Below are 58,608 nucleotides of genomic sequence, written 5' to 3'. Positions count from 1 at the left end.
GCACCTCCTCTGTGTCCCACACTGCAATGCTCTGCTCCCAGCCAGCCCTTCCACAATGCTCACCCTCCTTTGCCACCACCAGGCTGAGCTCCACAGTCTGGACTGGTTGCCCCAGCAGCACGGAGAGCCCTCACCCTGCTGGGACATGATCCAGCCCAGCTCCTCGCTGGGGGCTCTGGGGGTGTTGAGTTTGGAGGCTTTTGAGGGATGGAAAATTAGGGGGGCTGGGACTGAGCCTGGGGATGGCAGGAGAAAAAGGAGGTGAGGGGCCCTCTTATTGCTGCCTCCTGGAGGAACTGGAGCATGCCCAGAAACAATAAATGTCCAGCGATGATTTGATGTGAGTTAGGATGGAAAAGCATCACAGAGGGTGAGTCTGAGACAAACTCATTTTAAACTGCAGTGAACTCTTGAACAAATTATTGTGCCTTTGCAAAGCTGTGCTCCATATGGGCCAGGAATCCTTGGAAAGGGGGCTGTTCTCTCCCTGGGATGCAGAACCTGCTCAGGACACCTTTGGTTAGTGCTGCAGATGGGGAAAGGTGAGGTCAGGGATGGCTGGGCTGGTGCAGGAGCACAGGAGGGAGCAGAGGTGCTGGATGTTTGTCACAGACATATTTTATGAGAAATCCTTTCCTTGGGATTTTTCCTCCTGAGAAGCTGAGAGGCCTCAAGAACAAAATGTAAACAATGGTTATCTGCTGCTGTGGAATGCAACAGGTGCATCTGTGATTGGTCCATGTTGGATGTTTGTAATTAATGGCCAATCAGTCAGCTGGCTCAGACAGAGAGTCCAAGCCACAAGCCTTTGTTATCATTCTTTCTTTTTCTATTCTTAGCTATTTTTCTGATGAAATCTTTTCTTCTATTCTTTTAGTATAGTTTTAATATAATATATATCATAAAATAATAAATCAAGCCTTCTGAAACATGGAGTCAGATCCTCGTCTCTTCCCTCATCCTGGGACCCCTGTGAACACTGTCACAGATGTTGTGCAGAGAGGATGTGCTGTCTCAGCTCCCTGTTGGTCCAGGGGGCATTCAGGACCAGACCCAGCAGGGATCAGGTCTAAATATGGCATTGCTGCCAGGATACTTCACTGGGTGCAGCAGTCTTTGTACCCAAAGTGCTCTCCAACACATCTGTCTTGCATGATGCAGACTGCAATATATTGTAAAAATTATCTGTAAACCTAGAAGAGGCAACAGCTACTCCCAGGTTACTGCAGGTAAAATTGGAGACAACCATCATGGAATCATGGAATATCCTGAGCTGAAGCAGACCCACAAGGATGGTAGAGCCCAGCTCCTGGCCCTGCACAGGACAGCCCCAAAAATCACAGCACATCCCTCAGAGCATTGTCCAAGCTCTTCTTGAACCAAGCTCGAGGTCTTTGTGAACTTGCCATACACAGGTGGCAAATCCCACACAGTGATGGGGACAGAACCTCTCTGGTCCCACAGAGTGATGGGGACAGAACCTCTCTGGTCCCACACAGTGATGGGGACAGAACCCCTCTGGTCCCACACAGTGTTGGGGACAGAACCTCTCTGGTCCTACACAGTGATGGGGGCAGAGCTCCCAGTCCCAGCTGGTACTGGCCACTGAAGCAGGACTGGAAGAGGACTCAGGTGGGATTCAGGCACCTTCTGGGAGCAGCCTCCATTTGATTCCAGCCCCCTTGGCTCAGCCATGGGGCTGAGCTCTCCTGGGGAGCCCCAGCATTCTCATGGCAGCAGGGCAGCTTTCCCTGGGTGAAGCAGACAGCTGGAACTGGAGCCCCTCAGCACTGTGCCAGTCTTGCAGGGGCATCACAGCTGGCTGGCTCTCACAGCCATTTTTAGGCAAATTCTGCACATGTGGCTGGAGCCCCCAGCTCCAAACCCCACTGTGTAGGACTGCAGGTGGACAGAGGGTTTTCATCCTTCACTGACCCAAGCAAATTATTCTTGCTTCCCAGGCCAAACCTCTCAGGAAGGAAGGATGACATTGGGTATGCAAAGCAGACATAAATGGCACCCAAACCAATTAATTACCTTGCTGATCACCACAGCCAGAGTCACAGGGAGTTATTCAGAGAAGGGAAAGTCCTGTTTTGAGGAGGGAGAGGGCATGGGGGATCCAGGCCGGGACTTGTCCATCACTATCCACCCTCAGAGCACTGGAGCTGGGCCCTGGGGTCAGGCAGGTAAGGGGCTCTGGGGTCTGTGCAGTCACCTGGAATAACAGGGGGAGGAATGTGCAGAGTGTGGCCTTGCTGAGGGGCTTTGGGGTGATTTGAGTTAGAAGAGGAGGGAACAATTATCTCCTGGGGCTTTGCAGGGGGCACTGCTCTTCTGGGAACTGGCTGTCAATCCTCAAAATTAAAATGCAGCAGAGGGAAATGCTGCATCCCACACATCCAAGGTTTGCCTGACACCAGGGCTCAGCAGGCAGCACCTGAGCAGCCCCAAAGCCTCCTCAAGGAGCAGTTTGGCTCCTTCTGCCATGGCTTCCATGCAGGGCTTGCACAGCCCAGCAAGGGGGTCCTGCACACGAGCACATCTGTGCAAAGGTCCCAGCACACACAGCAAAAAGGATCCCAGACAAACAGTGTGAGTCCTCCAGCCCCACTCCAGCAGGGTTCTGGGGAGGGAGAGGAGGAAGGCTGGATGTGGGCAGCCCTGCCCTCACACCCAATAAAGTGAGCCTGGGTCTGGTTTGTATCGAAGGCAAAATGAGAGAGAAAAAGCCTCTCCAAAATGAGATTCCTTACATGACAGCATGCTGACATGCTCCGGAGTGATTTTGGCAAGAAAGGGGAATACTAAGCAGGAGCTGGGGTTTGTAGGATTGCCCAGGCACTGGGGGAGCTTGGGGAGGGCTGCTGTGCTCCCCCTCCCCAGCCCTGCACCCTCCTGACACCTCTTGCTCTGAAGCTGCCCCCCAACCTTGGTGCTGTGTCCCCAGGGCACTGCCCTGCTGAACAGGGAACTCTTTGTAATGCAGGGGGTTGGGGTTTTATTTTTTCCCCTGTTTTTCACTCTTTATGCTCCCTTCAGCTCTGGCTAAGCCATCAGTGAGGGTGACCAGCCCCCCTGAGCTTTGCAGACTCAATGCTGGTGGTGCAGGTGTGTCCCCAGTTGGGGACAAATCGAATGGGCACATGAGGTGGGTGATGATTCCTCTATCCATTGGGGAAAGGGAGCAGGAAAACATCCATCTCCAGTGCAAAATATCTCCCTGTAACTCCAGCCCTCTGAGGGGCCTTTTGGACTCCACTCTTGGACAGCAGAACAAGGGAGCAAGCACCCCCAAAACCTGGGTATCCAGGGAGCCGCTGCACCCCCTGCTCTCTGGGAATGTCCCTCCAGTGTCACGCCAGACGGTGTAAGGAATTTGGGAATGAAAAGGGACATTTCAGAAGGAGTAGAAGAAGAAAAGTTGTTGTTACAGTCCTGGCAAGATCTTTTGTTCTAGCTAATAAAAGAAGTTAGTCAAAAAAAAAAAAAAAAAAAAAAGAAAATAATGTGGGGGTTTTTTCCTTCACTATTATATTCATTGGTGGTATATGGTGTGTTGTTTTATTTCTTGGTATTAACTCTATGTAAATTGGTTTTTGAGTGAAGCTAACATTCTGGATGGGTTGGTTTGTATTTGAGGCAGGATTGATTTCAATAGGTTTCTTTAGTAGACTTCTGATAGGTATTGCTGGGATTTTGGTTTTGTTTACTGTATGTATAAACACACAGATTTGGTAGAGCCAGCTCAGCTGCTGGAGTTTCGGGTGTTATTAGATGGCTTTTGTTAAATGCACTTTTTAATTTTTGAAAGGTTTTTTAATGTAGTGATTTTAAGGTGATTTTTAAGAATTGATTGTATTATCCCTGCAGTTCAGGGCACCGAGCTCGCAGCCCGCAGCCCCTCAAGCTGTTCCTCATCCCCGCAGCCTGGGGAGCGTTTCGGCACCGCGTTCTTTACGAGCTGCCGGCTTTGGCCCGGGCAGGGCCGTGTCCCGTGCCTGATCCCCGGGAAGGGCCGGTCCCGTGCCTGATCCTGGGCACAGGGAAGGGCCGGTCCCGTGCCTGATCCTGGGCACAGGGCAGGGCCGAGTCCCGTGCCTGATCCCCGGCCCCGGGAAGGGCCGTGTCCCGTGCCTGATCCTGGGCACAGGGAAGGGCCGTGTCCCGTGCCTGATCCCCCGGCCCCGTGAGGGCCGTGTCCCGTGCCCGATCCCCGGCCCCGGGAAGGGCCGTGTCCCGTGCCTGATCCCCGGCCCCGGGAAGGGCCGTGTCCCGTGCCTGATCCTGGGCACAGGGCAGGGCCGTGTCCCGTGCCTGATCCCCGGCCCCGGGAAGGGCCGTGTCCCGTGCCTGATCCTGGGCACAGGGAAGGGCCGGTCCCGTGCCTGATCCTGGGCACAGGGAAGGGCCGAGTCCCGTGCCCGATCCCCGGCACAGGGAAGGGCCGTGTCCCGTGCCTGATCCTGGGCACAGGGAAGGGCCGGTCCCGTGCCTGATCCCCCGGCCCCGTGAGGGCCGTGTCCCGTGCCCGATCCCCGGCCCACGGCGGGATGTGCGATGGAACCCGGCAGGATCCGGCCGGGCACCGCGGGCGCCGCTCCCACCGACGCGCGGGGGAACTCGCCGGCGCTTTTTCAAGCATCTGGTGGTTGAATATTTATGGAGTAGGAGAGCAAACCAAACACGGGGAAATCAAAGGAAACTGAACCTAATACTGGCAGTTGCTAAAACAGTCAGGAATCGGTTTCTTCCTGGCGGCTGGAGGGCAGGAACAGCGTGTCCCTGCGGACAGTGGGGTGGGAGGGAGCAGAACCCATCAGGCAGCTCCATTCCAGCAGGGCCAAGTCGAGCTGGTGAAACCAGCTCATGACAGCCACACTAACCTACACCCTGCTCCAGCCCCAAACTATCCATCTCCTCCAGCAGGATCCCAATCCTAAGGAGTTTTTGAGAAATTCAATGCTGTCTCTGCATGGGTCTGGTGCAAAGAAATGCCTGTTGCTTCCCCGCCTGCAGGCAGCAGGAGAGCAGGGACAGCCTCATCCAGCCAGGAGAGGAAGAAACCTCTGGGTGACTGTTCCTACCTGAGCTCAGAAATTTTGGGATCTCTGTGCCACAGCCTTGGCTGCCATGCCAGCAGCACCAGCACAGGCAGCACTGGAGGCTGGGACTTGTGAAGCCAGGATGTATTTCTTCAATTTTATTTATTCTTCTGCATTTATTTTAAATTATATTTAACAGTTTTTCTGAGTGCTCTCTGGGGCTTTTTTTCTTACTTAGGGACTTGAGCAAAGCTGCAGCAGAAGGGAAATATCATCAACCAAGCTGGGATTTCTACCACATGGAGGGGTTTTGTGGCAGCCCCATGCCCATCAGGAGCATCCACCCACACTCACACACTGACAGAGCCAAGGAAAGGGTCATTTCCAGTCACTCAGCCCTGGCAGCACAGCAACCTGTCCTTTCCCTAGCTGGCTGCTACCTTTGTGTCACCACCAAAGCTTTGCCTATGTCTCTGCTCTGAGGACATCAGGAGGACACTGGGGAGAACCTGCAGGATTGCAGGAGGCAGTGCAAGGGGTGGGGATAACTTTATTCTCCTCCACAACAGAGAGAGGACGTCAAGCTCAAATATGCCACATTTCCAGGCTTCTCCGTGCTGATGGTTCCACCTCACCCTGGAGGGTGACAAGACTCACCCCGGTGATACAGCAGCACCTTGGACACAGAGCCCACGCTGAACCATCCCTGTCCACCTTCTTTGCTTGCCAAGCAGAGCTCTCTAAAAGGCTTTTGAAGACAGATGTGCCAGAGTATCCTACCCTTGGAGATTTCACCACTTGGAAGTGCTCTGGGAGCAGGGGATATCTCTTAGCACTCCTTGTCTCCAGCAGTGTGGAGGATGGAGGGAATCCTGGAGCTGCTCAGCACTGGTACCCATGGCCCTGGCAGGAGCTCAGGGCTCTGCTGTGTCTTGGCAGCTGCTGCTCCCAGAGTTTCAGTGGATCCAGCACAAACCCCAGCCCCTCTTAGAGGGTTTCCAGCTCCAAAATCTCTGCATTTCCAGCACATCTAGGGAGGGGTTTGGTGGGATGAGTTTCCAGCAGTGCCCATAAGCCTGCTCTGCCACTGCTGCCATGGGATGTGGAGGGAAGGTGGGCAAATGTTCCCCACATCAGGAGCACTACTTTGGGCTGCTTGCACATCCCCAGAGAAGGCAGCACCAGGAGTTGTGGGTGTTCCTTCCTGCAGAGGGAATCCAGCCAAGGAGCCCAGATCTGACATCATCCCAGGAAAACAGGAGAGCTTCACTATGTTCAGTGGGAATGATGCAAATAAACCCATCTGTAGGAACCTTTCTCGAGTTCCCATCCCACTCCCAGCTCCATCCATCCTCCTGTCCAGGGCTGGGCAGTGCTGGGATGCAGTTCTCATCACTGGGGTAGCACACAGCAGGAGGGGATCAATAAATCCCTTTGCCAACGGGAGATGATGCTGGAGGGGCTCACACGGAGGCTGTTTCCTGGGAATGCTGTCAGCATGGCATGGGATGCTGGCGGCACTGCCAGCCCCAGCCCTGCCAGCTGCCTGCTCCTGGAGGCACTGGGCTAACTGGGAGAGCTCTGCAGCACCCAGTGCTCCCAGGGGATGGGATGGGTTTGGGTGCAGGCAGCCTGGCAGGGGGAGCTTGGTGGGGCACAGAGAGGGATGGGAAGGGGAGGGCGAATGGCTCTGCAGAGAAATCCATATCAACAATTTAATAAACCTTGGAAAAAAAAAAACTCTCCCAGCTGGGATTCATCAGTGAGAGCTTTCCAGGAGTTATAATAAGGAAAGCAGACTGCTGCCAGCACAACAATACCTTCATGCTGGCTGGGTGAGGTGTGGTCCTGGGGAGGCAGGTTGGGCAGCTATCAGCTGTGGAGTGCCCCTGCAGTGGGGCAGGAGCTGCCAGGCACAGAAGGGCTGTCTTGGAAATCCCTTTGCAGGCATTCAGAGCAGGGACTGCTTCCCAAAGCTGGGCTGGGGAGCAGGCTCCTGCTCCTTCCCTGCACTGGTGTATTAAGCCTAAAAAGGGAATTGTTGGAATCTTTACCAAAGAAGGAAGGCCAGCTGTGCTGCTGGCAGGCAGAGCTGGGGGGAGGGATGCCACAGCCCAGCCCACAGGTCTGGGGGCTCACTCCCCTGCTTGTCCTGGGCTCCTCTTGACTGCACAGGGGCCAGAGGCAGCCCAGAGGTGCTGCAGGCAAGGAGCTGCTGGACCCTGCATTGTGTGCAGCAGGTGTTGGGAGGCAGAGGGGGATGAGAGCTGCACTTCCCTGCATGGATTCACCCTGATCCTTCCCTGCCTGCACAAGTTTAAACAAAGTTCCCACAGGGGAAGAAGGACTCAAAACCCAGCTTCTTCCCAGTCCTCCTCTATGCTCCACCTTCCACCTGTTCTGCAGCTGCAACCTCAACTTTCCACCCTCCACCTTCCATCCTGCATCTTCCACCCTCCACATTCCACCCACCATTCTCCACTCTCCATCCTTCACCTTCCATCCTGCATCTTCCACCCACCATTCTCCACTCTCCTTCACCCTCACTGCTCCCTCTCCCAAGTCCCCAGCTCCAGGTGGAGCAGCAGAGGAGAGCTCTGCCCTGGGTGTGCAGAGATTTCGCACTGCCCTGCACTCCACAGAGGGGTCCTGGCCCTCCTCCCCAAGCTGGCAGATGTATTCCACCTCCTCATCCCTCTGTCCTGCTCCATCAGGGCAAATCCTGCCCTGATCAGTGAGTGCTGCTGTGCCCAAAGGTCCCAGCAAGGACCAGCCAGAGGATCTGGGGGTGACACTCCCAAGCTGTTTTACAATGAGGGATTGCAGCTCTTGATGGGCTGCAGGTCAAATTCACAGTTATTAGAACTTGGTAAATGTGGTTTTAACAACCATCTGGCTCTCCTTTTATATGCAATAACCATCCCATTACATCGAAATAAAATCCACATTTAAGGCTCTTAATTGCACAAATGGCCTTTAGCTTTTTTCCTCCCATCTTAAAAAAAAAAAATAAAAAGGAAAGGAAATGTCCCATTTCTATCTGTCATAGCAGAAGAATTTGGCTGAGAGTCTCCAGCCTCCTCCTGAGGCTGAGCTGGTGCATGTGGAGTGTTTCAGCCCTGGGAGAAGGCACTGGGGCCAGCCAGGCTCCCCATGGCCCCTGAGGGTCCTTCCCTGGGGCAGGGGTGGGGTCAGGCACCCTGAGGGGTCCCAGCACCCCTGGGGATTGTGTGGCCATTTCCTGATATGGACTAGAATAGAGTGAGGTTAAAGACTCACCTGATAGCTTGAATAGAAGAGAAATCCATCTCACAAAGGGTTTTGAGTTCATTTTAGTTTGGCTTTGCTCCAGTTCCGGGCAAATCATCTTCCCCTCAGCCTGGTTTGTCACCAGGAAGGGCAATGGAATGGGAAATGCCATCTCAGATGGCCAAAATGTGACATTTGGTTACTGCAAAATGTGAGGTGACACAAACCCTAGCAAAGCAAAAGCATTTTCTCAGACAAAACAGCAAAATCAGGCACACCTGTGCAGGACATCTTCTGCCTTCCCCCAGGAATGCTGACAGGATTTTGCACTCCAAAGGAGCTACATCTTCCAAGGGACACCAGGACAGGGGTGACCCAGTGCAAGGCAGCATCCTCTGCATGGCACATGCTCAAAGCTGTGTGTTCCTGTTATCTCAGACATGTTTAGGCTCAATAATTGGGGGATTTAGGTGAGATTGGTGGGTCAGCACTGTGGAAACCAACCTGTGTGCAGCACACCTTGGCTGCGCTTTCAAAACTACCAGGGAGCCCTTGCAGAGCTGACATCTCCTCATCACTCTGGCACAGAGGGAGAAGAAGAGCAGGCTGATTTCCCAGCAGTGGCTGTTCCACACTGAGCAGCTCTTGGTTCCTGGCTTGTCCCCAGGAGCCCTGTCCATGTCACACCAATGTCCCCAGCCCCAGGGTGAGCAGGGACAGCAGGGTGGGTGTGCAAGGGGCAGCTGCACCGGCTCCAGGGGATCTTTCCCAGAAAACAGAAAGAACAAGTTCCCAGTGCCCTCTGCAGGAGGAATCACAGCCCTTTTCCCCAAATTTTGGGGCCTTCCAGGAGGACAGTGAGCAGTGGGATGGGTGTCTGTCACCCATGGCTTGCTGTGTCCCCTGTGGGGACAGGGACAGGGAGACCCATGTGCCCATCCCCAGGGGCTCACAGGGAAAAATGCCATTTTGCACCTTAATTTGTACATTACCTTACTGAAGGAACTGCAGGACCCTGATAGCCTGGCCATGGCCATTCCCAAGAGCCACCTGAAATAACCACTGGTATTTATTCCCACAGGAAATCCAGCTTGGTTAAATGAGAGGTTTGGGTTGTGCCCAGCAGAGCTGGGGCTTAACATTACACTTGATTTTTTTGTCTCTTTTTATTTGATACTTAAGGAAAAACAAGGGGGAAGAAATGAACAGATGGAAAACAAGATTCAACACTACATGGCCTGTGGCACAGGATTGTTGTCCCAATCATGGGCTGGTGTGCAGCACCAATTCACACACCAAGGGGAGGTATTTTGGGGTTTTTTAAATTTGCACAAAGTAGGGAGCTGAGTGATAATCCATAAAAGGCTGGCTCCCTGCTTATCAAGACTTTACATTATTTATACATTTTAACAAAGCTATTAATATTCATTGGTTGCAAATTACAGAGCTTTTTGTTAATTAGCACTCAGTCCTCTATATGCTAAATCGTGTCTCATGCTAATTAGTCCACAGGCAGAATTCTTCCGTCCATTGGAGTCTGGGCTCTGTTTGGAGTAGGTGGTCAATGAGTCAGTGGCTGTGATCTCCCACTTTCAAAATCACTTTTCCTTCAGTTACCGTTCAGTTCGCTGACCTCACTGCTGGCAGCTCTCAGCCAGACAGCCCATTCCTCCTTCCCTTAAAACAAAAGACTGGAAAACCACAGAATCAGAACAGAACATGGATTGGAATATTGTGAGTTGGAAGAGACCCATGAGGATCAGGGAGTCCAACTCCTGGCCCTGCACAGACACCCCAACAACCCCACTCTGCGCCGGGGAGCGGTGTCCCCACGGCCCTGGAGCTCTGCCAGGCTGGGGCTGGGGCCATTCCCTGGGCACGGCACGGCCTGGCACGGCTGCACACAGCCGCTTGTGAGAGTACCGGGCCATGACAGACAGGACAGACCGCCACACAACCGGGCACGAACCTCACACACCTGCCCGCCGCGGTCCCTTTAAGGCGCCCCGGCCAATCAGCGCTGCCCACATCCCCGCCAGGGGCCGCCCCCGAGGCCCGCCGGGAGGCCCGTACCACTCCTCCCATCCGGGGGGGAATCATTCCTTCCCGTGGCCTGGCAGCCCCGTCGCTGCCCCCCCACCCAGCTGTCTCTCTCGCCCAGCTCGCTTCACTCTCATTCACAGTTTCTCCGTTGTCGTAGCGAGCAGCAGTGGAGCTGAGGGACGCTCGCATAATACACCGTCCCTCTCACCCCCCCCCCCGGCATGATGGCGCGTTCCGGGCGGGGCGGGGCGTGGGGCGGAAGCGGCGCCGTGGCGCGGGAGGGAGCGGCATCATGGCGGCGCCGGGTGAGGCGAGGGCGGCCGGGCCGGGCCGGTGTCGGTGCCGCGGGGATGGGGGCACGCGGGGTAACGCGGTTATCTCTCCGCAGGCCCGCGGCTGCGTCTGGAGGCGGCGCTCGGCTTCCTGCTTCTCCTCGCCTGTGCCCAGGCCCTTGTCCCCAGTCATCGTCTCGATGCCCGCGACCTGGCGCGGCTGCGGGCGGTGCTGGAGCGGCCCTTCACGGACGTGCGCGCCGCCTTCTACTCCATCGTGGGGCTCAGCAGCCTCGGGGTGAAGGTGGCGGACGAAAAGGTGAGCGGAGGAGAGCCCGGGTATCGCTGCCCGGGGGCGCTTTGCTGTGTGAGAGGCTGCTGCATAGCAGTGAATGACGATTTATTAATATAATATGGGTTTATAGAGAGAGCTCTGCTTGGGCAGGGAGATGTAAAGCGTTTATAAAAGCATTGTATCCTTAGTAAGTACCGAAGTATCACTGGTAATTGGCGACTGTCATGTACTATTTGGATAAATAGCATTTTTGTGCGGGCAGTAACGTGGCCCTGGCTCGCTGACACTCACTGCTGTGAATGGTGCCTCCAGGGCCCGCTGTGATGTTACCGTGGATATCAATTTGTTTAACTGCCTTGTGAATAAGTTCCCTGCCTGTGGCACATTTAGTGCACTGTACTGTTAAATAGAGCTCCCATTAGTTTGTTTCAGTTCAAGTGCTGAATTCAGGAGCAGTTAAATTCTTGGTTATTTTCTGGTTAAAATGCATCCCAGTGATCCATCTATCCAGCTGACAGGTAACACAAATTAACAAGCAGTCCCATTGCTTGCCTTTATGCTGTAGCTACTTGCCCCATTTTTCTCTCTTTGAAATTCTGTATTTGTATCCATTAATGATGGCGTGATATACAGCTCACCTACAGAATTTCTGTTCATCTCTTCTCTATCCTGGAAGGTTTGTCATACAAAGTACACTTGTTAGGCTTTAATTCTGATAGGCTTTATAATTATACTCAATTTAGGTTTGAATTGTGGTTGCAGTAGAGCTTATGTGAAAATTCCTTATGTCTTTTAGGAGGAGCCACCCTTGTTTCTGTGCGGCACTTGGCAGAGTAGGATTTGGGAGGAATAAAAATGCACAGTGCTCATGGAATTGTCTTAGAGTGTCATTTAAATCTCTTCTCAGTGGTTTAACTTCTGTTTCTGCACAGGCTGCATGCAAGTTCATCAAATCTCATGTGGACTCCAGCAGTGTTGAATCTCTCTTTTATGCTGCCCAGGCCATGCAGGTGCTGTCAGGCTGTGAGGTGAGTGTGGAGTTCTGCAGACAGACACTAACAAGGAAATACTTGCCTTGATATTTTTCTTGGGTTTCTTTTATGCATAACTTTTACTTTCTTTTAGTGGATTGTTCTCTGTTGTGCCTTAGGTAAATAAATGTTTGGGTGTGCTCTACACAAGGCAAAGTGTAAACATGTAACACAGGTATTTGGCCCAGGGTAATTCCGAGGGGATGTTCTTTAATTAAACACAAAAGTAGGCACATTTTGTTAGAATCCTCAGCACTGTGTCAACGAGAAGCTCTGTGTGTGTGTGACAGACTGTTTGGTGCTGGGTACAGATGCAGAGCACCCTTGCTGAGCTGGGGTGTGTTACCCAAGCCCTCTCTTGTCATTAGTACCCATGGCTACTACACAGTGAGGTGATGCCACATGAAAAGTTGTAGCAGGTTACCAGGGTACCTCTGAATGGATTATCCTGATTAATTGATGGTTGACAGCAAAACTTAAGGATTTAACCAATTAAACTAAAAAGTAATGAATGATAAAAGGATTTTTCCCAGAGTTTTATAGAAGTTCACCAACGTAGTGTTGCTCCAGGAGGGAATCAGTGGTGATTTGAAGACCATTTATTTTCTAGTGTGAATCACTGTGATCGCTGTGCTCTTCCTCAGGTCACCATTTCAAATGAGACCAGGGAGCTGCTGCTGGCAGCTGTCAGTGAGGATTCCTCAGTCACCCAGATCTTCCATGCTGTGGGTGCCCTGAGTGGCTTTGGCCTTCCCTTGGCATCCCAGGAAGCCCTGAGTGCTCTCAGTGCTCGGCTCAGCAAGGAGGAGAGCGTGCTGGCGTGAGTCTCACACAGGAGGGAGTCATGTTTACCCTCCAGGCTGCTGGGGTTTGAATTAAAAACTGTTTTATTGCTTAATATTTGGAATATAGATGTGTCAGAGTAGGTGCTGTCCAGTTCATTATTATTTCTCGGGGCAACAAAATATATGGGGGTTGAGTTTTGGGGCTATTTTTATATGGTTTTGTAAATGAATTTATATATTCACTTTAGTTCAAGGATAATGGTCAGTAAAGGGATGGTATGCCAAAAAAGCCTCCACTTAAAAGGATTGATAACAGCATTTTTACTTTATAACCAACCATGATTCTGTGTCATTTATGGTTGCAGCAGACTTAATGCTTTTTCTCAGCCCTGTTTGTAGGCTGGGGTGCCTGCACTGTGAGCTGGAAAATATGTGCCAGTGAGCTGAAGGAATCTTGGCATTTATCACCAAAAAAAAATTGGTTTCACTCTGAAACAAGAGAACAGAATGTCCCTTAAAGGCTGGGGAAGAAAGGGAAACTTAAAAACTTGCTTTGCTGACTAAAAAAGTGGATTCCTGGAAGCCTCAGAGGCGAGTCTGGGATCTGTGCTCTGCAGGGATCAGTTTGTTCTCTGCTCTGCCTTTGAGTCCTTGCAGCTCTGATGCAGCTAAAGTGACGCTCTAATGAATGCCAAGTTCACACTAAATCACTTCAGATTCATTCTCTTGAGTGAACTGAAGGCAGGAACAGCTGTTTTACACTTCATTCAGAATAGAAAATGCAGTTGCTTTGATTTAAATGGTGTTTGGCTTTTAAGGAAGGAGTAATCACACACTTGTTTGGTTTTGTTTGTTCTTGTTGAAGAACCATCCAGGCTTTGGAGACAGCATCTCACCTGTCCCAGCAGGCAGACCTGAGTAGCATTGTTGAGGAGATTGAGGTAGGAACACACTGTGCTCTCTAATTACTCACAAATTTGCTAGATTGCTTTAGAACTAAAAGATGTATTAATGTGAAAAACAAAATGAAAAACCAGCCTGGCTAATTGTCTGCCTGCATGATGTGGCTTGGCTTTCAAGCAGATAATTCCTTGGACTTTTATCTGTTTCACAGTGGACTGAAAAATAGACAATCCTGACATTTACAGATAATTAAATCCACTGAAGGCTGGAGGATTTTCTTTCTTGCTATTTCTAAATAACAATTACAAAATATATCATTGATCCCATACAGATAATTCCTGATTAAAGAGCTAACAGCAGAGTTAACTCCTGTGGATCCTCTAGAATGCAATTGGCATTTTAATAACTCTCTCTGTCAGGACCTTGTGGCTCGCTTGGATGACCTGGGTGGAGTTTACCTGCAGTTTGAAGAAGGAATTGAGACTACTGCCCTGTTTGTTGCTGCTGCCTATAAGCTGTCAGACCATGTGGGTACAGAGCCAGCAATAAAGGAGGTGTGTACCTGCCCTTTCCTTCCTTGCACACTCCAGCTCCCAGAAAGGATCTGCTCAGTCCCTGGGGTGCAGTGCCAGAGCCTGGTGTGACTGGGTAGAATTTCTACTGCAAAAAAATACTGAGCACACTTAGTGAAAAGGGACATTGTGGAGGGAATGCTAGGAAATAGTATCTAAGAGGAAATTCCAACTTAAAGATCACAGGCTGGATTTGTTGCGTTTTTTCCTTTTTCAAGTGTACAGAAGGAAATTGCAAGTGAAGCTTAGTTTTTCTTTGTTTATTGAGCCGTGGTGTTGAAAAAAACCCTTGTTTCAGAGTTTGTTCTGGTATTTGGCACTTGCAGCACTTTCCAGCATTTCAAGGTGTTTTGCAAATGTTATTTATCTGTGAGGAAATGCAGGCACCCCAGTTTGGGGTGCCCAAAAGAGAGACAACATTGCCTTGTGCCTGCAGGAATCCAGATGAAAAAATTTATTGTCTAAGATGAAAGACTGCTGGAAATTTCCTTTGATCTTGGTTAAGCCAGAAGTCATTACTGCAAGCTATCCACTTGATTTTTATTGTTTTTTCCCCACAAGTTAATGGAGTTAGATGTACTTTGGAGTGAGAATGGCAACTCCCTAAAGCACAAGCCAAAGTGGCAGGGTTAAGGCAGAAGCCAGTGAAAGACATCTGAGTTCAGTCCTGGCTCTTTTCCACACTGCTGCCAAACAGATTAATGCAAAGTAATTTTAATGTCATTTTTGAGGTGGTGATTCCGCCACGTGCAATTCAAACTGTCAGTGTCCAAATGATCCTATAAAAAAGACCAATTAAGGGAAATTGTTTAGTTTTTTTCAGAATTGTGCTGTCAGAAGTGCTGCTGTTGGGGCTGGAGGCTTTATCTCTGTTGAATAGTGAGAGTGCCTTTGGAATGCCTGTCTATAAAAACTGTCTGTAAAAAATAACATGTAGTGTTTGTAAAAAATAACTCCTTGGTTTTTTTCCCCCCACAAGTTCAGTGAGAGTGTCAGTTGCTGATTAAGGTCTGGAGCAGTGCCATGCCCTCCACAGACATGAAGAGCACTGCAGGATTTGCACTGTGCAGGAGTTTTGTAGCATTTGTCTGGATGCTTTCTCTAGTTGTGATGTTGTTTGGTGTTCACTGGCACAAAGCAGAAAAGTGAAAATTTGATGTGCAGTGAATTTCATTTAGAAGTGTTCTTTGCAGGTCACTAACTTGTGTCTTTATTGCTTTATTTGGGATTGTCTTTGATTGTACTCATTCTCATTAGAATTTAGCCCAAAATCCTTGGTTTGGATCAAAGTCCAGGTAGCCATCCCTCTGTTTTCCAGACTAGCAGGGAGGGATGGAAGAAGCTGAATAATGAGGGGTAATGAATAATGTGCAGAGAGTGGTGCAGATGCCCTAACCCTGCTGAGTCAGCCTGCAAAGCCAGCTGGGGGATGCTGTCCCACTCCTGCTCTGGGGAGAACAAATGAGCTTTGGCACATCCCAGAGGCAGAGCTGGCTCTGTGCTCCTGGTGGTACTGCTTTAAAGCTAATCCTCTTAGCCTGAGGACACTGCTGAGCCTCAGGGGATAAGCCTGCATGGGCCTAGGCTGGCTCCTTCCAGAGCCATTGGGGTGCTTTGTTCCATGGCTTTCCCAGCCAGCACACCAAGCCTGGTTCTGCTCCTCTGTATGAGGAGAGTTGTGCAGCTCTTGCAGCCAAATTGTCTTTTTGCAGCCACATGCAGTCTGGGTAGTTGAGCTGATGGCTTCTTTTTACTCTGAAACACATCATTTGCAGAGGTGGATCTATTTTCTGCTTTTCCAAGTTCTTGATACAGTTCCAGCCATTGTGGTTGGAGCCTCCCAGCCAAGAATAAGAATGCACATGAAATTCCAAAGGTAGATAATTTTTGGGTTGCCTCATAATTTGAACTGGTTTTAAAGCAAATGGAAAATTAAACAGTCTTTTATGAATGATGTTTTCATTAATAACATAACACTCAGCCAGTTTACAATGTTGTGGGAAGCTGCTGCTGCTTATATGTGGTTGGCTTTTCCTCTTTCAGGATCAGGTTATCCAGCTGATGAATGCCATTTTTAGCAAGAAGAACTTTGAGACTCTGTCAGAGGCTTCCAGCATTGCTCGTGCTGCAGGCGCCCTGTCCCAGAACCGCTTCCACCTGCCCATCATCATTGTCCCTGATGGTCCTGCAGCTGTGTCTCATCACCAGCCCCTGCTCAGGGTAAGCCTTGGCCCCACAGCTTGGCTCAGTCTGTGCTGCTGTAGCTCTGGGCTGACAAAAGTGTAAGCTGCCTTTCACTTTTAGCTCTGTGGCTGAGGCTCCAGCAGATCTGGGATTGTAGGGCTTTTGTGAGGTGATTCTTAGGACCCTCAGCTTACCAAGAAGGCATGGTGTGGAAGTCAGCTCTTCACCTTCCCTCTTGTGTTAGAAAGAGCCAGGGAGGCTGGGATGCTGAGCAGGGGAGAGCTCTGGGTGTGTAACACTGAGTTATCTGTGCTCCTGCATTCCTTCTGGGCCATGTCTCACAGAAATGCTGATTTTTCTCTCATAGCTTCAAGTGACCAATGTTATGTCCCAGCTACTGACTCAAGTTTCTGTAAAGCTGGACCAAGCCAAGTCTGTGTCCAGCAAAGCCATTGTCCTTCAGCAGCTACCATTTACTCTCTCTGGGTAAGAAAATAAGATTATTTTTAGAGTAAGACAAATAGGTGTTATTTAAGCAATGTTAGACTTATTTTCCAAAAATATTATTCCACCAGAGAAATCTTTCTGTGGTAGAAAACTTAAAATGCTGTGGTTGTGTTTTGTTAGTGTAGAGTGACTGATCACATTTGGTGGTGATGGTGAATTTCTGTTGTTTTTTCTTTTGACTGGAAGTGGGAAATTCCAATGTTTCTTTGACTTTGGTCAGCTTTAAAGAATTCTTTTCCTGCTGCACTTAGCAATGTTAGTTTTATGCTGTGTTTGTTTACCTGTTTAATGTAGCATATTTGGAGACTTCTTAATAAAACTTGGGTTTTTTTGTTACAGAGATTTCTTTGAGCTGAACTTCATGAATGTGAAACCTGCTAGTGGATATTATGATTTCTCTATCAGTGTAGATGGAGATAAGCGATTTATTGCTAATAAAGTGGAGGTGGGTGTGCTCTTTGATGTATTTTCATTCTGTGCCTATTCACTGAAACAGCTTTTTATTTATACTTGTGAAAGATATTGCCAGTTGTATGGAATTTTTATCACATGCTTTTCTATAATGCATTGGATTTTGACGCAGGATTATGGCCAGTAACCAGATTAAAACATGATCAAAAGGGATTTGTGTAAATTTCAAACGTGTCCTATCACTTAGATGCTGATCTGACAGCGTATGAACTAAGGGTAACAGGGGAGGTGTTCATGTGGCAGCCCTAAGTCAATGTGCAGAAATGATTTCCAGTGTTTGTTCTTCAGAGCATTCCAGAGTTGAGACCATAAATCTCAAGGCTTGGCTGTCAGTTGTCTGATGTTTACCTGCTGTGTGGAAGCTGAGCATTTGTTGTTGTCTGTTTGTATCAGCTCTGAAAGCCTACAAGAGAGTCAAGGGAGTCTTGGCATTTCCAAACTGCGTAGGTGGTGAAGATTTTGTAGTGGAGAAGCAGTGACCAAAGCAGATGAAGTCTTTTCATGCACACACAGCCCTTTTTTCGTGGCAAAAGCTCTTAGACCACACCTTTCTGAAGAGCAGTTTATAAACCACACCTTTCTGAAGAGCAGTTTTATATAAACATTTGGAGTTTTCCTTTCCTCAAGTTTGTTACAGTGAGGGGAATGTGACCTCTCTGACTGCTCATGTAGTCACCCCAGTGTCAACAGCTGAGAATGCTCTTCTCCAAAGAGGTCCATTCCCAGGGTTAATTTTTGCCCTCAATCACCTATTTAAGGAAACAATTAACATTTCAAGTCTTCCCACATATTTAGCTTGAAGTGGAGGAAGACACAACAGCTGACCTTTACTCTGAGTATCAAATTGGCTCTGTCAGTGGAGCACTAATGGCCCTCAGGGTGTCAGAAGGGGCTGGATTGTCCTGCTTAAGCTGGGGCTGGCACAGGGAGGCACTGGCAGGAATGTATTAGCTCCAGCAGCTTTGTGGGAGCCGCTGCTAATAAGACACATTGTTATGGGGGAGGACTGCTGGGGAGCTGCTTTTTTCCTTACTGTTATTAGCATTAATTGTCCTTAATGCACCATCGTTTTGACAGTAATGAGCTAAACCAGTGGGTCATTACTCAGGCAGAGACTACATTTCCTGGCATTAAAATATTTGAGAGATGTTTGTGTACTGTGCAGTTGGGGGGGGGGGCTGTGTGCTGCAGCTCTGAGTTGCCTCCACACAACTTTTTTTAAAATTAATATTTCTTAGTCCATCTTTCTTTGCTGCTGTCTTGGAACAAATGAAGGCTTTGCTAAAGTTAGCCTGAATCATCTGCATGTTAATGGATCCATTTTTGGGGATAGGCTCTCTCTTAAATTACGCTTTTTGTTGTAAAGGAATTGCCAAGATGATTCTCTTTGAAGTCTGACCTGAATAGTTTAGTTCATGTTTTTACATATTTTTCCTACAGGTTGTCTGTGAATTATTTTTCAGGCTGAGGGTGTGGGGCTGGCTCACATGAGCAAACCTGTAATAACAAATTGTAGTATAAGATGAAAAATGTCTTGGCAACAAAACTTCAATTCTCTAGGGGAGCATTTGTAAGCTGTGAGAACAAATGTGCTAATTAAAAACTACAGACTGCAGTAACTGCTTGTGTTTGAGAGAAGAATTGAAATCAGTCAAACCCACTTGGATCAGTGCCTGAATGGGCTGTGGTTTGGGGCTGAGGAAAGGGCAGGAAATCATTTCTGTCCTTGAGGTTTATACTGCACTTAGCACAGAGGAGTGAGATAAATGGCAGGGCTTTATTGGCTGCCCTGCACTGAGGGGTGAGTGCTGTGACTGCAGCAAAGCTGGCTGGACAAAGTGCAGGCCTGCAGGAATGCTTTGGCATTGCCTGCTGGTAATAAAGTCAACAGAAACCTCTTGGGCTTTAGGAGCCAACAGAGGCAGAACTGTTGCTGTCCAGAGACCTCCTGTCTCGAATTGCTGTCCAAAAAGCAGAAGGACACATGCACAGGCAGTGTGAAGTTGTATCAAATGTGATGTAATCTTTACTAGCTGGCTTCTGCTAGTTCAGAGGGAAAACTAGTTGGATCTGGGTAGTTGGACAGTTTCATTCAAAACAGCTCTCTCAAGGCAGCTAATTCCAGCATGCCTGAGAAGTTGGTGTCTGCAGAGCTGGCTGCTGGTGCAGGGAGGAAGGGGATGGGTCAGTGACTGGTGCTGGAGCTTTGCCAGAAGGAAAATTGCTGTAGATCCTTTTGTGCAGATTAGGCTCTGACTTGGACTTAGTCATAAGACCCTCTTTGGGGAAGAGGAACTGAAGAGATAAAGCATCTGCAGTGAACTTGGCCATAATTGCTGTATGTAGAGTGCTCTGAAGGATTTTCTGTTGTGTTTTCTTGCAGCTGAAAGTGAAAGTTTCCACAGAAGTGGGGATTACTAATGTAGATCTTTCTACCGTGGATAAGGATCAGAGCATTGCACCAAAAACAACCAGGTAAAACAGCTTGGGGTGTGTGATCCTGGAAGGGCAACCCTGACTCTAAACTAGAGCCTTGGTCTCTCTGATCCAGGCCTTCTGTTGGAAAATCAGCTCAGTTCTGTGTGTTTTTTTCTCTCCTAGGGTAGCTTACCCAGCCAAAGCCAAGGGCTCATTCACTGCTGACAGCCATCAGAACTTTGCTTTATCCTTCCAGCTGATAGATGTGAACAGTGGAGCTGAACTCATCCCTCACCAGGTTAGCACAATTTTTGTCATTGCTGTGTTACCAAGATGTTCCATCATGAAGCATCTGAAGTGACAGTTGCTCTTGAAAAGATTTGATGGGTTTTGAGAAGCCTTATGTCTCTGACATGCACTGTGAAGATCACTGATCTCACTAGCTGGGAGATTCACTTTGTTTTTTCTGTCTGTTAAATGAAATCTCTCCTGGCTCTGGGATTGTGTTGTATTTAACTCCACAGATTGAGTGCACTGTAAAAGCACACTTCTGATTTTTTTTTTTAATTTGGATTGCTGGCTGAAAAGTCCTTGAATGTTCCAATCTTCCTTGCAGACTTTTGTTCGACTTCACAACCAAAAGACTGGCCAGGAGGTGGTGTTTGTTGCAGAGCCAGACAGCAAGAATGTCTACAAATTTGAACTGGATACCTCTGAAAGAAAAACTGAATTTGACTCTGCCTCTGGGACCTACACTCTTTACCTGATCATTGGAGATGCCACTCTGGAAAATCCAATCCTTTGGAATGTGGTGTGTAGCTGGAAGTGGGTGATGTGGTTTTGTCATTACTGACAGTCTGACAGGAGGGCATGGTACAGGCTTGGAAGCAAAAAGCTCAAATGTTTTGTTCTTTTTCGTGAACCAGAATCCTTTTGGCCATTTGTGCGCTCTGAGGTTTGTTGTTGTTGCAAGTTTTAAGTAAACTTCAAAACAAGACAGGAATTAACATTAATTTCCTGATGTGGTGATGCAGAAGCTTCAGAATGGGTTTGATGCAATTTCACAGCAGGCTCTCAAGGTTTAACCTCTCTGTTCTTTCTCTGCTGGAAATAAGTCCAATTCTTAATGATGGGTGAATGACATTTCTGCCCCTGTTAGGAGAGATGGCTCCTTAAAAATTATGGTGTCTTTTTCTCAATTTCTCTTAAAAAATTATGTAAATTGTAGATTGCCAAATAGGGAAATAGAGCACAGTGATGGAATAGGTTTTATCATTTTAGATCTAAATGCATGAAGCTGCACAATTTCATTTCAGGCTGATGTTGTGATCACATTCCCAGAAGAGGATGCACCATCCACAGTCCAGTCCAAGAACCTCTTTGTTCCCAAACCTGAAATCCAGGTACAGTCAAGATTATATGTGGAGATGAGTGCTTGGTGTTACGTGTTCTCATCATAATTTATTTGTAAATAATGTAATTAAAGGAAGACCTTCCTAATGGAAATAAATTTGTTGGAGTTCTCTGGTGTATGAAAAAAGCTGTGTGTCCTAGCTATGAGAGAGCAACTGGTGTCAGAGAAAAGACCTAAACATGAAAATTTGGCCAGGTAAGCACCACAGAAAGGTCTCTGTTTCATTCCAGCCTTCTGGGCTGATGTCAAGCTAACCAGTGCTCCTGTGAGTGCAAGGAAAAGTTAACTGTGCAAGAAATCAAATGTGCAGAGACTGGAATAGACACTGTGTGTGAAAGAGCCAGTCTTTGCCTTAAGGAGAATGGCTCTGACCCAGAGGAACCGCTGAGAACAGCACCAGGGCTGCAGCTTGGGAGCAGAGGAGCTGCTCTGTTGGAACACTCCTCTCATGAGCTGGTTTTGTTTGTTTGCAGCATCTCTTCAGGGAGCCTGAGAAGAGGCCTCCCACAGTGGTCTCCAACACTTTCACAGCCCTGGTTCTCTCCCCACTGCTTTTGCTGCTCATCTTGGTGAGTGAACTGGGTCACAGAAGAACAACACTTCTCCCATCCTGTCAGAGTCACTTAGGAGGTTGGACAGCTCAACTTCTTGCTAAAACTTTTGGTTAATCATGACTGGCACAGCAGTGCTGGAGTCACAGCTAGCAGATGTCAGTGCAGAGCACTGGTCTGGTTTGGTTTTTTGAGGTTGTAGTCAAAGCAGAATCACACTGCTGCCAAGTTGAAGTAGGTGGATGAGTTTCTTCAGTGTGCTTCAGCTGGGGATGGTGAATAACAGTGGGCAGATTAAGCTACAATAACATTAGACTTCCACAGGAAAAAGGCAGTTATTCTGCCTCACATGTAATAAATCCATCACAAAATCTGTGTTACTTAATCCTGTCAGATTGAATTCCCATTTATGGACATTTGAGTGTCTGTAGTTGAAACATCCCCTGCCACTCACTGTATCATCAGGTCAGTGCTTTGAACTTAATGCAATAAAAATCTCACTGAGACAAGTTAAATTATTCCTTTTTTGGAAGATGAAACTGGTTCCAGCAGTAATTTCCCTTTAGCCAGTCTCAGTGAAAGCTGGCATTCAGGCAGTCATGTCCTCTGGTCTGTGGAGTTCACAATATACAAGGTGATGACACTTTAATGAAAAAACTCATTGTTACTGCTGCTCTTTTCCACCCTTCATGCCTTTATCTTTTGTAGTCAAAAACTCTAAGTGTTACTATGAGCAAATGTCTTGTGTCTATAGCTGTTCTTTGGATGAGTCCAAAATGAGAGCATTACCCTTTTTTAAAATTATTTTTATTGGAAATTAATTCAACTGTGTAGAAATAGCAATGTCTATTTCTTTTTCATTATTTAAATTTGGAGCAGTCTTCTCTCATCAGTTTAAGATATTTGAGGAACTGCATTGGGGCAGTCAGAAGTAACAGGAGACATTTCCACTGAAGGAGCTCAACAATGCTGCCTTTAGCAAAATTACTGCTGTCTCCTCTTGCAGTAATTAACAAGTGCTTCTCTCGAGAATACACTGGATTCACTGAAGATCTTAAACTGGCTTGAAAGATGTTGAGGCTTAAAATAAAAGCTGGTGTTTACAAGGCTGTTTAACTCCAATTTTGTTTCTTTTCCTTTTTAGTGGATCAAGATAGGTGCCAACATCTCCAACTTCAGCTTTGCCCCCAGCACCATTGTTTTCCACTTGGGACATGCTGGTAGGTGTCAGAGGCTTTGTGTGTGTTTGACCTCCTCACCTGGGAGTTGGAGATGAGAGCATGTGGTTAATGGGCTCGTGGTCTATTAACTCTAATGACATAACAGCATAACACTTGTTCTCTTGTTTCCATCTGCCTTCCTGCTTTTCATGATTGTTAATATGGTGATAAACCTGTTTTGGCCATCAGCTTGTAACAGCCATCATTATCCAGGCCCCTCTCTCACTCCATTTATCTGTACTTAATAGAACTTCTTATTTCCAGAGGTCACACTTTATGGCATGTTTATCCTCTGAGAGTGGGGAGGTTCTGTGGGGATTGGGACCTGCAGGACTCTCAACAGTGAAAAGCTGCATCTTTTCTTTAAAGCTCTTCCCATAAAAGCACTTCTGGTTCTTTGGCTGAACCAAATTTTTTCATCCATTTTATTGTGTCCTTGGTTACACAGTTATTTACTGTCTTGGTAGAATTTCAAAAACATAGCAGGCTGGGAGAACACTGATTTCCAAATGTCACTTTGTTTCTCAGTCCAAGTCAGGTTACTTGGAAGCTCTGTAAGCCCTTACAGATGTGTGAGGTTAATATCCCCTATTGAAATCCAGAGTATCCTCCTCTTTTTAATAGCCCTTAATGTCTATAATAGTCCATAATTCTGCCTCAGGAGAGTTGGTTGCAAGCTGTCAGTGTCACATTTTCACTCCAGAATGGGAACCCAGATGTCTTCATTCCCTGGCAATAATGTGTGGTCTTTAGAGCTGCCATTCAGAGCTTCAGAGATGGGATAGGAATCAAATGCTTAGGCCTGGCAGCACAGTTGTTCTGAGGATGACAAATGTTGGTCTTTGAAATGCAGTTTCATCCATGGGCTGTCTCTTTTCTTCCCCAGCAATGTTGGGACTCATGTATGTCTACTGGACTCAGCTCAACATGTTCCAGACTCTGAAGTACTTGGCCATTTTGGGTGGCATCACATTCCTGGCAGGCAACAGGATGCTGGCTCAGAAAGCTGTGAAGAGGTAAGGGGGGCACAGAGCTTTAACATCAGTGGGGAGGAGGTGACAGGGTGCTGCTGTGTGTCACTGCTTTGGGCTCTTGGACCTTGTGTGTGGGGCTGGGCTGCTCAGCCCCATTCCCTGCCTGTTGATATTGGCAGGGCAGTGAGGGGCTGTGCCCAGGGAGCAGCTCCTGCACAGAGAATTGGCCATGTGGCATGTGCTGAAGGAAGCTCTTGGAATAAATGTAGAGGAGGCCCAACTATTTGGGAGCCCTGCTTGTGATGAAGGTTTTAAGAGGAGGAAGGCAAGGTGGGAGTAAGTTACTGCTGTGCTCCTCTAGCTAAGGGGTGATTGTAGGGAAAAGGGAGCAGCTGCTCATCAGCTGTGCAGCAACAGATAAGAGGCAACAAACACTGGCAAACCCAGGGAAAATTCTGCTAGATATTAGGGATACAGCATTCCTTTCTGTACTGGATTGGATTCACTCTGCACACTTGTCTTCTGCCACACAGTGTCTGGTGACTGCCTTGGTGTGGGCAGGCAGCAGTTTGTTAGAGGTCACACCATTCCCTCTCCTTCACTTCTGCCACACACAGATTCCATGTGGGACTTAAGCTTTTCTACTAATGTAGCATTTGACTTTGAGGATGATTTACTGACCTGCTTTGCCATCACACCTGTGCTTTCCTTATTTTCCCCTTTTTGAGCTATTTAATACCTACCTGCATAGATGTCCCTGGGGTCTCACCTTTTTGATTACACTCTATTAAAACGAGGACAAGATCTGTAAAAAAACCCGTAAGAATATAATTTGCAGGAGGGTTACATTGATTTATTTTCTTTAAAACATCTCTACATTTGTGGCTGTGTTAGGGAGGATGATTAATGTAATTAACCATTTTCCTACTGTCCTCTCAGCTTTCTCAGCCTTGCTCCCTCAGATGTCCAGCTCTCTCCACTGGCATTTTATTGTGTTAACATAACTTCCTCTGGGAATTTTGTTGCCCCTGGGACTGTTATGTCATTTAATAATGAGTAATGAGACATTGTTATTAAGTGCAGATTGCCTGGGATACAGATTTGGGGGGAAATAATACAATGAAGCAAATTTCTAAGTGTCTTGGCTTAACCAGGGCTTCTGTTAGCACATAAATGCAGGTGCTTGGTTCCTGCTTCAAACCACTGCAGGGGGTGTCCTTGTGCTTTTTCACTGGAAATGACACGAAGCTGCAACTACAATGGCAAATTTGAAAGTAAAACTTCTCTCTGAGGCTAAAGTTAAACCCTTTGTACATGACTTTAAAGTTCAAAAAGACATCTTCTTGTGAAGGCAGTGCCTGCCTGTCTCAGATGCTGGAGTGCAGTGACAATTAAGCAGATTGCACTTTGAGGCCAAGCTGTGGAGGCCAACAGCAGGCGTGGGAAGGGGTCTGGCTCTATAAACCAGCTTGTTACAGAAGTTACCAGAAGGCCTGGTTTTGCTTTTTGCATTTCTGTCACAGGGTCTGGCTGCTGGAACAGGGCTGCTTTCTTCCTTGCTGTCTTCTCTGAACCTTTTCCCTCTCTCCTTTTGGCAGGATCGCTGCAGAGCAGAGCAGTAGGTTGGCAAAGTATAGAACGCTGCGGTAAAAGGGGGTTTGCTAGTGACCAGCTCTTCAGGAAGTAAGGGCCTTTTTGCATCTTGCCTTTCCCTGGCCATGCTGCCTGTTTCATTTCACCTCATCACTCACTCCTTTGACAAAAAAAATATCTGAGCTGAAGCTGCTTCCCCCAGCATTGCTTAGTGGGCTTTAAATCAGTCCTTGGGTGCTCTGGCTGCAGCTGGGTTGGGCATATTAGCAGGACGTGTTCTCTGAGACTAAATTGCATTTGTGTGATTTCCTGAATTATCTCAAGTCTGTGTGGTGATATGTGCACATGTAAATATGCTGTTGTGGGCATCAAGCAGCTCTCAGGGGATGAAATAATACAATATTATTGGTCCTATAAATAAATTATTGGCAATGTCAGCTGGAGGAGACCATGGTGAAAGTGGCTGACACTGGGGCTGTTCCTACCCTGCTGCTGGTACTCCCTGTCCCCACCTGCAGTATTCTGGCTGTGCAGCTGCCAGGCACTCTGCCTGCTGAATTGCATCCTCATTTGGGCTGGTGAGAGCTCTGTGCAGCAGAGCCAGGTCAGCACCACCTCTCTCAGCTGAGGGCACGACCCAGTCCTGGGTCACCCTCCCATTAGACTGAATTGATGGACTGCCATGATGGCTCAGGCAGCAGCAGCTCCCAGCCCCCTCCATTCCATACAGTCATGTGCTGGCTCTCCATTGCCCTTTGCCAGCAGAAAGCCCTTTGTGTCCTTTCATTCCCAAAGGTAAGGTCCCAGTTTGCCAAAGGTAAGGTCCCAGTTTGTGCACTGTGGTGTGGGGGGCAGGACTGCCCAGTTCTGAGTGTGTGTGCATGAGGGCTTCATTCCTTGCTCAGTGCACTGGTTTGTTGTGGGGCAGAGGAAGAGTTTGTGGGATAGGTCCTGGGATGACACAGATCACTGGACAATGTGCTGCACAGGTACATCTGAGCATCTGCTTCTCCTGACATCCACTGTCAGTGCTCCAGGCACTGGGGAGTTGAATGGAGCCCAGTTTTTGTGGTGCAAATCAAAACCAGCACTGGGAGGTTTGCCACACAAAAGGTGTGCACTGTGCTCCTGTCTGCAGTTTTTACCTGTGGAAAATTTGGCGTCATGTCCCTCAGAAAAACACCCTTTGCTGTCTTTTCTCTCCCTGGAGTGTTTTGAAGTACCTGAGCACAGAACAAGCTACAGCAATTTATTGGAGAGGACCTGGAGGTGGCTGTCATTGTCCTTTTGACTGCTGTGTTTGCTGTTCAGCCTCCTGGATGCTTCTCTTTAGCATCACTTTGGGCCAGTGGTTTGCAGTGTTTTAGTGGCCTGTAACCAAGTGCCTCATGAGTGTGTTCTCCACAGCCTGCATGTTTCCTGTTCCTCAACCTGCTATTTTAACTCCTTCATTCCTAATGGGCTGTAAGTAATCCATAGAGGATCACCAATCACAGACTGATTTGGGTTGGAAGGGATCTTTAGGTCCTCTAGTTCCCACCCCCTGCCATGGGCAGGGACACCATCCACTAGACCAGGTTGCTTAGGGCCACATCCACCCTGGCCTTTAACAAATTCCAGACAGGAGGCAACAACAGCTGCTCTGGGCAACCTGCGCCACATTCTGAGTTTTAAAATTCTTCCTAACATCTAATCTAAATCTGCCCTCTTTCAGTTTAAAACCACTGCCCCATCTGCCTGTATAAAACATCCTGGACTCCCTTTTCATAAACCCTTCGAGTCCTGCATGGCCAGAGTGAGGCTCCCTTGGGTGTTTTCCAGGCTGAGCATCCCCAAATCCCTCAGAGCAGAGGGGCTGCAGCTCTCTGAGCTGTCTGTTGCCCTAAGATCTTGCAAATAACTTAATATCCACAAACCCTAATTTAGATTTTGCTGCCATGTGCAGTCACAAGCATTTTCCCTCACTGCTGAGTTTTCTGATGCCCCAGCTGTGTCAGTTAAGACTGTCATGCCATGTGTGGCATCATGGAAGGCAGAAGGACCTCAAAAGTTGGGTTTGCTGTGCTAACCCTGCCTGATCTTCCTGGGGAGATGAAGATCTCTGTGTTAACATGGACCAACAATTGCCAGCAGATGGATCAGCCCTGATAAAAGGAGGAGTTAAGGTACTTGCAGGTTTTGCCTTCAGCCTGGATTGTTTTTTCTTTGTTCAGTTCTGTAATTTAATAGGCACATTCATGCCTTTTGCACCAGAAATTAATCTTCATTTTCTCTGACCATTTCCATGCTCCCTGAATTCCATCCCCCATTCCAGAGCAGTGCTGGTTTATCACTCAAATAAGCTGCTTTGGGGAATTTTGTCCAACAAGCTGCTTTTGAGAGAGAATGAGGGGTCTGGAGACACTTGTACTGTACAGGCCAGTGCTTTGTTGCCTGGAAGAGTTAATATTTTTTTATTTTTCTTTCCAGGACACAATAGTACCAGAAGAATGGAAGAAATGTGGAAAAACAAAGCAAATGCTTTCAGAAGCAAATAAATAACTGAAAGGCCAGAAGAAGGAAGGCAGAAGATAATTCTTTTTTTATATATTAAGTCAAATGGGTGCCAGTTAAACTTTTTTTAAAATCTTTATTTTCATCATTGTGTTCATGCTACTGGAGTGCTTTTCATATGAATCTGGAAAATCTTTTCTTCCCTGGATCCTCTCCCCTTCTCCCAGGACATTTGAATTTCTTTTTGAGAAAAAGGAAGAAGAAAATACAAATCTGCTTTTTCCCCAGGTGCCCTTTCCTCATCCTAAAGATCTGTGAATAAAGAGGAGGAAAGGATGGTCCTGAGTGTTGTGTTTTGTCTGTCTCAGAGGCAGTGGTTGGAAGCTGGGCTCTCATGAGAATGAAAGGAGCTTTTTCTGGTGGGTAATTTTGTGTGTGAGTCATGGCTGAGTGTGAAGCTTCCTGTTCTTTCATGTCCTTTCCCTGGGGGCTGTGTTTATTGGGGGGCACTTCCCTCCTGCCTGGCCCTTGGGTGAGGCTGTGGCTGCTTTCTCCACTGAAGGTTTGTCTCTCACTCCAGGCTGTGCCCAGCTGCTCTGGGCCCTGGGGCTCAGCCTTGTGGGAGCCAGCAGTGCTGCTGTGCCTGGCTGTGTCTGACCCAGCAGCTTTGGGGGTCCTGTGGGGGCTGCACTTTCTTCCCAGCCTCTGGCAGTGACCTTCTCACTCCAGATTGATGGAGTTGTTGCTTCTGCTCTCCTATGAAATCACAGCCAGGTGTGCTGCTTGCCATGTGGCTGTGTTTGAGTTACTCAAACTCCAATTTCCCACCTAATTACTCCCTTCAGGACCACCAAGCAGTGCTGGGGCAGCAGCTTTGGGTGTTACTGAAGGACTCACAGATAGTAATAACCAAAGGCCTAAATCTCCTCCTGCTGAGCAACTTTCACATGGAAAATTTAACATTTGCTCCCTCCCCTGCTCCTGTGCATCCTCTGCCAAGGGTAGGTGCTTTAGAGGTTTTTGGCAAAGGAACCTTATCAAAGTCTTCTGGAAATCCAGGAAAATTACATCAGCAAGCAAGCATGTGCATAGAGGGCGTGGAGCTGAATCCTCCAAAGCATTTCACGTGTGTGAGACGTGACCCCCCTTTTATTAAACCCGCCTTGTCTGCTCCCCATGCTGTTGCTCACACTTAGCTCACTGTTCCTGCTCTTTGTAGCTGTTCCTACCTGCTGCTGCAGTGTGAACGTTAGGGTGGGCCCACAGGGGTTTCATGAACTTCTGTGACCTCCCCTGCACTCTTTCAACACCAGATCTCAGGCTGCATTCAAGTCCTCTGGGACTAAAGGAGTTTTAGACAAGAAATAACAAAACTATTCATAGTCATTTACCCTGAAATATTTTTTTAGCCCTGTATTTTGTTACTGCTCACTTAGAAGCTTTGTAACTAATTCTTTCTGCTGATGCTTTGTGCTAGGACAGAACTTTCCCTGTGCCTCTAGAGCTGCAGCATTTTATCCAAGGAGAGCAGGGATGCAAAAGGAGAAACATGGAGTGCCCCTGTGATGTGTCTTCTCTAAGCTGTGTGTGTTGCTATTGATTGTACTACTTATGGATTAGGAAAGATTATTTTTATTATTTTAGTCATTTAGTCCTCAGATATTTTTTATTTGCTTTGTTTTTATATTTAATCTCACAGAGTTTGAGCATTTGTTTCCTTATTTTGAAGCAAACTGAACCTGCAAAGGAGTCTCTTTTATTCCAAATAGCTGCACTCACCCATCCATTTAATCACAGACTTAATCACCCAAACACTTTCTGAAACATTTTTGAAAGGGTTTTGATTTTATTGGCAGTATCCAATCCAATGTTTGCATATGCCTTTTATGCCACTTAACAGAGTTTAAATTCATCTTGCTACTCTGTCTACTTACTGCTTTAGGAATCTTTTTCATTGTTTGCAATTCCTTTCCTTGTAGTAAGTCCTAATGGCTTTGAGTGTGTTGTTACAGAATATGTTTAGAAATCCATTTTGGACCAGGCTACTCAGGTGATTCCTTTGTGTATTTCTGCACTGTGGAGCAGAAGGAAGGGCCTGTGGAAGGGCAGCAGTTATCCTTTAGTGCTCCTGCTGCTGTCACAGCTTCACTGCTCTCCCTCAATATCCCCTCAGTGTTCCCCATCCTGCTGGGTGCTTTGTAACCCTTCCCTGGAGCTGGAATTGTAAAACCTGAACAGGCTCGAACAGGGAGGGAGTTGTGCAAGGATGAAATCATTTCTATGCACACTTGAGCCTCCTATCCTAAAACATGGCACCTGAGGAAAAATGAGATGGTAACTGCTGCAGACCAACATGGAATTGTTGGAGTGCAAGGAGGGAATATTTCATGGATCTTAAAACACATTTATATATCATTGTGTTTCCAGCCTGGTGTTGTTACTGGTACTGGAGCTGGTGCCTTTGTTAGCCCAGTTTTGAGTCATCCTTGGTGCACTTGACACCTGTCCCTGAGGAGCATCTTCCTCAAGAAACTAAGGTCTCAACAAAAGAGCCATCTTGACCTGCTGTTGGACAGGTTTATTTCAAACAACTCTTATTTCCTGCTGCTGATGGGAGAGCAGACCCCATCCTGATGTTATTTACATTTCTGAAGACAATTACACAAACCACAGGGGGATTGGGGTGAGAGGGAGCAAGGAGCTGTATGAGATCACTGGGCTAATAACTTACTCCTTTAAAACATTTACAGCTGCAATAGGAGGTTGAATTGAAACAGTGACAGCCCAATCTGATGCACAGGGATCTCCTTTAGCTCTGGCAGAGCTGTAACTTCAGCTTGAACTCCTCAAGGCTGAGCAGGAACCATAGCTGAGCATTTTAGAGTTTATTCTGTGTCAGGCAGGCAGGCAGCAGCCCTGGGCAGTGTTTCCAGTGAATGGGAGATGTGTGAATTCATCTCTCACCGCACCCTGATCCTTGCTGTGTGTGGCTGTGCCATCAGCATCAATTTAGAGAACGCTGTAATCAATTTACTAAGTTGCCTGAAGGTGCCTTTTGGTGGCCTCGTATTTATTAATCAGGCCCTCAAACAGAAAGATGACTTGGCAGAAATTTTGCCGCACTTTGTGATTAGAAACCTTAATTAGCAGACAAGATGTCCCCAGGATTACAAGTGTATCACTTGTTTTAGTCTCTGTGTAAAGCAGCCTGAGGTTAAACCACAGAGGGGGTTTTTTTCTGATTTAGTACAGAGCAGTATTTCAAGAGGGGAGTTAAATTGTAAAGACTGGAGTAAATTAAGTAGTGCTTCAGCACTGCATTCCTCTGATCAGATCTGAGGAGTGTGTGCATCAGGTTCCAGCTGCTCACATCTGGGAGTGTCTTCACAGCCATGAAGGGCTCACTGTACAGTTTGGTCCATGAGCTCTGAATTATTCTAGACAGAAAGAGGAGGAAAAGAGAATTACCAGAAAACTTCATAAGCACACACAGACATTTTTTCATCCTTTGGAGGCTTTTCCTGACTGACCTGATGTGTGGAAAGGTAACCAAGTCAAGCATGGCAAGGGAGATGCTGGAATGTTATGCTCTCACAGCTGTGTGATTTATGTAAAGTTCTGATCTTGCCTCTCTTCCCCAGCCCCTCTTTTGTTCAGTGTGCACACTGATCTCTCCCACACCCCTTTCTATTGTGCTGGCAGGACTGGACAGGCTTCATTTCTGTGGGACAGCTGATCAAGGGAAGGTATTCCCAAAGATGGATGGTGTGCTGTCTCTCATTCCCCCAGGAATGACAAGACTTGGAGCATAATTCAAGTTCCAGCTGTTTTCAGGAGTGAGGGATACAGAAAACAGTAAAACTTTCTCTGCTATCCAGTGCAGGGAATCCTGACATGTCCCAGGGACCTAGAGACAGGTTCTGCTGCTGGAGAAAGATTTTGTCTGCCTTGAGCCTGGCCTAGACCCTCAGGCACCCCATCTCAGATAGATTTGCAAGGATGCTTTGTGCTGCTGCAAACCTGTTCCCAGGCATCCACATGCAGCTCCACAGCACTTGTGTTCTGTCTGTTCAATCTAGCAGGGTTTTAGGTACTTGACAATATTATTGGGAGCTTTTCCCCCCTTAAATTGCAGCAAGCACCTTTTTCATGGGCAGCAGTGGAAGCTGGCATTGCTGAAGGAGAGCCTTCAAACCTTGAGCAGTGCAGCAGCAGTGAGTTAGGCACAGGGTTGAGCAGGGAATGGTACTCACCAGAGCATGGGGAGGTGGAAAAGGGAGAAGTATTTACATGAGCTTGGCCAGAGTGCTGGAAAAGCCTTCCAGGCCACTGCTGTCAATGTCCTGAGGCCTGCCAAGGAAGAGGACAGGGATGGCATCACTGGCATCAAGAGAGAAATTCTCTTTTCTGCTATTTGACTGGATTACAAGGCTGAGAAGACAGCAGAGTTATGTGCAGCTGTGTGGTGCAGGCTGTTCTTATCTGCACCCTGCTTGTGAGCTCAGCCTTATTCTTTCCCTGAAAGGACCCTTAATTCAGCATGTTCACCCCTGTTAGGCAGCAGTGACAAGGAGCTGGGTGTGCTCCTGCAGTGGGCAGAGGATGAGCTGACTGCCACCCACCTGTGGCTCTGCAGGATGGCTCCCAGGAAGTCCCTCAGCACCATCTGCTGCTGGTACTGGCTGTCCATCAGGATGCTGTCGGACTGGCGCCGGCTCAGGAATTCCTGCAGCCCCTCCCCTGGGCTGCTCCCACTGCTTCTGGTGGGTGAAGATGAGAAATCTCTTTGTTTCTGACATGCTTTTTGTCCCTCACTCCAAGTTTGGCTCAGCACTGAAAGGGAGCCTGATGGGACTGAGCCTAAGGACACTGCTTAATTTCAGCAAGAACTGGGCACTGTATTTGCTGCTTTGTTAGAAGATGGGTTGGACTGGCTTGCATCTGACCAGTTGGTCTTGTTCAGTGGCAGTCAGTGATCTAAGTAGCCAAGGGTAATGGAGAGGCTGTTTTCTGTGTTCAAACCAGGCCAGGGATAATGGTTCCTGTCACAGACACATTTTGTGAAAAATCCTTTCATTAGGATCTTTTCTCCTAAGAAGCTGAGAGGCCTCAGAAACAAAATGTAAAAATAATTATCTGCTGCTGTGGAATGCAACAGGTGCATCTGTGATTGGTCTCGTGATTATTTCTAATTAATGGCCAATCACAGCCCAGCTGTCCCAAACTCTCTGGTCAGTTGCAAGACTTAATTATCATTCTTTTCTATTCCTTGCTAGCCTTCTGATGAAATCCTTTCTTCTATTCTTTTAGTATAGTTTTAGTATATAAATATAATATAAATACTATAAATATAATATAACTATAAATATAATATAATATCAACAGTAGAAATATATATAATAGAAATAATAGAAATAATAGAATATAAATAATAGCACATAAATAATAGAATATGCTATAACGTACTATACTATAATATATATCATAAAATAATAAATCAGCCTTCTGAAACATGGAGTCAAGATTTTCATCTCTTTCCATGTTGGGGTTGCCTGCAAATTCTACAGGTTCCATACCAATGATGGATCATTGCAAATATTACCAGCAAATATTATTACTTGTTGGTATTGCAGCAGAGCTCTCAGCTGATCTGATGCTTACAGCCTTGGAGGAAAGCATTAATTAGGATGATAACTGTGATTAGGGGTATCCAAGATGCAGGGATGTAGGATGCCCTTTGGGATGTGGAGCAGCAGGAGAGATTGGTTCTGCTGCATTGAAAGGCAGCCAATTCTGCCAGGTGTGTGGAAAACTGCCCAGGGTAATGGGCAAAACCCAGCCCTAGGGCAGCGGGGTGCTGGGGCTTACCCAAGCCTCTTGCCAATGATGGTCTGGAGGAATTTTCGGGCCGAAATCTGCCCCAGGAATTTCCTGTAGTTGTCAGTGAATATGGCATCAGCGTGGCGCTGCATCCTGGGGAGGGAAGGAAGCACAGGCTGATCTCTGAGCTGTCAGTGAGAGAAACTGAACAGCCCACATGTCACAGGGCTCATTCCAGGGCAGGTCACCACAGCAAACACCTGGTAGTGTGGGACTGCATCAGTGTTGGAGGGTGAAAGGATTTGAGGGAGCTCAGTCCTGACATGGAGGCAGCAGGGAAAATGAAATACCTGGGGCAGGGCTGGGCTGGGCTGTCCCTGTGCTCTGCAGCAGCACCAGCTCCTCCTGGGAGGGCTGTGTCTGGGACAGGGTGACAGAGCCCCCAGCACATCTCTAGGCTGTGGTTAGACCCAGGCTCCAGAAAATCCACAGGTAAGGGAAGCACAAACCCCTGGGCTGGTGCCACAGTTCCAAGGATGAGTTCCCAGTGCTTCAGACAGAAATAATGATCCTCTGTCTCCAGGCAGAGGGAAAGCAGAGGCTCTAGCATCCCTGCAGATAGAGACCCAGAGCTCAGTGGACAATTCTGTTCCCTGCAGGAGCCCTGGGCCTGTGAGCCTGCCCCTGTCAGTGTGTCCTTGCTGGTGGGGACAGCAGGGCATGGCTCTGGACAGGGGTGATGGTCTGGGACTAACTGAGCTGCTCCTGGGCTGTGACCAGCACTCTCTGCAGCAGCAGCAGGGCTGGCAGGTGAGGCACCAACCTGTTCTCAGTGGGGTCTGTTAGGAAGCCCTCCTCCTGCTGCTCCTGTGCCAGGGGGCTGTGGCTCTGCAGGGAGCTGCTGGGCTGCAGCTGGAAGCTCACGGCCTTGCCAGCAACCGGCCCTGGGCTGAACCTGCAAGAGAAACCCCAGGCACACTGTGGGATGGGCTCAGATCCAGCTGGGGCTCAGTCTTCTTAACCACCATTCCCTACTCCCCTGCTTGTTTTTTCTCTATTTTTCATCCCATCTTAGCAGTAACACAAGTGCTGTCTGTCAGTCTCCCCAGTCAGAAACTGCCCTGAAGCTCTCCCAGCAGTGGAAGGATGGTTTGTAGAGCTGCCTCAAACACACACACCCCTCACTGAGCTCCCAGCAGAATCCCACTGCTCCTGATGTCATTGTGCCGTGGCTTTGGCACAAGGCTAAAGCATCTTCTATGGGACACTGCAAATCCACATGAGAGAAGCCAACACTCATTTTTATGTTTCTATTCATTGTTGAAGTACAAATCAGTGTTGCAACTTGTAAGACCCAACAAGGAAATACTTGAAATATTAATAGGTATCTGTAGATTTCATGTACTCGAATATCTGCAGTTCTGACTTCAATGCAGGTGCTCTGCAGCCACAAATTTTTATCAGTGTTTGGGCTGGAGGTGCTGCTGTCTGCTCTGGAGATTGCCAGGTTTCCCTTTACAGAACCCAGCATTCAATTCTAAACCCAACTGTTTGGGCTGAAATATTCCATCAGGTGCCTGCCTTCTTTGGAAATCACCCCTAGGCCAGCAGTGTACCTAAAAAAATTAAGAGAGGACAGAGAAATAGGCCTAGAAACACATTTGGAGCTCACCTGGCTTTCAGAAGTGCTGGCAGCTTTAGTTTGGCAGGGTGAGTGTGGTTAAAGCACTCAGCACTTACCTGAGAGCTGGGTAGAGAGGGGAGGAGGTGGAGCATGAGACTAAATGCAGGAACAGGAGCAGAGTGGCCTTATCCAGCATCTTCCACCCCTTGGAGTCACCTAAAATGCAGAGCAGCTGAGTCAGGGCACTGAAGGGAGGCCAAGTGCCACCCTTGTGTTCTCAGTCCCTGTCACAGACATCTTTTATGAAAAATCCTTTTGCTAAGATCTTTTCTCCTGAGAAGCTGGAGGCCTCAGGAACAAAATGTAAAAAATGATTATCTGATTATCTGCTGCTGTGGAATGCAACAGGTGTATCTGTGATTGGTCTCATGTGGTTGTTTTTAATTAATGGCCAATCACAGCCCAGCTGTCTCAGACACTCTGCTCAGTCACAAGATTTTATTCTCATTCCTTTCTATTCCTTTCTAGCCTTCTGAAGAAAGAATTTCTTCTACTATTTTAGTATAGTTTTTGTATATAATTTTCTTTTAATATAATATATATAATAAAATAATAAATCAGCCTTCTGAAACATGGAGTCAAGATTCTCATCTCTTCCCATGTTGGGGCTGCCTGCAAATTCCACAAGTCCCTCTGCTCATTTCTCAGCACAGAGGGACTGGAAATGTTCCTCTGAGGCTGTGGTGCTTCCCAAGGCAGAACTGTCTTCGTGTGGCACAGTGTCCCCTGTGGAGGGCAGTGGCTGTGTGTGATGCCCTGGAGCTGGGTCTGCTCTGCCAGGGTTTGGTGCTGTGGGAGCCCCTCACTGACCGGGAGCTCTCTCTGGGGCTGTTGTGAGCCCCAGGAGCCCCTGCAGGGCTGTGAAAGCACCTGGATGAGGGCAGCAGTTGGCAGGGATGTGAAAGGAACCTGCACAGAACCTTCTGCAGCCAGCCCTGGGACCTCACCTACCCTGCTCTCATGGCTGCACCTGCAGGGCACAGCTCTGTGCCTGGGCTGCCCCTCTGGCTGTCCAGAGGCTGGAGAGAAACAGGGAAATCCAAACAAAACTCCTGGGCAGAGGGGCGATACAGGCACAGAGGTACCCCCGGCAAAGCCATTTATCAAAGGCACGTGCTGGGCTTGGTTTGCCACACAAAACAGAGCCTGTTCCTTCAGTGGAGAGGGGACAGGACTGGAATATGTCAATATGTCCCTTTGGGAGGGCTGCATTGCTGCTCTGGAGAGGGGACAGGACTGGAATATGTCAATATGTCCCTTTGGGAGGGCTGCATTGCTGCTCTGGAGAGGGGACAGGACTGGAATATGTCAATATGTCCCTTTGGGAGGGCTGCATTGCTGCTGTGGACAGCAGCTCCAGCTTTGAGCAGTGAGCCGGGCTCAGGCGTGGGTGCAGTTTTTGTGTCCCAGGTTTGGCTGAAGGGCTGAGGATGACTCAGGCCGGAGCAGCCCGGCGTCACCCACCCTCGGGGGCTGAACACCGAGCTGAACGCCGAGCTTTTGTCCCTGGAAGCAGCAACAGGACGAAGGTGTTTCAGTGAATGCCGCTCTTGCCCAGCTTCCATTGAAAGCGACTGATCTTTTGCTCAAAGAAGATTCTTAAAGAGTCTGGATAGGAACCTTTAAAATACCAAGTTTCCCTGTTCCCTATCTTATTATACACAAGAAAAGAGCAGAAAGGTGTTTGATCTCCCTTAGAGGAGGGAAAAAACCTCTCTTCCAAATGTATAACGAGACTTCCATGTAAAAGGAGCAGCTCCCAGATGGAAAGGGCTTGCTTGGACTTCTGATTGCCCAAATGAACTTTCAAGGAGTGGGTTTTACCCACGGGGGAGGAGGGAGGGAGGCTCTCTGCTGGAAAACATCACCAGTGAGCTCTCCTTTCTGCTTGGGCAGAGCAGAGAGGGGGAGGCTGATTGAGGACCTGAGCTCTTGCAGCGGGTCTGGTGTTGACACCAGGCAAGTTAATGACAGAATTAGTGGCAGTGCCAAAAGTGCACAGACAGACATGGAAAAGGTGTCACTCTAAGGAATGGGGTTTCTTATCACCAAGTTGTTCTCACCCAGGCTCTGTTTCCAGTTACTTGTGCTCCCAGATGGGACCAGCATCTTCCCCAGCATTTCCCCTGGGAATAGCACAGTAGCTCCTGCAAAGCTCCTTGTGCTCATGGGTGGCATCTCCTCCTCCTGCACAATCACTTTGGACCCCCAAAGAGCCAAGGAATGCTTAGAGGGACTTTGATAGATGTACAGGACTTCTGCTTTTAGAACAAATCCCCTGCTTCCTTTTCTTTTTTGACTTTTTCTTTGGAATTTGGAAAAATATGCTGCTTCTGGTCCTCTTCCCTAAATATCTTCAAGAAAATCCCAAGTCAGATCTTTCTAGATAGAGGAAATTATCTAAGGCATCTACCAGTGGGTGCCAGCAGACCAGCATCTATAGAAAGTGCCAACAGGAGATGTAATCAGTATTAGAGAAGCTTCTGTGTGAACTGAGAAGTTAAGTGCTAATGTAAATGCCCAATGTTGTCTGCTTCCCCTTCCTAGGACACTGCCCTGATTACCATTTTCTTTCTGTCTCTGGCTTCTCTTTAAATGCTGGATTTTTCTCTAGAATTGCTTTTTGAACATTTGAGATTTTTTTTAAATTTCTCTACTATTAGTTCCTTTGAAATTATTTTTTCTTTGTTTCTGGCTTTGTTCTTCTTCGCCTATCCTGCTTTGTCTTCTCCCCCTTAGCCTGCTTCCAGATTTTGGGGTATGTCTGTCTCCCTTTTTCCCTCAGGAATAAATCAGAAATGAAAGTTCTACATCTCTTCCCAGATGTGTCTGCTATTTCAGAAGAGAAGATGGGAAATGGAAGTGTCACCCTGTGTGCAGGCAGCTCGACAGCTCTGCAAAACATTGTCACCTTCGAAATTCTCCTGAGGTGAGGGACATCTTCCCTTCCCATTCTGGCAGCATGTGCAAAAATGATTAATAAATAAATCTCCCTTAAGATGAAGAGCTTTTAGCACCATTCCAGCAGATGAGGTGTAATAGCTTTGTTCCATCCTGTGCACTGGGAACAGCAGCATTGTGGCAGGGATGTTGGAGAGCTGGGTAACTGCCTCTGGCCAATTCTGAAACCTCAACCTGAGCAGTCTTCAAAACACCTCTGTGTAGATGAAATGAAGCTTTTGCCATGCCTGCTGTTTTACAAAGCTGAAACTTTCATCCCCTGAAATGCTGCATTCGAAAAGCAGAAATCCTTTTAAGTGCCTCCCGGTGCCCAGGCTGGCTTTGCATTACCTGTAGCACTGAGTTGTGTTCCTCCTCACACTTTGCTTTGGCTCAAACACAGTTTCATTGCTGGGTGAGTAAAACACCGCTCATTTGCCAGGGAAAAAGAAACTCACATCAACATAGCAAAAGAGAGGAACTGTGCTACAGCTGGTAATCATCTAGCATGTTTTATAAAGCTCATCTGGCATGTTTTATAAAGCCCATCTAATATGTTTTGTAAAGCCCATCTAACATGCTTTATAAAGTTCATCTATAGTATAATTCCATTGGATTGCATTTATGATGTAGCTCAATTGTTGCTTCATTCTATAGGTTGGTACAAAAACATGTTGGTATAAATCCTGATATGGTACAAAGGCACCTGGCAAAGCTCATTCCTGATGCCAGCTTTGACTGCATTTCAGTGGAATTTAACTGTCCCCAACTTCCAACTAGACATTATCTTGTTAAATGCACAGAGAGAGGCTCCCACTTACCTTTCCTGGAGGAAACAAGCTCTGCCTGGATCAGCTCGTGCCCAGGTGCTCCTTCCCCGGCTGCAGATCCAGGTTCTCCTCGGGCGCTGCTCCGGGAGCCCGCGGGCTGTGCCGGGCACGGAGGGCACTCCCGGAGCTCCCGGTGCCCTCTGGCTGCCAGGGAGCTTCATCTCTGCCTTTTATACCTGAGCTCCCCCAGGAGTCCCGTGGGCTTCCACCGTCACAGCATCAATTATCCTCCTGGATTTCAAAGGCTGTGTTTGCATCCTCTTTGTGTGTGTGTGTGAGTGCAGAGGGGGCTGTGCCACAGCCCAGGGTCATTTGCACGATTTCTCTTTATCCCTCTAGGAGTGAAGAGCAAATAACAGCAGTAATCTGGCAGAGTGAATGACAAATTCACTTTGCCAGGTAAACTTCGCTTTTCCCTCTGCAATTCCATTTTTTCCTTCTGCTCCACAATGAGAGTGAGTTAACCATTAGTACTTTCTCACGCTGCATGAACAGGAGGGTTGATCTTTTATTGCTATTTTATTTTTCTTTGATTATCAGCCTTTTCCTCCTTCTCCTTTGTTACTCACACCTGCACCAGGGGGGCAGTTCAGTCCCTCACAGAGCTCACAGCCTCACACCAAGCCCAGAGAGCAGCTGGAGAGCCCTGCTCCATTGATGTGCTCTGGAAAGATGCAGGGGTGTTCCCTGGGGTGCTGCACCACCAGCAGCTGTGCTCATTCCTGAAACGAGGCTCATGAAAGCCCCATTAAAACCAACACAGAGCCTTCAAGCCAACAAGACCAGGACAGTTCAGAGGAGCTCCAAATGAGGTGTCAGCATGAGCTCCACCTGCCAGGTTTTCCATACTGACTTCACAATGCCCAGAATTGATGGGGATGCAGACTGTCCTGTCTGAGGGCCTGCAGGACTCCGTGATGGGGAGAAGTTTCAGCAGGTGAGATGACTCATGTCTGCCTGCTGCCAAATTCCTTCACCTGGCACCACAGTGGCATCACTGCTGCTGGTGGCACAGAGGGATTGCAGGGGGGATGGTGCAGTGGGGCCCCTGTGTGTGCAGGGGGTCAGAACCACCCAGAGATGGTCTAACCCTGTTATTGTCTCCCATTGCTTCTTGCAAATCTGACAGGTGTATCATCTGTCATCCACTGGAGATGGGGACTCCTGGGTAGTACAGAGCAGGTTTTCCAGAATCCTGGTCCTGGTGCACACAGCTGCATGCAGTCCCTGCAAACTAAATGGATTTTTGTTGGCTTTTATTGAATCTGTTCGTGTTCTCTCATGTGTGAGGCCAGTTGCACTAATTTTTCAGCATGACTTATTTTTCTTCCACTGTCTTGGTGCTGCACTGGCTGAACAGATGAATCAGATCAAGCTGTTAAACCAGTGCTATTTCAAGGTATTATCTTATAGCCTTGTCTGGAGCTGATTCTCCATCCAGCTGGCCCCTTGCCTTACACAGAGCTGATATGATACCAGGCAATATTTCTCTGACCAAGGATAACCAGTTTATAACTGCCTTGTTCATAGGTGCCTGCTGCCCAGCCTGGGTTGGAGAGCTGTGCTCTGTGCTCATATCTCAGGAGAGCTGCTTCCACAGAGGGCTCTATAAAGCTATCATCTATCATCCCAGGGCTCTCCTGGTGCTGCCCAGGTTGGGTTCCTGCCATGCACAGCCGGACCCAGCAAGACCCAAAACAATGGCTTTGGGTTAATTGAAGGGGGCAGCAGAAATTTCTAAAAAAACCTTGAGGCTCTGTTGGGTGCATCCAGCTTAGGAGTTCTGCAACAGCATAAACAGAGCAGCATTTCTGCGCCTGGGATTTCCTGTCCCAGCTTCAATCAGAACCTTCCTGTCTTCCCAGGACCCAGAAAAGGTCAATTTTGGAGCTTCTCCGCCAGGCTCCACAGGCTGTCCCTCTGGCTTATGCAGAAATATCTGTGAGAGGTGGGATGGTGACTAACTTGTGGCAAATGCCCTAATGGTGAATTAAACAGAACTGCTAAGAGTAAAAATTATGGATTTTTCCTGGGTTTGCCACCATAGAGGTGGGATGGAACCCATTTTGGTTTAAGTGTCTTGTCCCAAGTGGCAGAACTCAGGCACATTATAATAAATTCATAATCATTTAATTGCAGCGTTCATTACTGCTGTGTTCACAGTAACTTTCATTTCTAAGTTCTTTGTAGAAATCCTGTCATTTCTGTGGAAGGCAAGCAAATTAAAATAAGATGAGAAAGACAAGATTTAGCCTGTGATACCAGTTCCTTCTAAGGAAGAAACAAAAAAACCAAAACTCCAACCCAGCGGGTGTGGTGAGACTTGCCATTAGAAAATTATACAAGACTTGGTTTCTTCTTCTTGGAAGGATAAAGTGTTGAGACTTGGATCTTCAGATCCTCCAGACTCAACCCTTTGAACATCAGTGAGTTTCCGAGGAGAATTTTTCCTGGAGGAATTTAAATTGGTAGGAAGCCCAATACAAACATTTATCAAAATAATCTCAAGGAAGGAGACACTCTGGGTGAGAGCACTGTTTGCACTCTGAGAACGAGTCTGAAGCAGGGGATCAGATTAAAAACAGACGAAATAAATCAGAGATTCAAAATGTGCAAGAAGGGCTGTTGGAAGGACTGTCTCGTGGTGTTAAAAGCCTGCTTGAAAATCCTGCCTAATCTCCAGACATGAGCTGTCCCTGAGCCTGTGCCACAGAGCGAGTGGCAGCAGCCTGTGAGATGTGCATGTGTCAGGAGGCACGATGGGCTCTGCAGGTGGGATCCATTTATAGAGCCTGCAGATACCTGTCTGCCTCTGTTTATTTCCTAGCAGAGCTCTGGAGCATTTCAGCACCACCCAAGTGAACTGCCAGGAGTCTCAGCCAGGCATCAGCACGTTGCACTCAGCTGGAGGCTTGAGAGTTACTGATTCCTGAATTTCTGGCTCTCTAAACACCATCTCCTTCCTCCTCCAGCCGTGGCAGACAGAGCTGAGATGCCAGCAGTGAATGTCAGTAATTAAGGAGCTCATTTTTGGTCTTAGCACTCTCATTTCAGTTTGGAAAGGAGCCTTGGCTAGAAGGTTACACAGCACATTGCAGCCAGGATCGGTGAACAGGGAGAGGCAGCTTCAATCCTTTGAAAAGCGTCTGATAAAAAACTGAATAAGAGTGAGATGGTACTGGCATCAAGAAGACAAAATGTGGTTTATGGAGAGGGAATGAGGAAGGCTGTGTTTCCAGTAAGGGATGAGAAATAAGAACAGTTGTCAGTAATTTTTTTCCTGGCTGAATACAAATGTGCAACCTGAGGGTGATGAGATCTTGGAGCACAAGGATCACACATACAGTGAGTGATAATAAAGTGGCCTCACTGCAAAGACAAGCAGGAAATACCACAAGAAAGAAATGTAGAAAGGACTAAAAGAAGCCAAAGATTATTTGGATTTGAGGAAAGACTTCTTGCCTGAGCATTGTCCCTGCTTAGAACAGAGTGCTGACAAAATTGCCATGTCCACTTGTTCAATCAATTTTAGCTTTGAAACCCACTTACATCCAGTAGACTTTGGGAAAATCTTCCTTTTTTTTTTAATAAATAGCTTCCTTTTTGTCATTTCCAGTCAGTGCAAGGAGTGGGTCAGTGTGGGGCTGCAGAAGGTGGGGAGCCACAGTGGGAGGGTGGCACCACCTGCTTGTGGCTCCTGCCCTGGAGGGTTTGGGGGGAAATAGAGGGGGAGAGAAGGGGCAAGATCTGCCTAAACACTGCACATTTCACCTGCCTAATCCTGCTTGGAGTGAGTTGTGCCATTTCTGTTGGGGAGAGAGGAAAAATAATAAAATATACAGTAACAAGGGTCTTTCCCCCTTTGCCTGCAAACTCCATCTGTGAGGATTGGAGCCTGTGGGAAGGTGTGCAGGCAATAGCACCAGCACATTCAGTGTACTGGTAATACTGGGAAGAATTTAATCTGTCTGTTAATCCATTCTGATAAGATCCCTCCTGACATTTTCAATAATTATTTCTTCCTTCTCAGTGGTTTTTTTTTTTCATCCCAAACATTTAGAGTTTGGGAAGTAAGAAGGTGAAAGGGCAGAATTTACTGCTTTCCTGAGCTCTGGCATTATCCCTGAGTCACTCACTAGGGTCAGGAGAAGCTCCATTTAAGAGCAATTTTCTCTTAGGATTATTATGCCAGAAACTTCCTGTGTATAAATGTCTCTGGCTTCTGCCATTCACTCAGCAGTGTTCTCCCATCGTCTGTAATGTCTTCTGCACTAAAAAACATGAAGGATTATCTAATCCAATTGCTAAAAATCTTTGAAATTGTTATCATTGATATCCACTTCATTCAAATGCTTGGTAACAGCCTAGAAAATCCTTTTATTACAAATACCATACCTTACTTCCTCAGTAGATAAGTAACTGATTAGGTTTCCCCCAAAGTATTTAGGCTCTCTGGTAATAAAGCTCTGCAGAAAAACCAACCTGGCACTTCTGATAGTTTAGGGATAGGAAAAGGGCAAACAAATCAGATTCCCTAAATACCACAAACAGAGTAAAACAGAGCCCAAGGCATTTCCCCCTTTGTAGCTCATCCTATGGAGCCATCTCCAGTTCAGAGCTGGAAACTGGACAGGACATTAAAAATAAAATTAAAAATAAAATCCCTGTCAAGAGCAAAGCCAAAAGCACATCTTGATTGTTGCTGCCAGAGTGTGTCAAGGGAGCAGGTGAAAACCTTGTGGACAAAGAGAAACCCACCAGGACTGGAAGGCCACAGAATTGGTGGTGGGATTAAAACCCTCACAGAGATTTACGAGGGGAGTACATTAAGCCTGAGGTATAAAGGCCTGGGGTGCTTCTGCCATGGGCACCCAGCCAGGATGAGAGGACACAGCCTCAAGCTGCACCAGGGGAGGTTTAGGTTGGACATCAGCAGGAATTTCTTCACAGAAAGGGTGACAGTGTTCACAGGGGTCCCAGGATGAGGGAAGAGATGAGGATCTGACTCCATATTTCAGAAGGCTTGATTTATTATTTTATGATATGTATATTATATTAAAACTATACTAAAATAATAGAAGAAGAGATTTCATCCGAAGGCTAGCAAGAAAGAATGGAATGATAACAAAAGCTTCTGACTCTCAGAGAGTCCAAGCTAGCTGGGCTGTGATTGGCCATTAATTAGAAACAACCAACATGGACCAATCCCAGATCCAGCTATTGCATTCCACAGCAGCAGATAATAATTGTTTACATTTTGTTCCTGAGGCCTCTCAGCCTCTCAGGAGAAAAAATCCTAAGGAAAGGATTTTTCAGAAAACATGTCTGTGACAAAAGGGTGATTAGACATTGGAATGGGGATGCCCAGGGAGGTGGTGGAGTCACTGTCCCTGGAGGTGTTTAAGGACAGACTGGACGTGGCACTCAGTGTCCTGCTCTGGTTGACAAGGTGGTGTTTAGGTCATAGATTGGACTGGGTGATCTCAGAGGTCTTTTCCAACCTCACTGATTCAGGGACTGTGTGACCCACCAGGCACCCACAGGCTCCCACAGCTGGGCTGGGCCCACACATCCTGGGGCTGATTGACCTCAGGGGGGTTGGGGGAACAGGGCAGGGCAGCCCCCAAACCCCACTGCCCCCGGTGCCCAGGCCCTGGATCACCCTTGGGCTGCCCTGGGAACACAGGGCACAGGGGGTGTGGGGTGGTTGCACTGGACAGCTGCTGGGGGGCTTGCTAGGGATGGTTGTTAGGGCCGGTTGATGGGAGCCATTGCTAGGGATGGTTGCTGGGATCGTTGCTAGGGGCAGTTGATGGGATGGTTGCCGGGGTGGTTGATGGGATGGTTGCCAGAGGTGGTTGCTAGGGACAGTTGGTAGTAATTGTTGCTGGGATGGTTGCTAGGGATGGTTGATGGGATGGTCACCAGGGGCGTTTGCCAATTCAGTTGCTAGGGGTGGTTGATGGGATGGTTGCCAGGGGCGGTTGCCGGGATGTTCTTCACGGATAGTCACTGGCATGGTTGTCACGGTCGGTCGCCGCGGCACTTGCTGGGATGGTTGCCGGGATGGTTGTCACGGTCGGTTGTCGGGATGGTTGCCGGGATGGTTGTCACGGCCGGTTGTCATGGTCGGTCTCCGGGGCGGTTCCCGGGCGGGCGGTGGCCGGGCCGTGCCGGAAGCGCTTCCAGCGGCCGGGAAGCCGTTCCGGGGCGGCGGGGCCGGGAGCGGAGCGGAGCGGGCGGTGAGCGGGGCCGAGCGGGGCTCTGCGGGCACGGGGCGCTGGCCAGGGGCGGCGGTGGCTGCAGCATCGCCCCGGGGGCGACGGCAGAGCCGGGGGGCCGCTGGTCCTGCCGAGGCCGGGCAGGGGCTGGCCCGGCAGGGGTGGAGGGACGGAGGGATGGAGGGACGGAGGGATGGGGACAGCGGTGTCCCCGGCCTGGGGCTGCCCAGCTGCTCTGCCACATCCCTGGCATGGCTGCCAGCCCCCGGCCTCCTGTCCCAGGCCGGGCTCCTCGGCCATGGATCCAGCGGTGCGGGCAGGAACAGCCCGTGGAAATTGCCCAGGCTCCATCCCGACACCTGCGGAGCCATTTAAAAATTCCAACTTGAGCTTTTTTTTTGCCTCCTCCTTTGAGGGAATCTTTAATTGTCAGAACTTATTATTTATTTATTTATTTATTTCCACCCCAATAAGAAGCTAATACATATTGCTTGAGCTATTCCCGTGGCTTTGCCCCCTGCCAGTTGTTTATGTAGTGCCAGGTGAAGACCTCAGCTGGGAGACACAGTGCAGCAAGAAGAAAGGTTTGGTGGCTGGCGCATGGCCCTGATCCTGGAGATGTGTTGGTTATTTATCACAGAGGGTGTTCCTGAGCCGTGGGGAGCAGCCCCATCCTCTGTGGTGCTGTCACTGAGCACGGCAGGAGCTGCACCCTGAGGAGCCCTGGCTGGCTCTGGGGAGAGGAGGGATCTGTCCAGCTCACTCACTGGGTATCAAACCTTGTGAATGAACTGGGGGGGCAAGGACAGCTCCCTCTCAGGCTCTGACAGAGGAGTATTGATCTTCAAATGCAATTTAGGAAGAGTGTGTCCATGATGAGGTGGTCTGAGGAGAAGGGCAGCTGACAACCTGTGGAGGAGAAGAGATGTTATCTGAGGAATAAGTGGTGAAACTGAGCTTCTTGGGGACAGGGAGGAAGGCTCCATCATCCAGAGATCTGTTGGCTTAGGTGCAAGGCAGAGGCTTTGGGCATTGTGTGAACCACTGGAGTTTTTTAAAACTGAGGAGTTTTCCTCAGAGTTGGGCTCCAGTGATGGCAGGAAAATCAATGGTCTGAGCGTGTGTTGCCTGAGCAAGCAAGGACATTGCTGTAATTAGCTGGCCACAATGCCAGGTTCTTTCTGACCATGTTTCATGGCATTCTGCCTCAAATGGTGGTGGCAGCTCCTGCCAGCCTGCAGGAGAGCTCTTGGTGCTGGTCCTGGCATCTGGATTTGTTAGAGAAGTACTAATGCCCTCAGGGAGGTGAGCTAGAAAAGGGGAAAGGAGGGAGAGTTGTAGAAGATGAGAACAGAGATTTTTTGCTTTCATTGTATGTGTTTCCCTTTCCTGTTTATCTCTGTGTGTTGTGTTTCAGGTGTGTGATTGGGGTTGTCAGCAGGAGTTTGTCCTGAGGAGACTCCAGGTGAGAAATGAAGGAACTTCCCTTCCTGCTGTGTTTGAGGACAGGGGCCAGGGGCAGGCAACAATAATGCTTTCCAAAGATATCCAGATAAGATAAATGCAACTCAGAGGTGATTCTGTGTCTTGGTTAGGAACTGCTGCCTTAGTGGGCTGGGAGAGGTGATTTAAAAGGCAAAAGCAATTGGGATGGGCCACATGCATGCAGGCTTTGTTCACAGCATTGAGCAGCCTTTGGCTGAGCCTGGCTGGGTCAGTGTGTCCTGACTTCATCCACAGGTCCCACACAGCCCCTGCTGACTGAGATTGAATCAAAAATAAAACATTTTCCTTCACTGAAGTACAGACCTGCACAGGAGCTCAGGAGGTCACCTGTTCTTATCTCCTGGTTCAAAGGCAGAATTTTATATCCCCACACCCATCCCAGGGCAGTGCTTATCTGATCTGCCCTCCTCAGTCACCAGCAGCAGGGATTCCACAGTCTCTCTATTCCAGGGGCTGGCAGTCTATGCAGTTGGAAATGTTCTCCTGTCTTAAAATTCTAAATAATATTCTGTATTTCAGCTGAATGAAAACATAATAATTTTTTTTTTGTAATTTATATACCTTTCCCTTTAGTGTGTCACCGGGTGACTGTTCCTCTTGTGCATTGAGTTGATTCTCAAATTTATCAACTGTTTTTGCTGGAATTTGCCACGTTTACCATCCTTCTGGACTGGGGCGCATCTGCAGATTGCAACAATCTCCTCCCAGCCTGAGAAATGCAGAGATATCTCCTGCTTTGGAGATGATTCCTAGGGGTAAACTCAGCAGACAAACTCAGTCACACCCAGATTTTAGTGGTACAGAGAATGGTGACAATCAGTGAGCAGTGCTGATCCAGGGAATGCACACGGGGATCAGCCAGGTCAGGAAAACCGAGTGGGGCACTAATCACAGCTGAGTGTGATGGCATCTCAGACTAATTGGATTTCCCTTTGGGGACTTCCTGAGGCTTACTCTAGCAGTTCTGGCAGTGAGTTCTCCCTCGTTGCGAAAAGCCATTACTCATTCATAGGACAAATTGACAACTCCATTAGCAGAAGATAAAGGGAGGAAGGAAGGATGGTCTCATGGCTGAGAAGCCTGGGACCCAGGAGATCAATATTGAACTCTGCCACAAACTACCTGGGAGGCTGTTTTAAGTTGTGTGGGGCTTAGTGTAACCAGCCACTAAAGCCACACTTAAATTTGTTCACAGAACTTGTTCCTCTGCCTTCAACAGCTCTGCTTCTGTGTGGTTTAAGTTGCTGGGTTTGTACAGCATCTAACACAACAAGGCTGTGACCACAGAGACAATATAAGTAAAAATAAGTAGTAATCACCTTGCATGTGTGATCAACTTCAGGAAGAAACTTATTCTTGCTTATTAAGCTTTTCCCGTATTGTTTCATGAGCACGGTTCATATTTTGTCTTCTCCTCACACACAAATGGCCTAATACCAGGAACTGAGTGCTATTTTTGCAGGCAGGTGACAAACACCCAAATTAAACACGGCTTTCCTTTTCCTTTCTGTTATTGCTCCAGTAGATCAAGAGTATCTCCAAAACTCCATGAGGGAGTCTGTCATTTTTGGATAACAGAAAGCAAATGCCAGAAAGGATGATGCAAAAAATTGCTCTCTATTTTCCCCCTTGCAGTATCCAGTGCTCTTGAGAGCAGTAGAGGAGAAGGGTGCCCTGACAATGGCTGCAGAGTTGGATTTCTCCCCACCTGAGATCCCTGAGCCCACGTTCATGGAGAACGTGCTGCGCTATGGACTCTTCTTTGGAGCCATTTTCCAGCTGATCTGTGTGCTGGCCATCATCCTGCCCGTGTCCAAGTCCCACAAGGCAGTGAGTAGTGCTCTTTAATATTGATATAAATGGGCAGAGCCAGGGAAAACAGGATGGGAGGGAATGTGGAGTGGCTAATGGAGACACAGCTGCCCCTGGGATTGGTGACAGTTTCATTGTTCATTCTCCCTCCTTCCCTCTGGCTTTCCCATCTCCAGCTTCTTGTGATTTACCACCAGATAGGAAAGTCAGGAACAAATATCTGAGCCAGGATCTCAGTGAAAAAAGCAACCTGAAGCACTGACAAGGTGCTAACTGCATGTGCAGTTCCTGGCTACAAGAGAAGGCTTTGTCCCAACCCGTATTGTCATCTTGCTGCTGTTTTCCTTCATTAATTGCCAGGCAGGGCATCCCTTGGCAGGAGCTGCCTTCAGGAAGTGACTCTGGGCTTGAGTTTGTGTCTGATTTCTGGAAGCAAGATGCAGGTGAGATTTCTAGTATTCCCTAAAGGTGAGGAAAGCAGTTTTCAGCACTGACATCCCATCCAGTGCCCAAGGGTCCTTTGATGTAGCTGGCACTGGAGAATTTGAAAGGAAAAGGTTTAGGTGAGCTGTTCCTCTAGACTGAGGGATGTCCTGCATCTCCCTGGCTTTCTTCATTAAATAGAAAAATGTCTTTGGTGCTGGGGACAGGTATTTCAGTGCTGCAAGGTGATCAGGATGCAGGTTTGGTGCTGTGATACAGATGTTCATGGTATATTTTCAGTAACAACTCAGCACGGGGAGTTTTGTTTTCAGACTCTTTATCTCCATGTTTGCTCCCTCCTGTGCAGAGGAAGCCTGGAAATTTTCAGCCTCTTGGGGGAAGGGAATTCCTCAGGATGAGGTACAGAGTGAAGGATGAAGTTCATAACCCAGTTTTCCCACACATTTCTTTAACTGCTGGTGTGATGTGATGCTGTCCTGCCATGGGTCATGCAGCTCCCAGCAGGGGGATGAACAGGCAGTGGCATTGCAAGTCTTAGAATCTTAGAATCATTCAAGTTGGAAAAGACCTCCAAGATCATTGAGTCCAACCTTTGCACTGTTACTCTGCAGCCACCAGCACTTGTCAGGATCCATCATTTCCCCAGTAAATTTTTGAGAAATACCGGGTAACCCCATTCTTGAAAGTTGGAAAGAGTGAGAGCTTTGGTCTGGAGTGGGAAACTGGAGACCAGCCCCCAGTTAAAATGAGGCTCAAGGACCTTTTACTGCTTACATCTGTAGTGTGCCTTGATGTTTGCATACTCTAGTGTTTATTTTCTCCATATATAAACCGTCCTCTTGGTGTGCTGTCCATATGACTTGTTTACAAGACCATAAACACCACAGGCTGCCTCTCCAGATCCTGAGAATGATGCTTGAGTCTGGATAGGATACTGGGGAACTTGCTGCCTTGGAGCCTCCAACTTTGAAGTTTGGACATTAGAAGGCAGCAGTGTTCACGTTATGGCAGCAGCATTCTGCCTCCCTGAGTAACAGCCAGCTCCCTGTGCACTGATCACAGCTTTGGAAAGCCAGCCAAGTCTCCTTCCTTGGAAAGCCACACAGATGTGAGCTGCAATAGCCCAGGAACTTGAGAGACTTTGAACCAAGCCCTTTGATTAAAAGGCCACTGTCAGATGCTGCCTCCCCCTCCATTATCTGCAGTTCTGGCTGGGAAGCTTGGAACTCGCACGTCTTGCTCAGCCATTTTTGGTGTGTCCTTTTCCAGTTGGCACACTCAGGCTGAGAGAACCCAAGATGCTAAAGCAATATTTATACTCAAATGCATTTAATGAAAGGAGGCAATCTGCATGTGTGTGCTTTCTCAGAGGAGACTGGCGCTGTTCCCTTGTGTTTTCACAAGATAACTAGGTTTTATTTCCCATGGCTGCAATATTATCTCTCATCTTCTCTGAAGGAGACAAGCATCACATCTCAGTATTTTGTTAGTCCAGGTGAAGAAAGCTTTGCCTGCAATTCCCTCCTCGGATTTTAGAGGCTCTGAACTTTATATTTTTACTGCTGCTTTGGGAAATATTTTTTTGTCTTGCACATGATAGTGATTAATGTTTGGCAGAAATGCCTGCTGACTGTTTCCATGTATCCTGGTGATTGTATGTTATCTTTTCCTAATTCAAATAGTTTTCATTTAGTGTTGATTTTCTTCTTGCCTTCAAAGTTTTTCTTCTCCAAAGCCTTTTTTAGATATTTAAGCTTTTAATGGCATCTCTGGTAACAAGCTGTTTCTGTGCAGAAACTCACACTCATCAAAAAGCACATGCAGAAGGAGCAGAGATGCTGCTGCTCGAGTCACATTAAATGTGGCCTCAGTTTGACATCAATGTGTTCCAACAGAGATACCCAGCACTTGTTTCCTCTGGTTTATACTTGAATCCCCAATGCAACCTGTTAGCAAATGGTAAAAAAAGAGTTACTGACTGTTCCTTAATTGATTCTTGTAGGACTCTGACAGTTTTGAGCCCAAGAATTCAGAGCCAGTGAAGAAGCCAAAGGCAACTGCTCCACAGATAAGCAAGAAACCTAAGAAGGAAACCAAAAAGAAACGATAGAGGTGTGACTGATGAGCTTCACCAAGACCAAACAACCACCTGTAATTGTGCTTCCTCAGAGACAGCATCAAAGGCAACTAACTCTCTTATAATGGTTTTCTGGCATTGCCATCTTTTACTTTTCAGGGGCAAGGGAGAAGAATCTTAGAAGAGTGGAAGGGTTGGGGTTCTGCCATAGATTTCTTACAAGCAAAGAGAACTTCACATGTCCAGGACTTCATTTGACCTGATTAATGTGTCAGTCACCATTAAAGTGACTTCTTCCAGTTCTGGTGGGTAGAAAGGGCTGTTGGCCTGGCTCCTCCCTGCTGGCTGGGATTTGTAGTGAAGTCCCTGTGGAAAGTGGAGCATGAGTTTGCTGCTTTGGATACCGGTTTGTGTTGTGCTTTTTGAAGGCAGAGGGATCAAATGGATCAAGAATGCCACACTGCACAGCTTTGTATTCATCTCTGTTGTCATCTAGTCTGAAATACATAGCTGCATTTTATGGCTTAATCATAATGCCTTTGTCATATTCTTTAATTCTTTAGGTAATAACTCACAGGATTCCAGACTGCTGGAGATGAAAGCTTTCATTTCCCCAGCGTGGCTGTTTCCCCACCCATGCACTCTTCCTTTCCATTCCCACCTTTGAAAGCAGGTACATTTCAGGGAGCTGAGCCTGTGGTGGGGATTGCAATGACTACAAGAATCAGGAAACAATTTGACTTTGGAAGGTGCAGAATTTAATGCCTGTGCTAGGGGAGTTGTTCTTGGAGACTTGGGAAGAGCAGGCCCTGGAGAAGAGCTGCTGAGGTGGGAGCCTGGTGCACTGGTGGTGTGTCAGCCTGCTGTGCCTCTCTGTGCCGTGAAAAGGGATAAACCCTCCTGCCAGCTGGCTGAGCCCTGACCATGGGCCCTCTTTCAGCACAGCTGGGCATCACTGCCCTTGCAAATCCCCTCCCAGCCTTCCCTGCCACAGTCTGCTCCATCTCCTCTGGCTGAGCTCCTCCTGAGGGTGAACACCTTCTCAGCCTGAGGAGATGAGGTATTTTAAGATCCAGGGGGTGGCAGGCCAGCTGTGTACCATGACTGCATGGCAGGAGACACAGACACTGTGTTCCTTCAGGCTCTGGCTCTCCAGGCCCAGGGACAAGCCAGGGTTGGATTTAAATATGGCTAGACAGGGCTGGAAGGAGATAGGTGGTGACGTAGCCACGGAGTCTCTGCAGAGCAGCTCAGGCTTCCTGATGCCAGCTCACATCTTGGTTTGTTTGATCAGGAGTGAGTCAATGGGAGGAGAACCTGCTCTCTGAGGCGCACCCAGGGTTCAGAGCAGCTTTGAAGGAAGGGTTCTCCCTGGCAGGGCTGCAAGTCTGTGATCCTCTTTGCATACACACACTCCCATCCTCGAGTCACAAATGCCTGGTGCTGAGCCCAGGTGTGTGTTCTGTAACAGCAGGTGAGCAGCACACTCACAGAAACCATCAGTGCTGACAGCAGCCACGTCCTCTGCTCACTCTTTGCTGTTTTTGAGGTGACAGATGGATCCCAGAACCAGTGTGGCTCTGGCTTCCCTGCTCCAGGCTCTCTGATGCTCTTAGCCAGAATGCTGGCACCAAGTTGCACTTCTTAAAATCCAGCTTGGAGTTCTGCTTTAAATTCTAATTTTTAATTTAATTTTTTTTTTGAGCTACATGAAGGCAGAACCAGGAGGACAGAACAAAGCATAGGAGACACAAGCACTCCAAAGTTGCTTTAAGTTCTCAGTACAAAGAAATATTACAGAAAGTTCCCACGCAGATAACAAAGAACAGTGTTGTGCCATGAGTTTCCATGATGGACCTGTGCTCTGTCTCTGATCTGCAGGGCAAAGAAAAGCCCTGAGTAGGGACTGCAGATCACTCTTTCCATTTTAATACATGAGAATGGTTTTATGTAAATTCCAGCTTTCTGCAGGTCACCTAAAGCAGGGAGTTAATGCTTTAATGGAATCACAGGACACACGTTATCCAAAATACAGAGTCACTCCTGCAGCTCAGAACCAGTTGGCAGTGGGCGCTGTGTGGCTGTTACTGAAACAGCAGCTGCTACATCAATGTCCACACCCAGCTGTTTGCAGGCTGCTCACTCATTGCTCAGTAGAAATCATGGATGTTGAGGTTGGTTTTGGTGGGGGGAAGAGGGATGAAGATAAATTCCCCAGTCTGTTCCTGACAGCTTTATACCTATTTGAATGCTCTTGTTTGCTGAACTTAGAGTCTGTAGAGATTACCAATAACCCATGTATTTTAGTTTATCCTGAAATGTGTAATAAATGCCATCAGAATCTTTGTTATAAAAGAAATCTGTGTTTAAAGTTGTGCTGTCTGTTCCCTCACATTTCACTGTGAAAGCTGCCAGAACTCCCAGACTATAGGAACACAGGGACATAAATAACTTATTCATTAAAATGCTCCATTAAGGGAAATCCTTTCAGATCCTTTAATCTGGGAGAAATTGGTTAGTTAATACTGTCAGGCATGTGTACATCTGTATCTATGTTTGACTTGGAAGTAGCAAACTATTTCCTAACACTGCTTCACCTTCCTGGAAGGAGGGAGAAAACCAGCCAGTGACTAAATCAATTTGCCCTCCATGAGAGGTTTTTGGCTCTACGAGCCCCCATGAAGGTATCCCCAATAAAGGCACTGATTGTTAACAATGCAAGCAGGATATTAGGTGGCGATTCAGTAGGCTGGTAAAAGGCATTTCTAGGAGCCCAGGTTTGCATGGCTGGAGCATGGGGCTGTCTGGTGGCTCTTCTTGGCTGCAATGAGACCAATGTGACATCCAAGCTCTGGCAAGTGTGTGTTGGTTGCTGGTAGCCAAGCTGTGGCAAGTGTCTGCTGGTTCTCTCACCAGAAAACCAAAGCAGAGAAGGACTAGTGTGGCGACTCCTTTAATTCCCCAGCACTTTTCTCCGGGCTGTTTTGTAATTAACATCCCAAAGGGAGCTGAAGACCTCATTAAGTCAATTTTATTGAAGGGGAGGTTTTCAAAGGTCTGTCTCCAGGTACCTGCCAGTAGGCAGCACCTCTGCAGCCACACCTTGCTGTGCCACCCAAAGCCAGGAGCTGGCTGAGGATTTCCTCTGCTGGTGTGTGTCACAAAGCTCCTGTCCCTCAGCAGGACATGCCCCAGCTCTGGAGAAACGTGGCTGGGATTTGGGAGCTCTTTCCCTGTTCCTGATCACATTGAAGCAGCTCTGCCTCTCTGGCCAGGCTGTGGCCATGGCTGTCCCCTGGAGCTGTCCCAGGCTCACAATGCAGCCTTGTGCTCCCCCAGAGCCAGCAGCACAATCCCTTGAGACAGACTAATAAGTAGCTCGTGACTGGAGTTCCAGTTCACATAGTTCAATTAAATCCCTGTTAATCTTGTTCAGACCTAATTTACTTTCATTCTCATCCACACTCCTCTCTCAGCAGAGATTCTGCTGAGGTTCCCTGCTGACAGGGCTGGAGAGCAGCCCCAGGCCCTCAGACACTGATGTTTGCAGAGCAGCCCCCTTGTCAAGTCAATAAGCTCAGATTATTTCCCAGCCTGTCACAAAGAATGAAAACACTCCTTCAGTGCCTGGCTTTAGGGAGGGTCAGGCTATTGGCAATGCTTGAGGAGACCATAAGGAAGCTGTAGGAAGGGAGGACCTGCTCAGTATCTGTTTGCCAGGGCACTGCTCAACCATTCCCTTGTGTGTGTGTGTGTGTGTGTGTTAATTTTTGGGGTGCTGGGCTTCCCTCCTGGGAGCATCTCTTCCACACTGATACTTCTTTCAGGCAGAAGTTGTGTTGTTCGCAGCCTGTGGCCTGCAGGGATTGAGATGACTCTATTGATTTAGTTGTTTGTTTATTAATCTCATGAGGCATCAGAGACTGACTGCAGTGAGCAAACGGGATGATGAATGGAGAGTGCAGGAGTACAGAGCACTGCTGTGTGTTTGATGATTAGCCTGATTGCTGGCCTTGGCACTGGGAAGGGATCTGACCCTCCTCTTCCTCGTGCAGCCATGGGGGATGATTTGTTTGGGAAGCATTCCCTTTCTAATCAGTGTTTGCATTCCTCCTCCAGCTGACACTCACTGCAGGTCCAAGGTCCAGCTCTTCTCTGGCAGTTTGTGCCTCTGAGTGCTGGTTTGTGGGGGTGTTTTCTGCCTTTTGGTACCCAGGCCACCGTGCAGTAGCTGCTCCAAGTGTCTCTTGCTTGGAGCGGCAATTGCAGGGCAATGTAATCAGCTTCCTGTCTCTCTCTTGAAATTCAGCTGATTTTCCCATTTCATGGTGCTTCTTCCCAATTTGTGGCTTTTCTGTCACCATAAATCACTCCTCTTGTTGCTTCCAGCCTGTAGACTCACATCCACTGCAGCAGTTCTGTCCTTGCAGACATTTTACCTGCCAGTGACAGTGAGCATTACCTGCTGTTATCAAGGACTGATGCAAAGAAGGAGCAGGTCCAGGAGCACCCAGAATGGAGGAAGGTGTCCCTTTGTAAATTTTGGCAATGATTTTTTCAGCCAGCAGATGAAACAGCCAGGGAAGGAATTCTCCCTGCCTTGGGAGCCCTGGGCATCCCTGGAGAGCTGTGCCAAGCCATGAGGAGCCAAACCCATCCCACACCACACTTCTGAGCTGGTGAGGAGTGGGTGCTGTGGTACTGCATGTGCCCCACACCACCCTCCAGATCCTGCTCCTCACCAGCACACACGGGATTTGTCTTGAGCAATCCCAAACCTCTTGCAGTGCCCACTTCCCTCCTCAGAGCTTCCCTGGTTTCATTTACTGCCTGCAGGCCCCTGTGTGGCTGTGGTGCCCCTTGCACTCTGCTTGCCATCCCTGGAAACCACAGGCCAGGTGAGGACTCAGTGATGCAGGAGATAGAGGCTGATGGGTTCCTCCATGGTTCCAGTCCAGCCTTTCTGGCTGCTGGCTACAAGGTAAACCTGCTTTGGGTCACATTTTAAAGCATCTGTTGCCTGGTTGATGTCTCTTACTGTGTGAAAGGAGCTCAGCTCCCAAAGGGGGGAGCTGTGGGTGGAAGGGCTCTCACTTCTCCCTATCTTCAGCTCCAGACAGGGAGCTGTGTCTTTAGCATGGTGCTCTGCTGGAAGTCCTGTTTGCACAGCATTCCTTTTGTGTGAAACCTGCACTAGGGACAGCTCCATGGTTCTTGCCAGGGGCTGCCACCCCTGTGTCGAGTTCAGCCAGTCCCAGTGCATGGACTGGGGCCATGGAAGGCCCCAGCAATGGCCTGAGACATCTCCTATCTGGCCCAAGCTAACCCCAGGTGTCCCTGGCTCCAAGGCTTGTTCCTGCTGCCTTCCCTTTGGCTGCTCTTGTGCAAAAGCCATCCCAAGCTTATAAATTCACCTTGCCACGAGCCAAAGTCCAGAGTACAGCAGACACCATCGAGTTCTGCAGGCAGAGCTGCTTGTGCAGCTCCAGGAATCAGCTCCTGACGTTTCCTGCTGTCATTTGTGCCTCAGCTCTGGCTGAGCAGGCAGGATCCCTGCTGGAGCTTGTGGAGTGACATCCCTGGGGCTCCCTGAGGGCAGCCCTTGCCCAGTGCTCTAGCCAAAGGGGCAGGCTGCAGCTGCAGGGCTGTGTGCAGGAGAGGCTCCTCATGGCTGTGCTTCCATGCAGCAGCTCCTTGTGAGCTGTGGTGGCTCCATTGGTGAAGCAGATATCCTCAGTGTCAGACCTGGGCAGGAGGAGCACATTTTGAGAAAAGCTACAAGCAGTTCTCATCCCTAGCTCCCCCCTCACTTAACTTGTTTTAAGCTGAGCTGGGATCCAAGCATCACATGGTTGAAGTTTTTCAGATTCAGGCTGTGGCCTCCTCTGCCCATCCCTCGCTCTAAGGACCAAGGCTGGATGATTAAGGGGAAACACCCTGGTGTCTGCTCCAGCTCTGCCTGCTCAGGCTGCAGGCAGGCCAGCTGGGTGCTGGCAGGGAGGGAACACCCCAGCCCTGGGGCAGGGTCTGCTGGATGTGGCTACCAGAGCTCTGCACCAAGCAGCCATCCTCTGCTGCTCTGCTACCAAACCAAGCCAGGAGCAGGGCCATAAATCTCATCTGCAGGAGCTTCCCTGAGCTTTTCTGAATCACTCTTTTTTTCTATGGATACTAAGACTGGCCAAAAAGCAGAATTTCCATGCTGGGAGATGCCAACGTCTTGTTGTTCAGCTTTCATGCTGAGCTGAGGCAAGAAGCAAAACGTGTCAGATTTTTGCCCAAACGAGCTGTATTCCAAGATACTTAATTCAAATTATATCAAAGCATATTTTATCAGTCAGAACCCTGACAGGAAATGTTGTTCCTTTATTGACCATGCAGATAATTTCAGCCCACAGCTGTTGAACTCAGCGCCTCCTTATTAAATATTTGCATGTCACCAAGTCAGTGGCTTCCCCACAGCCCTTTCCCCCAGGGAATTTTGCAATGACACTTCCTGGCAGGGGCTAAGGGCCCCTTTTGCATAGCAGATTGTCACCACACTGAGAGACACAACAGGTCCTGAGCCCTCCTGGTAATTTCTTCTCAGGTGCCCCTTTTTATCCTATAAGCTGCTGGTGATTGCTGCTCCTGCAGCCCTGATGCTCAGTATGGGAGAGAATGGCCAGAATGAGCATTTCTAGCATGAAATATTGCCAAATGGCTCATGCTGCAGGGTTATTCTGGTCAATCCCCCTCAGTAAATCAGCTCCTGAGCTTGAAACTGCAGCTTCCCTAACAGGGCTGATGGTGCTGATCATTTCCCATCTCACACTCACTATTTGCAGGGCTGTAAAGCTCAATCATAAAATCTCAGGGCAAGAGCCACAGCTGCCTCTCTCTCTGTCTGTCCAGCATCTCAAACACAACCATTATATTATTAATAGTAATAATTCCTGCAACTGTATTTCCAATTTGCAGTGAACAAAGTGCAGCCTCAGGAACAGAATCCAACAGACAAAACTTATTCACGCGTGCCAAGGGGATGCTTAAAAATAAAGCTGGCTGGAGATGAATAGATGTTTTGTTGTAAATCCACAGTTACTTTGGGGAGGTCAGGGCTCAGATGAAACACTGGACCCAACAAGCACCCTCTTACCTCACAGGAGGATTTCAGGAGCCCTGTGGAGCAGTTTGATCTGCACACCTGGAGGGGAAGGTGCCACGTACTTACTTACTTACTCATGAGCGTGACAGCATCTGCCCACAGTAACT

General features: G+C 48.1%; 3 protein-coding genes across 5 annotated transcripts; 2 read left to right on the top strand and 1 right to left on the bottom strand.

The window, feature by feature from the left end:
- The first annotated feature begins 10,584 nt into the window (after nucleotides 1-10,584).
- Nucleotides 10,585-28,361, top strand: RPN2 (ribophorin II). Of its 2 annotated transcripts, XM_054274706.1 has the most exons (18): nucleotides 10,585-10,642; nucleotides 10,726-10,928; nucleotides 11,837-11,932; nucleotides 12,580-12,755; nucleotides 13,586-13,661; nucleotides 14,043-14,177; nucleotides 16,239-16,415; nucleotides 16,747-16,865; nucleotides 17,226-17,331; nucleotides 19,741-19,832; nucleotides 19,959-20,073; nucleotides 20,392-20,586; nucleotides 21,092-21,178; nucleotides 21,663-21,758; nucleotides 22,885-22,960; nucleotides 23,847-23,976; nucleotides 25,533-25,617; nucleotides 27,997-28,361. In XM_054274706.1, exons 1-17 carry the CDS (start codon nucleotides 10,630-10,632, stop codon nucleotides 25,582-25,584), a joined length of 1,944 nt encoding a protein of 647 aa, XP_054130681.1. In that variant the 5' UTR covers nucleotides 10,585-10,629; the 3' UTR covers nucleotides 25,585-25,617; nucleotides 27,997-28,361. The 2 variants fall into 2 exon arrangements, with proteins under 2 accessions (XP_054130681.1, XP_054130680.1); XM_054274705.1 differs by lacking the exon at nucleotides 25,533-25,617 and having other exon boundaries at nucleotides 10,598-10,642.
- A 3,043-nt stretch (nucleotides 28,362-31,404) lies between these two features.
- GHRH (growth hormone releasing hormone) lies at nucleotides 31,405-35,666 on the bottom strand. Its single transcript, XM_054274795.1, has 6 exons — nucleotides 35,581-35,666; nucleotides 34,664-34,795; nucleotides 33,889-33,993; nucleotides 32,643-32,780; nucleotides 32,274-32,370; nucleotides 31,405-31,457 (listed from the first exon to the last, which is right to left on the bottom strand). Exons 1-5 carry the CDS (start codon nucleotides 35,658-35,660, stop codon nucleotides 32,307-32,309), a joined length of 519 nt encoding a protein of 172 aa, XP_054130770.1. The 5' UTR covers nucleotides 35,661-35,666; the 3' UTR covers nucleotides 31,405-31,457; nucleotides 32,274-32,306.
- Nucleotides 35,667-46,732: 11,066 nt separating this feature from the next.
- Nucleotides 46,733-53,713, top strand: MANBAL (mannosidase beta like). Of its 2 annotated transcripts, none has more exons than XM_054274538.1 (3): nucleotides 46,733-46,980; nucleotides 48,664-48,851; nucleotides 51,280-53,713. In XM_054274538.1, exons 2-3 carry the CDS (start codon nucleotides 48,702-48,704, stop codon nucleotides 51,385-51,387), a joined length of 258 nt encoding a protein of 85 aa, XP_054130513.1. In that variant the 5' UTR covers nucleotides 46,733-46,980; nucleotides 48,664-48,701; the 3' UTR covers nucleotides 51,388-53,713. The 2 variants fall into 2 exon arrangements, with proteins under 2 accessions (XP_054130513.1, XP_054130512.1); XM_054274537.1 differs by having other exon boundaries at nucleotides 46,734-46,980; nucleotides 48,657-48,851.
- Nucleotides 53,714-58,608: the final 4,895 nt, after the last annotated feature.

The sequence above is a fragment of the Melozone crissalis genome, unplaced genomic scaffold (assembly GCF_028551555.1).
Source record: "Melozone crissalis strain CALT ecotype California unplaced genomic scaffold, PUWL_Pcris_2 ptg000017l_1, whole genome shotgun sequence".
Classification (NCBI taxonomy): Eukaryota; Metazoa; Chordata; class Aves; order Passeriformes; family Passerellidae; genus Melozone; species Melozone crissalis.
The sequence above is the reverse complement of the archived record's forward strand: the minus strand, read 5'-3'. Positions and strand labels throughout refer to the sequence as shown.

Bases quoted from the DNA above. Each gene is read 5' to 3' on its own strand.
- RPN2 (XM_054274706.1), top strand. The intron at 11,933-12,579 runs GTGAGTGTGGAG...GCTCTTCCTCAG, and splicing joins AGGTGCTGTCAGGCTGTGAG to GTCACCATTTCAAATGAGAC. The intron at 20,074-20,391 runs GTTAGCACAATT...TCTTCCTTGCAG, and splicing joins CTGAACTCATCCCTCACCAG to ACTTTTGTTCGACTTCACAA.
- GHRH (XM_054274795.1), bottom strand. From the start codon at position 35,660: ATGCTGGATAAGGCCACTCTGCTCCTGTTCCTGCATTTAGTCTCATGC. The intron at 33,994-34,663 runs GTTGGTGCCTCA...TTCCCTCCCCAG, and splicing joins ACAGACCCCACTGAGAACAG to GATGCAGCGCCACGCTGATG. The intron at 32,371-32,642 runs GTGGGTGGCAGT...CTTCCTTGGCAG, and splicing joins GCCATCCTGCAGAGCCACAG to GCCTCAGGACATTGACAGCA.
- MANBAL (XM_054274538.1), top strand. From the start codon at position 48,702: ATGGCTGCAGAGTTGGATTTCTCCCCACCTGAGATCCCTGAGCCCACG. The intron at 48,852-51,279 runs GTGAGTAGTGCT...TGATTCTTGTAG, and splicing joins TGTCCAAGTCCCACAAGGCA to GACTCTGACAGTTTTGAGCC.